General features: G+C 40.4%; 1 long non-coding RNA gene across 1 annotated transcript; it reads right to left on the minus strand.

Moving 5' to 3' along the window:
- Nucleotides 1-16,125: 16,125 nt before the first annotated feature.
- LOC140702837 (uncharacterized) lies at nucleotides 16,126-41,907 on the minus strand. The gene is made up of 3 exons (XR_012082109.2): nucleotides 28,251-41,907; nucleotides 17,345-17,428; nucleotides 16,126-16,504 (listed from the first exon to the last, which is right to left on the minus strand). It is a non-coding gene; the product is annotated as an uncharacterized LOC140702837 (long non-coding RNA).
- Between the last annotated feature and the right edge of the window lie 30,182 nt (nucleotides 41,908-72,089).

Raw genomic sequence — 72,089 nt, forward strand, 5'->3', positions numbered from 1 at the left:
CTAGGCAGCTTACAACATAAGGATAACAAGTTCTAAAAAAATTTATAACAATTAATTAATTAAATGATTCTATAAGATGGGAAAAATTAAAAAAATCGAATAAAGAGAAAAAAAAGGAAAGAGGACAGGAGTTAACTGGAAGGGAAGGCCTGCCTATACATCCATGTTTTTAGTTGGTTCTTAAAAGTACCCAGCGAGGGTGTAGCACGAATCTCCGGAGGTAGGTTATTCCAGAAATGAGGAGCCACCGCCGAGAAAGCCCGGTTTCTAGTTCTTTCTTTCCGGGCCTTCCTCAGCGTCAGGCTCCTCAGCCTCACCTCCTGGCTCGCGCGGGTGATATGGGTAGAACTAGTTGGTATAAAAAGTATTGGTATAAAACAACAAAAAAGGTGGTATAGATTTACCAAATATAAAGAATTATTATTTGGCTAATCAGTTAAGGTTTATTGGAGAAATTATATATAACCCAGAAAGTTTAATTTGGTGGAAAATGGAATAATCAGAATTACAGGTAGATATTGAAAAATATCTACAGTAGTGCCTCGCAAGAAGAGTGCTTCGTTTAACGAAGAAATCACATAATGAAGAAGTTTTTGCAATCATAAAAGCGATCACAAAATGATGTTTCCTATGGGGTTTTTTCGCTTTGCAATGATTGGTTACCTGCTTCGCTAACTGATTATCGAAAAATGAAGATTTTCGCACAGCTGATCAGCGGTTTCAAAATGGCCGCCGGGTAAAAAAATGGCCGCCCGCTGTTTTCTGGGATGGATTCCTCGCTGCATGTGCAGCAAAAATGGCCACACTATGGAGGATATTCGCTGGACGGTGAGTTTCAAGCCCATAGGAACGCATTAATCAGGTTTTTATGCGTTTCTTTGGGCTTTTAAAAATTGTGTTACGATGTTTTCGTTCTACAGCAATTTCACTGGAATGAATTAACATCGTAATGCGAGGCACCACTGTATTTGTTAGGGTCAAGAAATATAAAATAAGTGAAATTAATAACCTGTTTTTAAAGACAATGTTAAATATATGGTATAAATATAGAAAAAATTATGTTCATTTAACTCTCCACTAGGATTAGCAACTGAAATAGAGAATTTTCTTGTCAATATGAAAGTGTATGTGGAATTATTTAAAGAAAAAAGTGATTAGATTGAAAGACTGGTTGTATAAAATGAGATTGAAAGATAAAATGGAACAAATCCTTCAGAATAAGAATATTTCATGGCTGAATTATATGCAGTTAGGAAGATGGACTAATGAATGGGTAAGTAAATATAACAAAGGCAGAGAATACATGAAGTATGAACAATTTCTAGAGGGACGTGGTGCCGCTGTGGGCTAAACCGCAGAAGCCTGTGCTGCAGGATCAGAAGACCAAATAGTCGTAAGATCAAATCCACGCGATGGAGTGAGTGCCTGTCGCTTGTCCCAGTTCCCGCCAACCTAGCGGTTCGAAAGCATGCAAATGCGAATAGATTAATAGGGACCACCTCGGTGGGAAGGTAACAGCGTTCCGTGTCTAAATCGCACTGGCCATGTGACCACGGAAGATTGTCTTCGGACAAAACGCTGGCTCTATGGCTTGGAAACGGGGATGAGCACCGCCCCCTAGAGTCGAACACGACTGGAAAAAAATTGTCAAGGGGAACCTTTACCTTTACCTTTACCTTTACCTTTATGAACAATTTCTATTGTCATATGAAGATATTCAGATGACTGATTCAGTAAAGGGTACAGTGAGTAAAATTTAGGGATTCCTGCTTGACTTAGAAGAAGAAGAAAGTGAGAAAGAAGGATTGAAAGAATAAATGAGGAAGAATGGAGGAAGATGTGGAAAATGAGGGTTTTAAGATTTATGTCATTGAGAATAAGAGAAATTTTTAAAATTGGGTTTAAGATGGTGTTTAACACCAACAAAATTAAATAAAATTAACGCTAGTTATCTGAATGTCTGTTGGAAATGTGAGGAGGAAATTGGTACATACTTTCATATGTGGTGGGAATGTGAAAAAGTACAAAGATTTTGGAAACTAATCTTCAAAGAACTAAATGATACATGTGAAAAAGATATAGAATTTAATCCTGAGATAGCTTTGTTATCAACACTTGAGAATGTGGAATATGGTAAGATGACTAAAGAATTGATCACCAATTTATTAACAGCAGCTAGATTAATAATAGCTACGCAATGGAAATCAAAATCTGAATTTCAAATGGAGGATTTGTATAATGAAATATGGTCCAGCTCTCACTTCAAAAGTTTCCCCATGCTGTCCGTGACCCCTTTGATATATGGCAGAAATACTTTATTTGTGGGTGGCTGTTTTTCTTCTTCAGTTTGGTCTTGTTTTCTTGGTTTGATGGCTTTTGTGATTTCTTTTTTGGAGTAGCCGTTTGCCTGTAGGGCCCAATTCAGATGGCTGAGTTCAGTGCTGAGCAACTGAGCTTCACAGTTTCGATCTGCATGGTCTACCAGCGTTTTGATTATGCCTCATTTTTTATTTTTTATTTTTGCTGTGGGTGGTGGTAGGAGTTTTTGTGTAGGTACCGGTCTGTGTGGTTGGGTTTTCTGTAGACCTTGTGTCCCAGTCGGAGGTCAGTTTTGCGTATGACCATGACATCTAAGAACGGGAGTTGGCCCTCTATTTCTTTTTCCATGGTGAATTGTATATTTGGGTGGATGCTGTTGAGATGGTTGAGAAATTCTTCCAATTTTTCTTCACCGTGGCTCCAAATTGCAAAGGTGTTATCCACATATCAGAACCAGACTGTGTAAGCCCACTTGTGTTCCAAATTGAAAGGAAGACAGCATATTAAATCAATTAACAAATAAATAAATGAACGAATGACTAAATAGGTTTTCTCTAATACAATTTACTACACTAAGCAACAAGATTTTAACCAGTAAGCTGCGTATATAGGTTTTTTTAATTCTTCAAATGCCTTTTGTTTTGTTTTCACCTCAGCAGAAACACAGTGAAGTTTGAAAGCTCTCACATTTTCATCATCTAATGTTTCCCCAGCATATACTATGAATTCACCCATATTTCAGTTTTCCTTCTCTGGGACCAAAAGGTTCAATAGGCATTTTATGTACGAAACATAAAATAAAACCATGACTGAAGTTCTTTTGGACTTCAATAATTCATTTAGCAATAAGTGGCAGAGTTTCGCTTTTCTCTTAAAAGAGATATTAGCAAATGAGTGTTATAAATGTTTCTCCCTAAAAAAGGTGAACAGTTATTCTCAAGTTTCATTTCCCTTTCTGAAAATGTTATAAATAAAAGAAACATGCCATTCAGTTACATGATTAGTTTGGGGATATTTGGGAATTCAGAACTCTGGAAATGTCCTGCAGAATTTTAATACAGATGGACCTCAGTTAGATTAGTGCAGGGCATGGGGCTTTTTTATGATTTGATTTATTTATTTAATTCCATTTCCCAATTTATTCCAGGCCAAGTTGCAGAGACAATGTATAAATTTTCTTAACCCCAGAGAAGCGTTGGAACAAAATCTTCATGCTCAGGAAAGGATTCGTAGCCCAATGCATTAGGAGGGCACAAGTGGGCTAAGACTGGGAGGTACCAAAATTTCCTGCTGGGAATGTGTGAAACTGCCCTTTGAGATTTGCTGCTGGGGGGATGCAGATCTGCCTGGTTGTGTTTGCTGCCTTCAGATGATCCTCTTTGAACAAAAGGAAACTTGAAACAGGCAGATTCACAATGGATCCCAAATGGTCATCCTGTGTTCAGACCCAGGCAATCCTCTAGATTTCTTGGTCCTCTTCCTACATATGACAGTCTCATGTGACCTAAGAAAACATGAATGACCATGCTTCCACTATTTAGAAAGTGTGGGAGTGGAGAAAGAGTGGGTGGGGGGATAATGAAGCCCCATGTAACAAAATTGCTCTGGGCACAAGTTTGGGGAAGACAACAGTGGCCAAAATCCTGTTGCATAGCATCAAAAAATTCATTACTTTCTCTCCATTCTCAACCAGCAAATCAGAAGTCTCCATCACAATTATTGTGGGCTTGGGGCTTGCATGCAAGTATCAGTTCACTGTGTGTGCATTTACTCCTGAGAATTGTGGAGAATCTATTGATTTGCTGGCTAGGAATGTATGGAAATATAACTCAGAGCATCACTAATAATCTCCAATCATTCTGGTTGGGGCTGAAGGTTGTTGTAGTCCAAACATCTGGAAGGCACCAACTCCATAAAGGGGATTGGTGTGAGACTCCAGTGGCATTTGGAGTAAAAATAAAGCAATCAGTGATCCTAACTGTTTGGGAAAGCCTTTGCTGTCAATACTGCAAAATGACGGTACCATTAACAAAATGAGAGTTCTTGCTCCTCCTTCTTGCAATTCCAAATGAAATAGGGAAAATTAAAGATGAAGGTAATTAATTCTGGCCCAAATGAAATTTTGGTTGGAAACCCAACTTAAGAAGAAGACCCTGGTTGGTTCAAAGTGAAGTTTTGTCTAGTCCTGCTTTTTCCACAGCAACCAATCTTCAGGAAGCCCTTGGGTAGAGCTGTTTGGCATTAATTCTCTCCCATTCTTGCCCCCCAGCAACTGATATTCAGAAATGTATACCCAAGGGCTTCCTGAAGATTGGTTTTCTTCTTAATTCATTCTGTTCTTTTAAAAGATGATAATTCTTCATTATATTTAGGAGGGCAATAATTGGTGATATCTGAATATCATATCCAAGAATTTCTCTAATTTCTTTAAAGCCCAGTGTCCATTCTTTCTTTCTTATTTCACATGTCCATCACATATGCATATAAATTCATTTTCCCCTTTTACATCTCCAGTATTTAGATGGTATATTTTTATTTTTTATATTCAATCTTACTGGAGTAAAGTACCATTTCCATGCTACCTTATAACAATTTTCTTTTACCCATATAGACATATTCTTCATTATTCTTTGTGACCATATCTTACTCCAACCCTCTCCTTTAATCTCTTCCTCAAAATCCTCCTGTCATTGGTTTTTGACCATCGCATGTTCGAATCCAGAATGTACTAACATCTTAAAAATTAAGCTAATTGTTCTCTTTCTTTTATTTCCTTCTTCTTGATCTTGTCTTTGTTCAATAATCTCCTTAAATTTTGTCAATTTTCTAATCTCAACTACTTTTCTAGTCCAACCTTCCATTTGGAGTATATTTAACCCAGATATTTCCTCTTCTTCCCCCAAAATTTCCTTTATAATATTTTTATCTTTAGTCTTTTTCATCCAACCCCTTATTGTGTTTATCCCTTTCTCTATTAATACTTATTTAATTTTAATTTTAAGACTTTTGGGAAAACTCCACTATTTGTTGCAAAGGTGAGATAGGTGGTCTCAATATATATCTATAATTATTCCAGCACTCTAACATATTCATCAAAAAGGGATTAGTTGTTCTCTTTATTTCTTCTCCATTTTTTCTTTAAAATAGAAGCCCTCCAATCTATCAGGGTATTCTAACACTTTCATTTCACTCCATAAGTTTCTATTGTATACAATAATATCTGGTATATGTCTAAGCTGAATTGTGATGTAATATAATTTAATATTAGGTAGCCCAAGCTCTCTTTCTTTTTGTGAAATATACCATAGCTTCTTATTGATCCTTGTTCACTTGTTTCAATTATAGTAATTATTTATCAGCTTCTGCCAATCTTTCAGATATGTTTCTTCATTCTTTATTGGGAACATCCCAAATACAAAATTAAGTTTAGGGATAATCTTCATTTTACATAATGCTATTCTACCAAACCATGACAATTTAAATTTTTGATACTGATTTATTTATTCATTAATTAATTTCTTCAATGTGTTGTTCAGTCGTTTAGTCGTGTCCGACTCTTCATGACCCCATGGACCAGAGCACGCCAGGCCCTCCTGTCTTCCACTGCCTCCCGGAGCTGGGCCAAATTCATGTTGGTCGCTTCGATGACACTGTCCAACCATCTCATCCTCTGTCGTCCCCTTCTCCTCTGGCCCTCACACTTTCCTAACATCAGGGTCTTTTCCAAGGAGTCTTCTCTTCTCATGAGATGGCCAAAGTACTGGAGCCTCAGCTTCAGGATCTGTCCTTCCAGTGAGCACTCAGGGTTGATTTCCTTTAGAATGGATAGGTTTGTTCTCCTTGCAGTCCAGGGGACTCTCAAAAGTCTCCTCCAGCACCACAATTCATCAATTCTTCAGTGGTCAGCCTTCCTTACGGTCCACCTCTCACTTCCGTACATAACTACAGGGAAAACCATAGCTTTGACTATTCGGACTTTTGTCGGCAAGGTGATGTCTCTGCTTTTTAAGATGCTGTCAAAGTTTGTCATCGCTTTCCTCCCAAGAAGCAGGCGTCTTCTAATTTCGTGGCTGCTGTCTCCATCTGCAGTGATCATGGAGCCCAAGAAAGTAAAATCTGTTTCTTCAGTGTATCTATATTTAATTTAATCTTTTCTTGTAAATTCCACGTGATATAAATTCCTAACTATTTAATTACATTTTCTATTCTTCCTTTAAATTCTTTTTTCAATTCTTTCTTATCGACTTCAGAATAATTTAGTAAAATACATTCAGATTTCTCCAAATTCACTTTCAAACCAGTTATTTCTTCAGATAAATTAAAATGTGTTCTGATTTTCTGCAATGTATCTTTTGGTTTTTAACTATTAATAATGTATCATCTGCAAAGAGATTTGTTTTATCCTCCTCTCTGGTATCTACGCCTTTAATTAAACTATCGTTTTTGATCACTTGTGTCAGCACTTCAATTACCAATGTAAATTAAATTGGAGATAAGGAGCAGCCCAGTCTCATTCCTCAACCTAGGAATATTGATTTTGTCCCACCATCATTTATTATTATTTTTGCAGAATTCTGTAAATATAGTTGTTGGATTATTTGTCTAAACTGGATGCCAAATCATATCTGTTTAATCAATATTTTTAATGCATCCCACTCAATCGAGTCAAAGGCTTTAAAAATATCTAGTGATACCACTCCTTAGCAGGCAAACTCTGCCTCAAGAAATGCTCAAAGTACAGTTGAGATGAATAATTGTTCCCGATACAGAGTGAAAACCAGGAAACCTGGGATCTGGAGCGCCAAAGTGCTCATATATCACACAACTTACAACCACAATTAAAATGGTTCTGTGAAGATGCACATGCTGACACAAAAACCATGTGATGCTATATCAGTTTCTAAAAACTGGAACCAGCTCCTGATTTAATTCAACAGTATAGCCGTAGTTTCCCTCTGAAACTGCTTCCTCTGGAACTTTAGACTTGCATGCTCTGATTGTGGTCTCTCAGGGTAAATGAAGGTTGTCATGCATATTTAAAAACACATTTCCCCTCACTTTAATTACTTCAGCTAACTGACTGAACTGAGCATTAGAAATAGGTTCTGAGCCTAGGTCCTAGTTATCCTACCCATTGTACTCACCCAGAAACAGATGTTTGTAGGTGATGGAAGGGGTGAGAACTGAGTGGTTTAGAACATTGATTATCCATCTTTGGCCTGCCAGATGTTTTGGACTTCAACTCCGGGATCCCTCACTGTAAGCCTTGCAGGCTGGAGCATATGGGAGATGTTCCAAATTATTTCTCACCAAGAGTGAGAACCACTGGTTGAAGAATTGTAATGAAGCCTGCAAATTGGACTAAATAAAAATTTCTCACTTACATTTTCAAAATCTTGGATGGTGGAAGTGAAGGAAAGCAGCAAAGGATGTCTAATATTATGAACCATCCTGGAATCTATTAATAATTTCATGATCCTATAAACCGATGACTGGCATAAAGAAAGAAATACCACAAAGATTCACATCCCTGCCCAATATCCCCCCCAGCAATTTACAGCACAGACTTATGCCTCCCAAGTGCACTTAAACCACTAAAAGAAACTTGGAACTTTTCTCAGCAGTTCCCTTCACTTGATCAGCCGAAGAGAGAGAGAGAGAGAGAGAGAGAGAGAGACACGGGGGGGGGGGGAGAGGGGGAGAAAAAACCCTGATACAAGCACTTCCATATGGAGAAAAAGTAGCTCCAGCCAAAACAAATTGTTCAGCTTGTTGTAATCAGTATGAATCAGTTCATTGAAAAATTTGGCATAGTTACATTTCCTCTTATTTAAAGGACTTGATCATGTTTTGATCATCCTCATTTAAAGAGAACTTTTGAACACACGAAAATACTGGATGCGTGAGGCAGTAAATAATACAGTGCTATGCAAAAATACAGATGGATGTGAGAATTTCTAAATTTGGTAAAGAGTAAAATTAGACAGCAAATTCACAGCACTGTTTTATTTCTGCCTGAGGGAAGTAATGACTTATCTACTGAGGCTATAGCTATGTAGTTGCAAAGCCTCTTATAATTCTTATGTAGTTTTTAAAAGAAAGAAAGAAAATAGCTTGTCCATTACATTGTAAATTCCACACCTAGGTTTTAAATGGAAACAGACCAGCCATATCTGTTACTTTGTGGAGCATCATGAGAGCATTGAGGAATCTTTCTGTTATATTTAGAAAGATTTCTACTCATAACTTTGGACTCTTATGTATTCTAGCTTAAAGCTGACTTTGTGATCCAGGATCCTATAATAGCATCATTTATTTAATTTTACTATGTGCTACTAGAAGATGGGGATGAGCACCATGCCCTAGAGTCGGACACGACTAAATGTCAGGGGGAACCATTACCTTTACCTTACTAGAAGATAGAGAGTTTGTGGAAACCTTAACACAGCTGGATGAATACAGGAAAATGTAGAACACAAAGAGCAAAAAAATGTGGATAATTTCAGGCTGCTTCCTAGGATATGGTTTGAGCTAAGCTAGAAACCATGAGTAACAGGTGAAAGCCAAATGTCAGGGGCAAAGAATGAGTAAAGTCTGAGCATCAGACCAAGAGAGAGAACCAAGGAGCACCCTGGGAGCCTGGACAGAAGGACAAACCAAAACTCAAGGTGAGTCGGGGCAGTCCGAGGGCAGAACCATAGAACAAATAGGAATCAGAACTTCATAAGGTACTTGTAAGAAATAATTGTTTATAGCTATCACTCAGATACTCCCAAGATGTGTTAAACATTTTTGCTGTCTCAAAAGAAACTAAAGTATTTTAAAATAACTTTTGAAAAGTCTGAATGTTGCCACCTTGCTGATCTGTATGTAGTACAAAACACACTCTTTCCCCATCCAGCATGAAAGAGCAAAAGACAGTAGCACGAAGTAGCAGCATGAGCCAGCACTTGAACCGTATGATGTATCCTCTCTAACTTTTAGAAAGAGCACAGCCTCTAACTATACACGTCACTAAAAAGTGACAGTTCAGTTGCAAAAGGAATGAAGTCAGCCCTCCTTGAAATTATGTCATAATGTTGTATTTCTTATTCTGTCTGCATGAAATGAACTGGAAAATGTTGGGATTTTGACTCGCATGGAGGGACTGCACAGACACAGCAGCCTTCCCTGATTCAGACTGTTGCCTTTCTGAGTTGAAAACAGTATCAGAGGGTAGCAATGCATAGTATAGCAAGTTCTTGACAGCTAGCACACTCCCCACAACATGAGTAGCCTCAGCAAGCTTACCAGATGACTGAATAAGGTTGGGGAGATTAGTTTCCCTCTACTGTACTTCATGCAGTCAATTAAACTGTGAACTAGAGTCCAAGAGTAATGTCAAGGCAAAAGATAGGGGCATGTGGTGGGAAGGCCAAAGCGTACCAGAAGACAGTGGGAGGGAATGTGGTTTCTTCATTTGGTAGGATTTGCAGGCCCAAAATCAGAGCCATAACTAGTAGTCTTGGTGCCTAGGCCCTCACAGTCCTATCAGTAAAGCTTAATTCACATGAAATTGGCATATGCAGTGAGAGAAGAGAGAAATGGGAAGAATAACTAGACCTGAGCACGCAATGACCATACTGGTTCAGCACTGAGCCTGCCTGAGTATTGTTTGTTTGTTTGTTTGTTTGTTTCCTTCTATCCAGACAAGAAAAACTGGAGGCCGTACACATGTTCAGAGTGGATACGTTTAGGCCCTTCGACCAGCCAATACCAATAAGTGAAATCCCATCCTCTCAGCAGCATTTTTTGTACTTTAAATTTTGGCACCCTCACAGTCACCCTACCATAGGTGCAGCTTCACCCAAAATGTTGCTGGGGGTGTATATCTAATTCTCTCACAGCCACATGCAAACATCCCATACTGTTATTTTTAGGAGTAGCTAGCTATAAATAAAAATCAGGCAGCCATAAACATGAGGACTTAAAAAAAAAGTTAGGGAGCTAAAAGAAACTAAAAGACACTTGTCTAAAAGTAAGACATATGATGTTAATGTAAAGCTCAAATTACTGGGCAGAAAGGTAGAATACATAAGTGTAATTTCAGAAGAAAGAAAGATGTTTTCCATGGCTTTTAAAAATGGAGATAAGAGATTGTGGTGCCATTGTATGTGGGTAGGTGGCAGGTTAAGAGTTTGCACCCTCCCAATGCTTGGGGCCTGGACAAAATAGAAGAATAAGTCCAGAATGAGATTTTTTTAAAAAAACTAGGAATAAGATAAGAACAAACAACCCAAACATACCAAGGGAGGGCTTAACTGGACCAGGCCATCTTCTTGTAGTTCGTTCTACCCAGAAGATTCCAGCAGCCAGATGAAGTTAGTTCAAAGGTAGAGGAAGCAAAACTACTTAGGTGAATGGTGCCACATTTCATTTAGTGGCTCTCTAGGACAGCCAACTGTATGCAAAGGCTACCTGCTCCTGTCCAGCTGTTCATTGCTTAAAATTTTGAAAAAGTAAAAAAGCAGAGAGGTTAGGATGGAAAGCACTACTCATTAAGTGCTGTGCAAGCCTAGGGAGGGGGGGCCCTTCAGTTCTCCCTTTTGACAGTAGATCCTGTGAGTCTGAAAAGTCACCTGATAGCTCAGATCCCTCCCAACTGGCTAGGAATTATGGGACTACTGTCATAAGAAAACACACTGACCAATTCTTCAGTGGACACATGCCTTGTGCCCATGTGTAGAATTCTCTGAATGAACCCTGGCCACCTCATTTTAAAACACTGCTTGCTTTAAACAACCAAAATCTTTACAGCATCACTGTTGTTCTTATTTAAGAGTATTAATCAAAGAGAGAGAAAAAGAGGCAGAACTGCACCCCAGGATATTTGTGATCTAATTTTATTTGCTGGACAGGTAGGCAGACACAAATGTAACCTCAAACAAAGATGAACAAATGGAAATTTAACACAATTTTTTTCTAGGGCATTGTTTCAGCCAAAGAATATCCATTGCAGTGAGTAATTGGTATATGAAGGGGAAGGTATTCATTCATTCATTCATTCATTCATTCTAGAACTGTTTTTTTTTTTTTCATTTAAACTTCTGCCAAAAAAGCAAAAAACAAAAACCCAATTATTCCTCCCTTCCTGCTCTTAAGTGCAACTGGGACAACCTCACTCAAAAGAGTCTAATTTAGCCTGGCTCAAAATCATACTTGGGGTATACAGTTTCCCTCTGGAAAATTTGACAGCCATGATTTAACAGTGTTTGTAAATATTTTAATATCTGCACAATATAATTGTAGGCTGGAAAACGAAATGGGTTACGTTTCAGACTACACAGTGAGAAAGGCATTAGTTAGTGTATAGTTCTACAGGCAAAGTATTTTACAGAATTCTGTACCAGAGCCAAACTCTTTTCACAAGTCTAAACTTTCTCTGTCATGATATTTGATGGCTTCTCACTCACACATCCGAATTTCGTTGCTTGCGCTGTGATTGCATACCCAGTAACCCCATGCAGCATTGATTTCAGTTAAAAGCTTATTAAATATGTGAGGTAGCTGAGGGGTTGTCTCTGCCATTGCACCAGCTCTATAACTGACCACATGCAGCGCTCACAAGATGTGATTTCAGTCAGGACCCCAGACTTGACCCAAACTGGGGCTGGGACAATTTCATGTAAAAATGCCACAGCTCGCTCTTATAGAATCCTGGGACCAGCAGTCTGGCGAAGTGCTTAGAATTCTATGTTAGATATCTCCAGCACTATAGTCAGGGGGGGAGTCTATTAAAGACCTCTAGCAGAGAAGTCCAAATACTCAGTAGCTCAAGTACTTCAGCCATTTAACAAAAAAGGGTGAACTTAAAAGGGTGAATAAGGAGAGAGTTCTAGCCCATTCTTCTGTCTGTTGTTGTCTCTGAGGGAGAGGGACTGTCTGAAGAGTAAAACTTCTGCTACATGTGGAATCTTTTCACATCGCTGGAGACCTTCAAAACTGACAACTACTAATCATATGGAGAGTTCCATGTGAGGCAGATTGTTCTCTCTTTTAGACATTCCCCTTAGTGGTGGAATCGATGACAGTTCCAGAGTGAGGACAGAACTCTCTCCCTGGTTACATTCTTAAATTAACAGTGTTTTGAACAAGGCTTTCAACTTCCAGGATTGTGTAAGATGGAGCCAAGATGATATCAAGCTGCTATTGTACTTCAGTTGTGTAGCTGTATGTAGGAATGCAGGTACATGTACACGAGGGGAGTTGTTTGGAATATCTTGTTGGAGTTTTGTTTGCAACCTCACATGATGTTGATGGTTTGTGTGACTGAGAGGGACTTTTCTGGATCGAAGTGTCTATCCAATTGTTCCTTGCAACCTTTGATTTCAAAGAGAAATCAAAGAATAAAACTTCTGCTGAGTGTTCCTTTCCTCTCATCTATTGAGAGGAAGTAGTTTTTAGTTTGCTGTTGATTTATTCGCCTGGTTGCTATGTATGAGTGCAACAAAGAAAACAGAATATACATGTATGCGGGGTATGTTTTGGAAGCCCCTGATACCTCACACTCCTTTTTTTAAGAAGTGACTGCTGTGTTACCAGTTGGGCTTCTTAGTTAGTCCTGCCCCCTTTGGAGGCAATAGAGGTTATGAGAATAGATCTGGACCTCCCAGGTCCACAGATGAGTTTTTGAAGGTCCCAGACCCTCGGATTACTACTCCAGCTATAGATAATGTCAGTAAACAAAAATTGGTCATCAGTCAGTTCCCTACACAAGAGTATAGCATATAATACCATTGGTAGAACAGTCTCACTATGGAACTTTAAGCAAGGAAATGAAATTTGTGTGCTTCTGATTTAGAGCTACATGTGCAAAAAAGAAATTGAGAGAACAGAACAAGAAAATTTGTCATCCTCTCTTGTTTGATGTTGTCCAAGTCCAGTTCCAGCTGTAGATTGCAGCAGGATATATTCAACTAACGAAAGTGTGAATTATAAACCCCTCATTCTCTTTAAGCAGTCTGTGGCCTCTAGCACAGGCCAAAGAAGACAGCTGGCAAAATTTCAGAACCTGGCAGGATTTCTGCGGTTTGGGAAATCCAAACTAAATGTGAAGTTTAATTTCATCAACAATTTTAGCTCTTGCCCAGGAATGGGAACTTATCATTAAATGTCTAGAATTTATGGTCCTCTACCAAAACCTGTAAATCACGAACCACAAGCTTTGTCAGTGCTCACTGACTCCAGCATTTGATCTTATTCTGGTATATTTACCAAATGCCCCATTTCTCTTTTTATGAATATCAGCTTGAGAATGTGAATAACTTGTCAAAATATGTAGAAAAAGATGTGTGGCATTTCTAAGAATTATACTTCCGCTAATTTGATGAGGGATACCAAAATATTTTATACTGTTGGATTTATACCTCAGAGAGAGGAACTAAAAGCAATGTAGTTATGTGTATGGTACATCATGATAGTAACTTAACAAGATAACTGCAGTCCTTTCATAGCACAGCTTTTTAGTTACTTTCAGAGATGGGAAATAACATATTAAAGTAACACAGGATAGAAATAGGTATTATAAACAGTTTGCAATGAGAGCTGAAAGCATGTTGGTGTGGAGATGAAGACACATGATTCAGATAGACATTCACATTCAGAAATCAGATTTTAAAGAACTCCAGCAGTTAAATCTTGAAGACAAATACAAACAAAGCAAGCTGACTGGAAGGCTCCAGGGTGTGAGAAAAACTCCTGCTGTGCCATGCACAGTCAGCTCTTAAGGATTTATTTATTTCTGCTTTTGATGTATTATCAAGTCTGCTTCTGTACAAGTTACCTGCAACAAACTACATTTTAAGATAAAGAGTGCATAATGGCCTACAAATCTCATCGTCATCATCTTTGAATTGCAGAGTTGGAAGGACCCTATGGATCATCAGTTCCAGCCCTTGTCAAGGAGGCACAGAAGGGAATCAAACTCCCAAATAGATGTCTAAAACATTGAGCTATTCAGCAGTTCAACAAAGATACGTGGAATGTTCAAGGAATGGTTTATCATTGCCCCCACTCCACCACTACAAGATCAAAAAGGTTTTGAACACAGATCTCTGGGCTCCTAGCCTGACACTCTGCCCCTAACACCACACTGGAAAATAGAGCTATTTATTTATTTATTTATTTATTTATTTATTTATTTATTTATTTATTTATTTATTTATTTATTTATTTATTTATTTATTTATTTATTTATTTATTTATTTGAGGGATGTGGTGGCGCTGTGGACTAAACTGCAGAAGCCTGTGCTGCAGGGTCAGAAGACCAAGCAGTCGTAAGATCGAATCCACATGACGGAGTGAGCACCCGTCACTTGTCCCAGCTCCCGCCAACCTAGCGGTTCGAAAGCATGCAAATGCGAGTAGATTAATAGGGACCACCTCCGTGGGAAGGTAACAGCGTTCCGTGTCTAAGTTGCACTGGCCATGTGACCACGGAAGATTGTCTTCAGACAAAACGCTGGCTCTATGGCTTGGAAACGGGGATGAGCACCGCCCCCTAGAGTCAAACATGACTGGACAAAAATTGTCAAGGGGAACCTTTACCTTTACCTTATTTATTTCATTTGTACTCCGCCTATTTGGTCTTGCAACCACTCTAAGCAAGAAATGGCAAGAGCATCTGTTTCAGTCTGAAAAGTAATGCATTCTAATTTTTAAAGTTATTTTTTAAAAGGCATGTTCAGGCATATTTTTACAGGAATGTACAGCCTTACCCAATACACAGTGTCTGAAGAGTGAACAGCATGCATGTTGTAGAATCATCAAATCATAGAATAATGGAGTTGAAAGGGGCCATCAAATCCAATCCCCTGTTCAATGCAGGAATCCAAATAAAAATATATATGGTTGTCTGATTTCTCTTGAATGCCTTCAGTGTTGGAGCACTTACTACCTCCTAAGATAATTGGTTCCATTGTTGTACTGCTCTAACAGTTAAGAATTTTTTTCTGATATTCAGCCGCAATCTTGACTTCGTATAATTTGAGCCCATTATTACATGTCCTGTACCCTGGGATAGCTGAGAACAGATCCTGCCCTTCTTCTGTATGACTATTCTTCAAGTATTTGAAAAGTGCAATTATATCTTCCCACTGTCTTCTGGCATACATGAAAGTGTAAAAAAGAGAAAAGATGCAGCAAATCAGGAGTAAAACATAATCACAGACATTGTTAGATACCATGGTTTATGATCAGCTTTTCTCAGCCTCGTACTTTCCAGACAGGATGGCCTGCAAATCTCACACTCTCCAGTCTGCAGTCAGTCTGTGGCATGTTTATGCATCTCAAAAGTGGCAGGTTGGAGAAGGCAACTTAAGCTCTGCAGAAATCAAAAACAGAATGTTGCTCTTCTGGACACCAAACTATATAGCATGTGCATCCAGCTGGACCAGCGCCATGCAGTGACTTCTCGTCTACCCTGAGCATGGCTCATTTTGACTGATTTCCCTTCAGACTATCTTAACTTGGAATTCAGCTTGGCAGCTCTCAGGAGTATGATTCACAAACCAATTATTAAGATGAAGCACTTGGATTTAAGCCAGTTAAGTAGGTATGTCCTAGAGCTCTGGAGTCTTCTAATGGATTTTCATCTCAATATACCTCATTTCTGTCTAAAACGATCATGCTACAGAAACCATTTCATTTCATACTGACTGCCGTAAATCAAGCAGTTGTTGTGATGTTCTTTTCCTGCTGTGCAGCAGGTAAATTAGGGATGAGACTTTGTATTATTTTTATAGAACAAGAAGCTTAGGCTTTATCTGATAGTTTTAAGTTTTTTAATGATAATCCATCACATTCAATTCCTCTTTGAATTTTTAAAGTCTTTAATGAAACTTTATTCAAAACATGAGCCCTACAGCAACCCTTTTCATGTATATTTGTATATTGTTTAGAACTATACAGTAAAGGCCAGTACACTGTTGTGTAACTCTGCCTTTAATTTTCAGCTGTGTATGACTCGTACACCATGATACAAAGTTGCACACACCCCAGCATTGAAAAAAGAAGCAGGAATTTGCCGCTGTCAATGACATCAGTTCCATGTTGCAGGATCCCGGCTGTAGTTTGTCATGTATTGCGAAATTTTTAATTTGCCTTTTGCGAAGTGTGGGATGGTCTCTAAAATTGTATCTTCCTGGAACTAAAAAATAAAAATCAATTCTCAGATTTACTTTAAGGATTTTCCCAAATGGAAATTAAAAATGAAAACCAAAAGGTAGTACCATGACAAGTTACACTTTTCAACTAGAAAATCTCAACTACTCCAGCTAGGGCCATGCTGCTTGGCATGTTATTGGGGTTCTAGCACACACAAAAAGTACTTTTCTGATCTCCATAGGAAAAAAATATTGGATTTACTTTAAATACTTGAATGGTTGGTCTCAGTATATATAGTTGCAGAATTCCTTCCTGAAAAGAACCCCGTACCTCAGCAAACTTGATAAGTATTCCAGCATAGTAATTTTTCTTAACCGATTGAGGAAAACTGCACTGTGAGCAGAGATGATTAAATATGCATCCCATTAAGAATTCTATATCTTGTGTCTAGACATTTATTATGTTGTGAAAGGAAGAGATGAATGGGTGGAACTCTAAATCAATGCATATGTCTGTAAACCATGTTTCTCTTCCAAGATAGGGAGGAACTAAAATTAGACAGTCTTGCTGAAAATGATGGCCCCAGATATTTTGGAACTGTTGAAAAAATGTAGGGCTTTCCCTCCTACCCTTTTCTACTAACCTGTGTGAGTGACAGAGAGACTTAGAGCCATGACAGAAGGGACAAAGCTGGAGGTTCCCCTCCTTGTGTGCATAAACATGATGCTGTCATAGGACTATTTCACCTACATATGCTCAGGCATATAGTAGTGACACTCAACCCATAAACAGGACCGTTGCTCTCATGTCCAGTCAAGTGCCAGGGAATACGTGAACCGAGGGTTCAATCTGCAAAAAGCCAAGCCAAGCTAAACCAACTTACCAACCATCTACATGGCTTTAACATCTGTGGGTAGCCACAGCCTGCTACTATAGCAAACGCCTTCAGTTCACTGTGTGAAGAGACCTGCGGAAAATGTCATGATTAATATCTTTCCTCCCATTTGATTGCCCTTCTTTTCATCACAACAACAGAACATCTGCAGATAGAAATTAAACTCAATAATTTTGCTGCTCTTTGGAGGGAAATAAGAAATAAAAGAAAATTGAAATCCTAATAGAAAATTGGAATCTAGTTAAGGAAGGACTCTTGGGAAGAGAATAAGCTAAAAAAAAGTTAAAACAAAAGACTTGCATGGTCTTGATGCTGATGCTATAACTTGTTTAATTGTTGTTTAGATTCTGTTGAGGTAACACAATAAATTAAGTCACTTCCTATGCTCATGACTGTTTAAAAAATTAAAAGGAGAAAACTATTTTTCATCCTCAGTATGACAACTGACATCAATCTTAACCAATGATTAATTTCCCAACTTCATTTATGAGGAGATAATTATTCTTTAAAGAGAAATAATATCCTAAGTCCTCCAATGTTCATGGAAGTACAGGAGTACACCATTTCTGTTTTCCCCTTTCAGCTTTATTGTAAAATGTTTATGTTACAATGTACATATAATTAAAGGCAATATCTTCATCATATTAATATTCATCTCTGACAACAATTCAGATTAAATGTGAACAATAAATAACACACATAGGAGCATTTTGCCAAACATAATTTTAAATTAAATTATCTTCTAGTTCACAATCCACAGAATTTCAGACTGTGAATTCCCTCATAGACATGGGGAATGTTCACTTAATAGAGCTATCTCCAGGGGAACCTGGACAGAAGAAACCTGGGGCACAGAAACAGGGAATCCAGACAGAGACCATAGAGTGTGAGACACAGGGAGGAAGCCTGGGACAGGAGAAGCACCCCCTAGAGGAGAATGGGAAGGAGGACCCTTGGAAGCTGTGGAATATAAGGGAGGTGCTGGAGGCAGACACCACCAGAAAGGGAGAAGAAGTTGGAGCAGGAAGTCCAGACTGGGGGCTTGTAACTTAACATCCTGGTAGAGGAATTCAAAGAAGAAGGGGCCTGGGGGAACCATACGAGGGCTACCAGGCAGAGGAAGATGCCCTTGAGGAATCTGATTCTCCTTGGAAGTGGGACTACAAATAAGATCTTTGGACTGGGGTATTAGTGCAGATGTGAGTGCCTGAAGGGGAGGGGGAGAAGAAGCACCTCAACCCATAGCACAGAGTGCTGTCCTCTGAAGATGCCGGCCACAGAGACTGGCGAAATGTTAGGAAGAACAATATGGCCAAAGAGCCTGAATAACCCACAACAACTTCAACCCATGTTCCCCTCCCTTGCCCCACTATTGGGGAGAAGAGAAATCCAGGAAAGAGAGACATCATCCCAATGAGCCCAAAACCCAGACATCGTGACCCGGCTTTGACACTGGCAAAGACAATACCACCAGCCACGCCCATGCCAGCTCTTGGACAGCCAGAAAGACAGGAATGAAAAGGACTGCATCATTGTCCTCAGTGCAGGTATATCAGCTGTCCTTATTGTGGACCTTGTGGTTTGGATCAGCCTGGAGTGCTGCAATAGGAAAGAGATGGCGAGCAAAACTCCTGGCTGGGGGTTTACAGGCTTTGAACCTTGATTTTGGAGAATCGAAGGGAACTAACCTTGAAGAATCACTCTGTAGTTTATTTGTCAGCCCTACCCAGTTACAGTAAAACCAATTTGTACAGAATTACCTGTGGTTACAACTATGGATCCAAGAATGGAGGAAGGGCTCCTAATGACTCGGCTAGGGCTGGTGGGCTCACAGTAAGAATTCAGAAATAGCAATGTAACTGTGTAATGAATGTGTCAGAAGAGAGATAGGTAACTTCACATAAGACTCAATATCTTTATCTCCTTTTTTGATGAAATATTTATTTTTCAAGTAACTGCAAACACTAGCTTTGAACAAACTGGGAAATTATTAACTGAAAAATTGATTGATTGATTGATTGATTGATTGATTGATTGATTGATTGATTGATTGACTGATTGAAGGTGCCTGAGATATTGAGGGGAACCAACAAGGACATTTTGCCCCTGTCAGCCTCCCTCAACAGGTCATCCAACAGTGCAACCAGTGCCGTTTCTGTGCCGTTGCATGGCCTGAAGCCCGACTGGAATGGATTCAGGGCATTGTAGCCTGTAGCCCCAACTGGAATGGACCCAGGGCATTGTCAGCCTGTAGCAGACTTCAAGGGAGCAGATTTCTTCTGTATTGGATCTAAAGCCTGCTTTATACCGTTATACATTCCCTTGATGTTACCTGTGTCTGCTGTTATCTGTATCTGAGAGCAGAACTGAAGCCAATAATCATTGGAACATCTCCTGGCAGCCTGTTGGACTTTGCTATGAGCAAGTCAAAGAGCCTGCAAGTTCTACTCACTAGGACAGGCTTTGCATGCTGCTAGAGCTCTCCTCTTTTCCTGGATGGCTGGCATCAACTCCTCTGAATGGGCTTTGAACCAGTCTGCCATCTTTTTGGTCTTCTTACCAAATGTGGACAATGCGGTGTTATAAACAGCGTTCTTGAAATGTTCTCATCATTCAGGTGCATTCACATCAGTCGGGCCTGGAAGGGTTTCCTAAAGCGCTTGGGCAAATTCCTCCACTTTTCTTTGATTGCGAGTCTTGCTGATGTCAATATGTGGTCTTCCTTCCTTTTTCGTGAGATACAATCTCTTTATTCGCAGTTTGACACTACTACACATGAGGGAGTGATCAGTATCGCAATCAGCACCCTGATAACTGTGTGTGTTCACAATAATAGGAAGGCTAGAGCATCTAATGAGGATCAAATTGAGCTGATGCCAATGCTTCAATCTTGGATGTCTCCAGGAAACTTTGTGTTGAAGCTTCATATTGAAGAACATGTTGCTGACACAAAGACCATAATAACAGTAAAACTCCAGCAAGCGTTGGCTATTTTTGTTGATCTTCCCAATGCCAAAATGGCCTAGACAAGTGGGCCAAGAATTGTGATCAGCACCAATTCTAGCGTTAAAGTCTCCGAGAATGAACAGTGGCTCTCTCTCAGGAATGTTTTTAATAGTAGCTGCCAGATCATAGAATTTGTCTTTGACTTCTGTTGTGGATGACAGTATTGGTGCATATGCACTAATGAAGGTGATCGGTCCCGCTGATGAGTGGAGCTGCAGAGACAGGATTCTTTCACTCCCCACAGTAGGTAGAACAATGGATCTCAGCAGAGTATTTCTGACCACAAAGCCGACACCATGTTCCCTGGTCTCATCCAATCGTTTTCCCTGCCAGAAGAATGATAAGTTTTTTTCTTTGACAGATCCCGAGTCTGGCAATCTCGTCTCTTTCAGGGCAACAATGTCCATCTGCAGTCTACTTAGTTCCTTGTCAATGACAGCTGCCTTGCGCATGTCATCTATTTCCTGCAGGTAGTCAGAAAAGCCAGGGGTCATTGTCCGAACATTCCAGATGCCCAACTTTAGGACAGAAGTTTTCTTATGATTGTTGCATGGTGCAGAGTTGTTTATCTGCATGTCGGCTTTCACCCTAAATCCCACGCACCCCATGAGATTAACAGAGTGTGGCGAGGTAGCACTTTACTGGCGGGGACTGCCCAGCTTAAGATGGGCGGTAGCTACCTAGTGAGGTGCAATCACCTTTCTCACCGTTGGAAGTAGCCCTTGGCAAAGAGCAAAGACTTATAACCGGTAATTGCTACTTCCTGTGTTGTTTCGATGCAGTATGTGAAGCTGGAGTGTCCTCTCCAGAGCACAAAGCCTGGGTAAAATAATATGGAGGATAGGCTGTTACCCAAGCAGCAAATCCCCCTCTCCACATCGCTGAAATAGTCTAGTGGAAAGGCAAGAGCCAATACAACTGGTTCTAGCAGCGTCGCAGGAGTTGGCAGAATGACACAAACTGCGTCCAGGACCCCGACTCCATATTTTGCCTCGAGGTTAACTCCTGAATCCTTTTCCATCAGTGGATATAGTCACAAGGCAGTGGACGTTTGAAATCAGAGTTTTCCTTCTCCTAGATGGGCTGCCTTCCAAGACTGACGAGCCTCACCTACCAGCCTGTTCCCGAATAGTGCAGAGATTAGAACGCAGGCCTCCAACTGCTGGAGCTTGTCTTCAAAGATGACCAGCAACTAACACTTAGAGTAGTTAATTAAGATTATCAGAGGAGGGCCTCTTCCGATAATCTTAATTAAATGCTCTAAGTGTTAGTTGCTGGTCTAAGTGTTAGTTGGTGTTAGTCCCCTTATAGGGGAAAAGTGGCCTATAAATAAATAAATAAATAATTCTCACCCCTTTAACTATGCTGGCTAGGGTCTGACATGTTGATGGCCATATACGGCTGTGAAGGAGTGACGATGAGTGCGCCGTCCTCAAAGGAAAGACGTGCTGTAGAAGAGGCTGAATGCGCCATGGGGGTGCTAATTGATATTGATCAAATGGAAGTAATAACTGAGAGGTCGGCGGAGGTGTGTCTGGTGGAAGAAGGAGGGGAGGAGTTAGATCTGATAGTTTGGGAGGACATAAAAGAGGGAGAAAATGCGCGGGCTTTTAGAATTTGTACAGACGTGAATCCGGAGAGGAGTAAGAGCCGAGGGGTTCAAATGGAGCCCATGCTCGGGTTCGAGACTCCAGTTGGGACTGCTGCGGGCTTCCCTAATCTTGCCACAGGAGGAGGATTACTACCCGATCCAGTCTTTCCAGGAGGGAGAGGAAAGTTCTATGAGCCTTTAAAATGGACGGTAACGGTACATCCGCGAAACTACCCTGGTGGGAGGAGGGTGATACGCCCTGGACCCGAGTTTCAGAAGAAACCTTTGGAGGGAGATTGGGCGAGGCACCCTTGTTGAGGCACGGTCTGTGCCGTATGGAGTGCCCCCCTTCGTTCCATGACCGATCGCGAGAAGTTTGGGCCGGCTCCTTATTAGGGGATCAACAAATGCCTCCAGTTGTGCGTTCTAAAAAATACCATTTATTAGATGACTGTTATTTGCAGGATCCGTTTGATCCACAAGAGTTGAGTTCTGTCAATAATAAAGCTACTAATGTTGGATTTTATGACGAGCCTCCGTGTCTCTTTCCCGCCTTCACGACCAGTGCCCCCCCGGCTAGAGAAGAACTTCCTTACAACGGCCAACCTTATCACCACTGTACTGGACTTTTTAAAGCACATTTCAATTACAGATGGAAGAAAATCATTGTACTGAGGAACCTTGATTAGTATATTTGAATGGCTGGTAGGGATTTGATCCTGCCTTAAACATACAGGGGCATGAGACTGGAGAAGTTCATACTGTTGACAAAATATGTTAATCTAATTCGTCTAATGATAGGTCTTTTATTCAGTAAACTCAGAATCATGATCAGCTGTATCCTTCTGTCTGATTCTTCTGCCAATCTATCAGCTTTCCCTCACAATTGAGCATGGGATCATGAAAGTTACTCTTGCTCCCTCTCTCTCAGAAGTATATATTTCTTCCTCATCAAAATACATATTTCAATAGTTCCATAGGACCTTCTGTACATGCTGCAGTCATTAAATTCTATACCTTTTTATCGTATTCAGTCATTTAATTTTTATTTGCTCAATCACATTTATTGATCAACATTTTATGTTACAGCTTGGGGCCTCTAGGTTTAGTACTTCAAAATGTAATAGTTGAACTACACACTTAGATCATCTAATTATGTATATTACAGATTGAACAACCAATGTGGATGGTCTAGGTAGAATATGGACATTTCTGGCAGCAGTGTGCATTGACCCTGGCTTGAGTATCAAGGGAATTCTAAAATTCCTTACTCAAACAGTGGAAGAAGTGCGTTATGCTCACTACTAGATAAAAGCAAGCTGGGATGTCACAAGTAGGAGGATGAAGACCATCTCATATGAAATATGCAAGGAAGGTCCATCAATGGCTATTTCTTTCATACTCAGGATTTTCTTCTAGATTAGTTGCTTGAGCCTGCAGGCAATGAGTGAGGCCAACTCAGTGAATGTCATTTGTAGAATATCTGTAAAATTTACCTTCCTTGTGTTTCTCAGGAACCCACCAGCCTTATGTATCAGTTTGCCAGGACTCTTACCCCCACTTCCCTTTGCAATGGAAATGTGTATACTGTATTTTTGGAATGCATTTTTCTCAGTATGTGCATTTTGATGTATTTTGCCATTGACAAAAGCATATTTTAATATATTTTTTCAAATATATTCAAATATATTCCTTTTTAGTTGTACATATTTTCCAAATTAGCATGTTGTGTGTACTTTTCATCACTGAAATGGGTCACAAGATTTGGAAGTGTATAGATTTCCGAGGCAAATGGGTGTTTGTCCCATTGCCAGTCTTGGGAGGCAAAAATTTGAATTTGTCTATTTTATAGAGAACGGTGAACTCAACAGATTTAATTTCCATCCATAGCAACGAGAGAGATTCAGCAGCTGAGGCAGAGCTGCCCAGGAAGGGAGGATGGTGGCGGGGAGTTCCCTGACCCAGAAAGATAGTTCGCCTTCTGTGGCATGGGAGTTTCACCATCATGAAATAGGTATTCTTTAGGCCACCTGTAATTTGTACCTGTTATGGTGAATAAATATTATTTTGTACTACAACAAACCAATAAAATAATATACTTAACAAAGGTATCTGCCTTGGTCCTTACATATAATCTGAAAACCAAGGCAGGTGATAACTTTATTAGATTACTAAAATGTCATAAATATTACTTAGTTTTCGGCTCTGTAGGAGCCTTGATTAGACTGAGCACTACAGGATATTGCCTGGTGATACAACTGGAGCCTTGTTACTTAGTAGAAATTCACCATAGTGAGTTAACCAGATTTAATTTATGCATGTATATTATCAACACAATTCTGGCTTTTAACATTGCCTTTGAAAGCTATTAATCTGAAATCTTTTTCAATAGGGTCTAGAGTAAACACTTTAATGGAAAGAAAGACATTTTTTTCCAAATATATATATATATATTTCCTTCAAATATATATATATTTGAAGGAAAGGATCCCTGGACAGGCATGTATATCTTTCTGTTTGTTCTACAGGAAAGTACAATAGATTTCCCCACTTATTTGTGTGACGGGAATACTTACAGGGAGAAAATATGTCTGTCTCTGTCATGTGAAGTTGCCTCCACCTGTCTTATAATGAAACTTTAATTCATCAAAAGCAAGAGAATAGGGAGCAGAGAAATCCTTTTAGAGAAGTAGAAAAAAGAAAGGAAACTCAGCACAAAAGCTTTCAACTTCCAGATAGGCCTGTCAATAGTTGTGTATTACTCTTTGAATGAAAACTGCATAGTAAGCAACATCCTGACATGTATCATATTTGAAACAGGCTTGAATGGATGTGAGTAATAAAGTATAAAATGTATAGCAATACTATGTTGTAAACTCACACCCTGCAGCAAGAGATAATAAAGTAGTGTGATACACTAGCTCTCTAATCCAGGTATTTCTCTGGAATACCTCATAATTATCAAACTGGACAAGAAGATTGTGATATTGGCAGGTAGCACGCATCCCTCTACAGTCCCTCTTTCTCCCTCAAAAAAAAAAAAAAGTTCGTTAAAGTGTTGATATGTGTAGGCTTGTGCTGATAAGCATGGTGACAGAACCAGAAAAAAAAAATCTCTAACAGCTTCAGGGGGTGGAAAAGAGTAAAAAGCGCCATCTTCCTTCTGCCTTTCTTCCCCATGCAACAGATCCTACATCAAAAGGCAGAAAGAGCTGCTCTGTTCTCTTCACAGTTAGCCAGAAATCCTTTTCACTCATCTCTGAGAAATGCCCCATCAAAGAAGCAGGCTGGGATTTTGCTTTCCACTCTGTCAACTGGAGCTGAAGCCATCAACTCAGCATCCTAACTTTAAAAAAAAAATCTTTGGAATGTCAGACATCTTCAGTGGAAGAAAAGATCTGTGAAAGGTTTTCTTCTTCACAGCTGTGTTTATGGCATATGCTATCTCTCACTATCTTCTTATAAGCTAGGCAGATAAAGCCTTTCAGATGGGTATTATTCAGCAAGGGTTTAATCTTTTCAAACATCACATCCTCGACCCAAATGTTTACCTTAGCAGAGGCTATAATGATTACTTAGCTTGTACTGTGTCTACACATTTGGGGCTTCCTGGCATGGAGACAAATATGTACCTCAGGAAAGAACCATGCCATTTTCTATAGGATCAGACATAAAGGTATTAGAATTTCATAATATGTTTGAGCTTGAGTGCCACCTTTTCCTTACCAGGCCAGATCTCAGCATAGGAATAATTATCATTATTAAGATTAGTAACAGTAGCATTTCATGGCATTAACTTTGCTATAATACTTACTTGAGACAAGCAATGGTGTTCTGTAGGTCTACAAAGAGGAGGGCAGAGGCCACTGTTAGGCTGCCCCATCCAACCCCCAGATCCCTTGTAATTCCCCACCAGCAGTTCCTCAGTAGATACGGCAGATGTCATGATGGATTACAGTTTCCCAGGGGAATTAATAGATGGAGGTAAAGATGAAGCTAAATGGGGGGAAAAATTAGAAGAGACCCCAAAAGAGGCAGAACCACAGAATGGCCTGGGAAAAGAAGGAACATCCCCAAAAGGAGGAAAACTCAGGAAAAGGTGTTGTGAGATATAAAAGAAAAGAGGAGTTTAAGTGGGAACGTAGACTGAAGAGATGAAAGATGAACAGGCGAGAGGAAAGTTGAAGTTTGGGTCCATACCACAGATAATCCTGGGGAAGAGGTATATCAGGTAGATACAGAAGAACCTGAACACCCAGGAAACTGAGGCTCCATGTAAAGAGGATCCATGGAGTTTAAGAACAATCAAGATTACCAAAGTCTGAAGGTGACAAACACCTAAACCGACAATTCTCTTGTAAGCTCTCTTATTGGGAAGAGCAGGAATGGAGGGAAAGGTGATGAGAAAGACAAGTACAGAAGCAGTAGAGAATTTCAATGTCAGGGAGTTTGCCACCAAGATAGAGAATAGCATCCCCTCAGACATTATCCCTGGCAAGGCAAGTGCCCTCTTATGGAGAAGGTGGAGACTTATACTGTATGTAAGCCATCCCTGTTGCAGTGCTCCTTGTCCAAACCAGATTGGCTTCACAGACAGAGATACGACAGGGATCACAGACAGAGATACGACAATCATTAATAAAGTAGAATAAGAGATATTCAAGTGAGAGTGGTTTTCCTTTTAACATTTGTCCTTTAAAGAGGGGTTTTTTAGCCTTGGTGCTAATGTTGTTGGTTCTTCTCTTACTAGTTTGATAAAACCTATTTTGATACATTCAATTATGTCATCTGTCTTGGAACAAAGAATGCAGGAAGGAGAACTACATTGGAGCGGTTCACAAGATACTAATTCTAAACAGTTAGGTTTCTATATGTACAGTGGACCCTCGACTTACAGACTGCTCGACTTACAGACTCTTTGAGTTACAGACTTCTCTGGCCGCAGAATTTAGGTTCGACTTGCAGCCTGAGAATCGGACCAGAAAAGAAAAAAGAAAAAAACACAAAATGGAACAAAAACGGCCGGTTACGGATTAATCGGTTTTCAATGCGTTGTAGGTCCATGGAGACTCGACCTACAGACTTTTCGACCTGCAGCCACCATTCCAATACGGATTAATTCCGTAAGTAGAGGGTGCACTGTACACATCATCATATCATACAATAATATGCACAAACTGCTGTTGAAAGTGTTGGAGGTTTTGCATCCTCGTGTGCTGCCTCTCATAGGTATATCTGGTACAAACCATTCTGGGCTGGGGTGACTGTCAATTACTAACATCACTAACCAGTAGTTCTTTCTCTTCCTTCAAAGAGACACACATCTTTCTGCTAGGAGTTTTTTCACCTTTTTATTGTTTGAATCAGTCTGTTAGAAGCAAGCAAGTAGTTTGTTGATCTAACTAACAGTTTTGAACAGATCAACAAACTGTTCTTTCTCTTACTAATGTTTTAGAATGAGTTGTTGAGACTGTAAGTGCCAGTTGATAGTAAAAGGGGAAGACTAATCTGGAGAACTTTAAGCTAACTGTCCTCTGTGCACTTCTGCTGTGCAGCTAGGAGAATTTAAGCAAAATTCCAAACTCTGCAACAGAAAGAAAGCCAAATAAAGAAACAAGCTTTTTCCAGTATATCTTCGTCTGATAACTACAGTGTATCCTAAGCTTTTGTAGAATACTGTAACTTAATAAACAGTTACAGGGGCAAGGTAAGGCATGAAGGCTGGAATCTTGTTAACAAACATGGAATATAACTGCTCCTCATTTTTGGCATTATATGCAGGCTGCTCAATCTCTGGCTTGCAAATTGCACAAAGCAAAAATCACTGTGTTCCAAGAGAAAGACTCCAATGTGTTCAAGGAAAGGATGACTACCCCTTTGAATAAACAGGGCAGGTGAAACTCCGTAAGTAATGGACCGTTACGTTAAAAAAAAGATTTGGGTCAAATATTTTTTAAAAATAGATCTGTAATCATCCAGTTGTCAAAAATGGGGGTGATCTGCAACATATTTTGATTTTTTATATCTGCTTCATGCTTTGATTTTTAGAAAACTGGGTGAGGAAATATCATACCATACTCCTGTGTTCATATTTCCTTGTCCAGCTACATCAACAAAGGTTGTAATGTTTGTGGTGTGCAGACTACAACAATGTTGTTGAATACAGATATATACTACAGGATAATTTGAGGTGAGATAGTGTTAAAATGAGCTTAAAATATACCAAAAGAAAACAACAGCAAGAATTGAATATGAACTAGCAAATGAACATTGTTAGAACCATTTTATGTAGCCTACCTGCAGAGCTTCGGAGATGAAGGAGACAGATTCTTAGTCTGTGAAGAGCATTGGTCAGTTCAGAGGCACTGACTGATGAAGCCTTGCTTCCTAAAGGGGTTGGTACTGGTATTGGTGACTCCTATACAGAGATAAGCAACATGGGATGACTGAGAAATTAAGATCTGGAATAACCACATTAACCACTGGATGTACATCAGATGGAACCAGTCTGGTGGAATGGGCAAGGTGTTGGAAAAACTACAGAAGACTCTCTGGAGGAATGGTAGAATATGTGATAAAAGCTTCAAGCAAAAAAAGTCCTAGTTTGGTTATGTCTAGGTAAGAAACTCCATCTGGGACACAGGGCCATAAGAGACCAATATAGATGTATTGGTCAGGTGCACAAGACAAGGCACATAGTCAGTGTTGTCTTAAACTCCTTGAAAAATGATTGGGACCCATCCATTGAATATGGAACATTACAGAAAAACCGTCATACACTGCAGCAGAAATGGGCATGTTGTAAACCCCCCAAGGTGTGTTTGACTGCCAGTCTCATCAGCTTTAGCCAGATAGCCCATAGTGAGGCATAATTTGAGCTTTAGTCAAAACATCTGGAAGATTTCATCCTACTAACAGTGTAGTATGTTGCTTATCTCATACCCCATCTGAATAAGGTAGAATGCCAGATATACAGGAGAAAAGCACTTTCCAGATTCACATTGAATTGTACTTTAGATTAAATTCAGTAGCAACTCTAGAGACATTAAACTCAGTGGGACCATGTTTTGAAATGTCTTGAAATTATGACTTCTTTATTTGTAATACAGAGGTTTTGACTGAATATCAGGGTCCTCCAAATTGGGGCAACTCTGCCCCAACTAAGAACAGACATTTCTGTCTCTTATGTGTACTGTCTATGACAGCACCAGAGGATGTTCTCAGCTGCTAAAGCTTAGCTGAAAATTTAAAGCCTTAAACTTGATTAGCTGTTAAACTCTTTGAGTCGCTTCCATAATTACAGGTCTTTAAATAAAGGTGTGCCTGGTAACCTAGTTGTATATTTTATCGTTTTTCCCAATGAATTTTAAAGCCTTGCTTTTTCAGCATGAGGAATGTAGCTGATCACAACAGGGAATCTAGGGCAGCCCAAGCAGCCTCCCCATATGTTCTGTCATTCCTGAACTCATACGTCTAGTTGCTGTATTGCTTTCTTAACCAATGCAAAGTGGTTCTGATTTGGTATTCTCTAGGCTGAGCAAGCTTCAAAGGATGTAGCTCCAGTGAAGGGGCTTTTTGTCCATCTGGTGCTCTCCACCTATTGAAAATGTCCTGTTTCTTAAATTATGCAATGGTTGCCCGTTAAAATTTAAATGATGCACTCATGATGGATTCAGCATATGGTCTTATAGGTCACAAAGGACCAGATTATGCTTTTCTCCCACAAAAGAAAAAAGCAGTTCACTTATTATGCTTGTCAGAGGCACTGCCTTTAAGAGTGGTTTTAAACCACTTACTAAACTAGTCTGCAATGGTAAGATAGTTCACAAGAAGCAACGGCAATGCTCATGTGTCAATCATAACATATGGAGAAGGCAGATTGCTGTAAAGACCACTTCAGGGTGCTCCTGACAATTGGCTCTCACAACTGGAGCCATAGAAAATACCTCTGAAGACTCCTAGTTGTATGAACCACTGGTCAGACTGTTATGTGTCTCCAGCAGTATACACAGGATATGGACCTAACACTTCACTGAGAGCTGATAATGTGAGGATCCTGAAAGCTGAATCCAGGTCAACACAAGCATGTTCTTGCAAATTTGCAGGAATCTTGTCAGCATGGGGTGCCACATGCAGTCCTCCTAACCCCCTGTGACAGTTCTGGGTGTCTAAGCCCTAACTTTCTAGACTAATTTCTGTATAGTGAACCATAGCATAATTTTGATGAAGCACTGGTGCTGGCTGGGGTTGGTGGGAGTTGTAGTCCAATAACTCATGGGGAATCACTGTGATGGTGCATACCCAGTAGACCATCTAATTTAATTCATTGGCCAAGACACAATATCTTGTTACCTCCATTGTAATCTGCCAAACTCACATCCTTCTTCTTTTTACACGGCTCTGAGGTAGAACATTCTCTACAGTTTGTCCACTACTTTTGGGGTTACATAGAATTCCTAAAGGGGTGATTAAAAATATAAAGCCATTTCTTCTTAATGGAAATGGGAGATATTGTCTTGACTTTATTCCTAAAGTGCAAATACAGTAGAATAAGATAGAATAGCTTTCCTGGTCAACCAAACAAATTCACAATACATTTTGACATATCGTACTGCTGGAATGCTGGTGTTTTTTGTTTTTGTTTTTTGTTTTAAACACAAACAAAAAGAGCAAAAAACAAAAAAAAACCTACTCATGGTAGCTGGAAAGTCTATAGCCACTTCCCATAAGATGACTGGGTCCAAATTGATAGTGACAGCATCAGGATAAGCAGCAAATAAGCAATGACATAACATCAATAAATATTGCATATAAGAATGCTGTATGTTATTGTTTTAAGCAACTAATATATCACAGTTGCATACTCATTTCTGACTAACCATTGTAATGCACATGAAAGCATTACTTATTTTCATGAAGCATAGGAACTAATGATGTACATTTAATGAACAGAACACATACAAAATGTCTGAGCTGACATATGCAAGATTGTATTGTTGAACATATTTGCTGTCAGACTGTTTCTTTAAAATAGTTACTAGAATCCTGTTAGGTATTTACATTGGTGCAAGGACAAAAATATGAATTGTGGAAATCAATTGCCAAGCTGCCTGTCATCATGTACCAAGTTATGCAACTGGCATATGACAAGAAACTGACAGCAACAATTCATTGATTTATCGTAATTGACTACCATGATTTGTGTCATTGTACTTCTGCTAACTCAAGTATTCCACAGGACCCTGGCCATTACATTTCAGTGTTGTCCTAAGTTTTATTTCACATGACCTATACTCAAGCATACTGTAAATCCATGTAGCTTTATCAAGATATACCACTCCGTAACTGTGCCTTTCACAGATGCTGGTCAGCTTTTCATTCTTCAAAAAAAGACTGAAGAAGCATGTATGAGAGGCTGGCTTAGACAGAGAACTGTTAAATCTATAGTCAGATGTAACTACCAGCTGCTTAACCAGGTCTCAAGCAAATATATTGGTACTTGAGACAGCTTAACTGGACATAAAGACTGCATTTTCTCAGGACAGATTGTATTCTATACCGGTGAACTCCAGTGTTATGTTAATGGCCTAGAAATAGTTTTACAAAGCTAACTTGTTTATAGGCCAATTTGGAAAGAGCACTTACTTTCTGTATCTACCTTCAGAAAATCCCAAACCTCTCTAGGAAAGGCTAGAAATTGGGAAAGTTGCCTTTTCAGATTACAGCTCCCAGAATCCTAATCATCTTGGAAAATGTGTTGTTGTTAAGGAACACATGTTGTATGAGCAGTTTAATAACCCAAACTGAGAGGTGGGGTGGTTGTAGGGAATTAAGAATAGGCCAAAGCCTTTTCTGCAGGAAGAAATGCAGTTTGCAAGCTAAACTCTTCCGCTACCTGATCTAAACCTATACGATACCAAAGGATGAGGGTAGCCTGAAATAATTTCCCACATCCCAGGGAGAGGGATGCGTTAGCTCAGCTCACCCCTGGCCATTGTGACCCGTTAGAACTCTGCTCTAAGTTTGGAACAGTTGTTTGTTTTCTTTTCAGGTGAAAAGTATCTAGATTAAGTTCTATGGTTGTTCTATAGCAGTACCATAATCTCTCTCAACCATTCAGCTAAGTTCCTGTATAAGCAAGGAATCTAGTTGGATGAAAGACACAATGGTATGGATATATTACGAATAACAACAAAGCAAATTGAAATAATTCCGTTATCCGGATGTGGCAAGGGCAGTTTTGGATCCCCAGAAATGAAAGCCCTTTTGTTCTCTTTTGATATCCAAAACATCTCTGGACATCTCTTCTTGGAATTAATGTGAGAGGGAAATGAGCATGACGTTTGTTTGATTTGTAGTGTGTGCTTTTTAAATTAAACCTTTCCAAAATTCATACATGTTTGCGTACATTTAGTAGAATGAATTTGAGATCTGAAAAACATTCCAAGGGGGTAGACATGAATGAATGGGTTTTCCCATCCACAATTAGAATACAGTGGGGGTGAGATAATAAACATATGTATCGTCATCAATAAATAAGCAGGAGATGAAAGCCAACAGATGAAAACAATTTTAAAACTCAGTTATGAGCTTTAAAACTGTCTCAAACACATTCAGTTTCCTCATTCAGGAAAATAATGTCATCTTTACCAGAAGTACAAATGGCTAAACACACCCTAGAGGCGAAAATAGAAAAAACAGATAGGTTTCAATGAAAACTGTCAGAGGCCATAAGCTTCCCTGAAAAAGGACGTCTTCATGTTGTAACATCATTGAAAGGGCAAAACATGGCTCCCTAGGCCCTGAGCCTGGATATAGCACCAGGTTATGGTCCACTGTTGGTTAGTGTTTCTGTTGTTGATTGAAAATATGAAGACAGTCCTGCAAGAGTTACACCATCAATAAATAAAATGTTTTTATTCATTGAACATTTGTTTGTAGAGATCTTCAAGCCCATGTCTTCTCTAGGACTGGGGGAAAATGAAAGAAATATTTAAAGGGGTTAAAAAAAAGAAACTTTTCATTAACTGAATGATATTTGATAACTATGAATCATATATGACAGTAAGATTCTTCCCAGACCTCAACTGCTGTATCCAAATGATGATAAATTCAGTTTTGGCAGAACTGGGGCAATTCTGGGTCTTCTGTCTGACTGTGCTTCCTCCATACACTCCTGTAATAAATACTTGACACATTCTTTTCATTTAGGTACTGAGAACAGGCAGCTTGTTTCACTTCATAGTTAAGGCAGGTTAAGTTTGGCAGAGTTCAGCTGAAACTGTTTGAAGTACTTACATCAGTAAGGTGGTTGACTAGGCTGTAAATATGGTTTTCTACTAAATCAGATTCTAAGAGTGATGGGAAATGTTGTAAAAGGCGGACACTTAGGCTGAGTGCTTCAGGTGGCAGATGATGGTAGGATGGCCACTTACACTCCACCCGAAAAAGGGAACACGTCCCCAGAACAAACGATGAAGTAGGTAACTATTTCACACAACATTGTATATTGTAAATTACTTGTAAAATTCAAAAGTAAACATGACTTTAGAATTACAATGCATCTCATCTAAGTGAGGCATGCAGTGATGGGTGACTTGTGTGCCTACTGAGCCTGCTGTCAAAATGCTAACTGTGGATGTGCAATTTCAAGGTTCCTGATCATTCTCCTGGATCATATTGTTCTTTAGTTTTAAAAGAGATTTAGACCGGACGTCCTTCAAGAAAGGGCACTTTCAAAAAGAGAGCTATTCTTTGGCAGCCCTTCAAATGTAAGATTAACCTTCCAGGGATAGAATGCAAGATCATCCATATGATGGGGATGTGGAATGGAACTGAAATGCGAAAAGAGAAACCTGTGTCTGCCATTGGGCACACCCTGCACCTCCTGAGGAACCTGTTGATAGTCTCCAAATAAAAATCTGATGGCAGGTCTGGCTAGAATCTGCACACATAATGGGAGGAATGTGGTCTTGTTCTATGCTTCAGGCACCAAACGTTCCTGGAGCATAGGACCGCATGGGGTCTATCGTCTCCATCAGCTGAACAAATTGACTTCACACTAGTCCTCTAGCTAGAAATGCCTATGAAGAACTGGAATTGTTTTAAAAAAAACAAAAACTCTCAAGGTAATCATCTCTTAATTGTATTTGTATGCTCTAAAGAGGAACACTGTCTGTACATCAAGTGCCAGAAACATGTTTTCTATATGGAAGGTGTCTCATGTTTCTGGTGATCTCCTGAAGTTCAGAAGGTGGAATCATTTTACAAAACCACAAGTCTGTCATCACATGGTAATATTGACATGTAGACATTTTAATATTACTTAATTTGGTTCTCTCACTTACAGTTTTAAAAAATCCAATAAATCTATAATCTAAATGTCTAGCAATACTGCTTCTGTCAAATATGAATAGACTCTCTATTCATATTTTATCCCTAGAAGCTGATGGTATGCCAAAATATGTTAATGACCAACATTTTCATGAGAAAATTAAAAGAAATCAATTGTTTGTTTTAGAAAAACTGAGTTTTTGTACATGCACTTACTCTAATTTGAATTGCCCTGGATTTATTAATAAAGATTTTTCCCCTTCCCAAAGTGCTGTAAAATAAATTAAAACATGTTTGCTACCTTCTAGTGCTCCAAATCAACTGAAAGCTGGCACTCATATTATAGATATTGCTTTAACCACAGAAGTCATATAAGCAGCAAGTCTTCCACTTACATGATGGGAGGAAATTCACAAGCGGTTTCAGCTTTGCGGTTGTATAATACACAACTGCAGAACAAAGTATTTGTACCCAAACTCAAACAATTTCTTGAGTACATGTTCTTTCCTATAGTTTTTGCTTTCTCCTGATTTTATCTCTTCTAAAAAGAAACCAAAGCAGCTGAAAAAGAAAATCAGAGAAAACCCTAGATGGTTTCTTAATCCAGACCTGGACCAAGATATTTTGCTACCTGAAGTGGAGTCTAAATAGCACACCTGACTGCATAGAAAAAGTGAAGGGAATACAAGCAAAGCAGTTAGAATGATGCTTCCCTTTGAGTATAACACTTCCAATCATGGCGGTATTAACCCATGGCCAGGCCCCTAGGCTTTCAGGTATTTCAGCTTCCCTCTGGCACTTCAGTCTTTCACCCCACTACTACTGACAGGTGACCCTGGTACAGTAGGTACTAGACTGCAATGCATAGCCCTATATCCATTTTGAGGGTCTCCTGAAGAATTCTATCCACATTTTTTAAAATATATTTATTGAGCAAGTAGAACTCTTCGGAAAAGTATATTTTGGGAATATAGTTTTACGACTCTCATCTGAATATTATAATACAGATATGGCCAAAAAAAGGGAACTGGTAAGCAGTATGGCATTAAATATGTGTGTGTGTGTGTGTGTGTGTGTGTGTGTGTGTGTGTGTGTGTGTGTGTGTGTGTGTGTGTGTGTGTGTGTGTGCAGAGCCAGACAGACAGACAGACAGACAGACAGACAGTATACTTTAGAGCATATATGTACAGGTGTACTGTGGTTTACGAATTTAATGCAAAAATTCGTAAACCAAAACGTGGTTTGCCATAGGAACTTCAAGGCACAATGCATCCTGGGGAAACTTGCTTCATACTGTGGAAAAAAATTGTAAACTGCGGCATTATTTTCAATGGATTCCCGTTTGTAAGCCAAAAAATAAGCTAACCAAGGCGTTTGTAAACCGAGATACTACTGTAGTGTATATTTATATGGATAAGTAAATATGTATGTACCTGTATTGCTAAATCACACATTGCAAAGTGCCTTCAATCACTGGAGCCCTAGGGTGTCTCAGCAAAAAAATAATAATAAATAAATAAAAATTGACACACCAGTAGTCCCTGCGGGGTCTCTAAACCTCAGCCTATTCAGTGTTATATATAATATGACCTTGCTTCCAACAGCAGCTGGAGTGACTGGAGACTTACAGACTAGAGAAATTTAGTTTTTACCTAGCTGCTTTAAGGAATTTTAAAAATAAGGAGGTGGGGAGGATGATGTTAGATACATGTGAAAAATACCAAGGCTCTCCACTCTTTACTTTCTTATATGGAGCAAGGAGGTCTGAGGAGGGGGGTAGGATTCAGTCTTGTGTCACTGCACATGCACACAAGCAAAATATCTTAGCACGATGATCAAATTTAATAGAGTATGTTAGAAGCATGGAACACATAGTCAAAGGCACAGAAGAGAAATGTTAACCTGTCATGGCTTTCACACTTTTGGTAATAAAACATCATTCAGGGTATAACTGGATTTTTTTTAAAAGGCCTCTGTTGTGACTTAAAATGGAAGCAATTCAGCAAACTAAAATATGAATAGGAGAACAACCTACCTTGCGGTGCCTCAAAACATCACCGCAATTACAAATCACAATTTTATAGATAGGATGAAGTATACACATTTGGAAACGAGACCCGTGCTCAATTCCTTTTCTTGACTGGCCACAGCAAGTGAAGGATTTTAAAACTTCATAACGTAACAGATATGACAAGTAAACAAGACTCTGTTGGATTGTGCTCGTGCAACCAGCTGAAAAGTTCAAATTTAGTACATTCTTCAATTTGTCTTAATTTACAGATTGATATGCTGGTGTACCTCTCATTTCTAAAAACAAAACAAAACTTGAAGCTGCTTTTAAACCCAGTTTTCACACTAAGCCTTGGATGTTGAAAAACTGCTTTACACCATCTTACTCTGTATCATCCTTTGTTTTCTTTCCATGTTGCCCAAAATTCCTTCTTGTCCCTGCTGGAAGGCAGTAAGGCTTTAAGGGGGGACATTTTGCCTGAAATTAATGTGCTTCAACACTGAGCTTTAGTTTTCCCTCCACAGCAAATTCATGGAAGAAAATGGTGACCCATCTAGCTACCTCCAGGAACAGAACAGAGGTTAATAAAGTTCCTTTCTTGATTACAGCTCTCTGAATCACCAGTGGCAATGCTGGCTTGGAAGCTTGGCAGTTGTAGTCCCCAAAAATAATTTTCCTGAGCTCTTAATAAGGATTGCAAAGAATACTTTGTTGATTTAGACTATGTCAAGTTGAGGAAACATCTCAAGGAGGAATTTTCAAAACTGTGCAAGATTCCTTGCCTCCAAGGAAGAGTTGGATGAAGAGTGCATTCCCAACCCCACAATGTTTGTATAATTTTTGCAGATGGTTTCTGTGCAAAACTAGTATCCTTTCCCTGTAAGTTGCAGGGCCTGTGTATCCACAGAATGACAGTTGTATTCTCAATGGAAAAAAAGATTCAAACAACCACTGTAATGCTTCAGTTCTTTAGAAGTCTATGAAACAAAGAGGCAGCATTGTCACCTAATTGGTTCCCTGACAATGGTTGTAAAGTGATTCACTGCATATCAAATCCAATTTCCCTGTAGCTCCACTGTCAAAACTGGAGTGTTGTCCCTCAAAATGTTTCATGTCTCAAATTTAGCAAATAATGAAAAGAAATATAACAAAATGAAACCTCACACAGATATATGCTTCAAGAAACACTCTTGTTACATCTTTGTTGTCCCTTCTGACTTTGAGTCTTTCTACCCCTAACTTCCTCTGATTTTTCCACTCTTCTGCTATTCTATTCTTTCTTCCAATTTCCACTCTCTTCTGTCATCTGAGATCCGTTTCTGCTCTTCTTACTTCCTACCTACACTTTCCCTTCCAAACTCAACTGTTTTCTCATCTCCTCTGCCTTGCCCATTTTTACATCTGACTTCTGCTCTTTTCTGTTATCTGATATCCGGTTGGCTTGCCTCTCATTTCCAACCTTTCCCATCTTATTTTTTTATTTATTTATTTGATTTATACCCCACCCATCTGGTCTAAAAGACCACTCTAGGCATCTAGACCACTCTTGCTTGATACTGCTCTTGCAGCTGGTGACATAATTAAATACAATAATTATAGATGCGTTTTTTGGAGGGAGGATTGGCTAGTATAAGAACTGTCACAAAAGTGTGGGAATCACATATAGGCCATCTTGATTTGGGAACTGCCCATTATTTTCCCCAAAGCACACAATTTTGCTTTAATTTGTTCAAATCTGTGATGATTTTTGGGGGGAGCATCACAAAATACCTTTATGAGGAATATGATTTTGTGGTTCCTTGTCTTTATGTAAAAATACAAGACAAATCAGGATTTATATCCCTGCTCCAGATCAGATATAGCCTTTGAATACCAAGGGCTGAGGATAATTGAGGGAGCAGCCTATAACCCTCATAACCTGTTTTGCTATCACCCTACAGAAATTTGCCTTGCTGAACAGAGTTTGGGTCTGGTCTAGCCTCTTTTGACTGTTCTTATGAATCCAGAAATAACTTCCACTCACAAGGTTTCTTCCAATTCCTTCCTCCTCCTGCACCAGTCCCAATGGCAATCTTATTTGAAGAGCATGCCAGCTATGTTGTGTTTATCATTCTGAGCATACAATTTGCTTTACATTACAGCTGGTTGGTAGTCTGCATGTCATGAACTGGACAAAGTCCAAATCTGTTGTGCTATCTACTGAATGTCTGGTTACTCTGTCATTGTTACCTGCACAGAAGCAGTTTAAAACAACCGGATACACTGATATTTACTGTATCTTACGCTCCCCCTACCACCTACAAGCAATCTTCACAAATTAAGGGGCAACCATCAGACACATACTTTGCAGTAGTATGTGAATGACAGAGTTTTTAATGCATAAACTCAGTTTAACCTGAGGACACATTTAGGCTCCCTGAAGCTGATTTTCCTCCATGGCTTTGTGAACCGGGTCATAAAGAAGGTTCAAGTCAGTGACAATCTTAGCACGGACAATCTTAATACAAACAATTATCCAGCATATCCATCTACACCACTCTTCATGGCCTCTCTTTCTCTCAGTTGCCCACCAGACAGTAATGTCCTTAGATCAAATATTCTCTATAAACTGAGGGAACACTTAACTGATTTATGAGGCTTTTAGCTATTACCTACTTACCTATCCAATAAAAGTGGTTACATTATATGACACACACATGGTACTCCCACAGCTCTGAGCTTCACTCATAAAGTGACACATGCATCAAATTGTAATGAGATTTCCTGAAGCAAATCTATCATCATAGGACAAAAACAACAAGCCTTCTACAGAAAATGTTTTCCTATTCTTTCATTAATTGTGGGGATTTTGTCAGTTTATTCATATTTTTTTTCAGTATTACAGGAAAACTAATTTTCTCATTGTTTTTCAAGAAACGTATTGATGGAAAGCTTAAAAGAAGACAAATGCAGGCTCCACTGAAAAGCAAAGCACACTAATGGGGGTTAGTCTTTTCCTGCTATTACAACTTGCTTCTGACCTGAAGTAAATTGCCAACTGATAAACACCTCACAGAATAATGATAAACCATGGATTCAGCCCCACTGTTAACAGCCTGTAAACATAAACACCACATAAAATGTTAGGTGGTTCTTTAAAGTATAGATTGGCTTTAGTAAAAGCTATATGCTCTTGAAAGTTTAGGAACATTTTTTTTGTGTGAGAGAGATCTATGAGGGAGGGGTGGCTGACAATTTTAGTGTAATTCATTTTAAAAAAATATTCCTCCAAATATGCAAATTAATTGTATCCAGAGTGTAAAGAACGTGAGATTTTAAACACTTTGGTGTGGAAGAAAGCAAAACTGACAGAGACACCCATCTAGAAGGATTTTAAGTTTTACCCCTCAATTTGAATCTCTACGTGTTCAGTAATGTTAATCATGAGTCATAGTTGCCCATCTTTTTTTTTTTTTTTTTTTTGCTGACCCCCTCATCTTTAACACTTGTATGGAAGCCAGATACAACAAAGTTCTCTCCATGCTTTGGATATGGCCAGTGAAAATATGTTTATATTCATTCTAGAAGAATTTGCCCAAATTCCACAAATTCCTTAAAAATCTGGGAGGAAAAGCACTGCAAGGCTTAAATCGAGTTGGCACTTCTGAATAGACTTTGTGAATTAGTTGTTAAATGGTGAGTCAAGACTTAAGCAAACATCAGTGATTCAACAAGTTTACAGTAGTTAGGCCTACCTGAAGCACACAGACCCAGGTTTTTAAAATTCAAGTGTGAGAGAAAGTGAAACTGTCTAATTTCCCCATCCCTCTCTGAGGTATATACTGTACCTCAGCCTGCCACTGTACCTCAGTGGCAGGCTGAGGTACAGTTTATAATTAAAACAGCCTTCATACTAGGATAACTCAGCTTCACTGCTTTGTGGCAATGTATTGTCTGTTGGTAGGATGGAAAGCTGGACCGTGGAGTCATGGGCTTCCATGTGGACAAGAAATAGCAAAGATAGAAGTGAAGAAGGAGGCTTTAGCTTTTCCCATCCCCAGCAGCTCCGAGATATTGCAAACTTTTTCATTCTTAGGACTGAGATGTTGGTCATAATATCCCTACACAACAGACCTGCAAATGGCGCGTGAGAGAGACTGAAGCTGGAAGTAGATATTGGCTGCAGTGCACACTTATGTGGGAAATCCCATTGAATTAAACAGAACACATTGAAGAGGAGCAAACATGCATAGGATTGTGTTATAATCAGATTTTCACTATATTAATTACCTGCTATGCCTTCTTCAAGACTGAATTATCTACTTCTACCCTTTTTATTCACCATGACCAAAACTACATAAGAAGGCAATTATAAGAGGCATTTTTGTTTCCTTTAATAATGATTCTCCTTCATGAGAGGTTTACAAAATTCATGAGATAGTTACTCAGTAAAATGCAAAAACCTAGTTGCTTAGTCACATGCAAAACTTCACAAGGTTTTCACAGAAACATAAAAAGAGTTTGAAAAGTTATCTGATCCAGCTATTCTCAACAGGGTGCCCTCTGCTCCTCAGGAACTTTTGAAGGAGGCCACAGACTGAAAAATGCGAGAAAGTTCTGGAAGATGTCTCTTTGTGTTGTTTGACAGAGGCCCCTGGAACCTAAGAAGACCTCTGAAAAGGGCCGTGCCCATTGCCAAAAACAGGTTGAGAATGGCTGATAATGCAGGGAATCCATTCCTATGGCAGTCATCCAACCTCTGTTTATAAACAGTTTCATGAACATGAAGCACACAGCCTCCTTTATGAGGCCTTGAATTATACCACAATGCCAAATTTTCCAGCAATTATTGCATGATTGTTAAATAAAGACCAAATGGTTACTTACCCTCTCCTTGTGTGTATAAGGAGGCAGGACATCCCTGAATGCTTCATATTCTTCTAGGAAGAAGACTCACCGATAGCTCATGACTGGAGCAGAGGTTTGTCAAGGTTGTGTGCTTAAGAAAGTTGGACAAATTGAAGGGGTGGAGGGGTAGGAAAATTTGCCCTGAAGGGAAAGTACTTTTAAAACTTACAACTTGAAAAAAATAGTTGACACAAGTCATTGCAAAACAATTAGTCAGCTCTGGTAGGGCAGGGCCGATATATTATAAACAATCTTGGCAACTGAATGAATCTTTTGGTTATTATTTTTAAACTTAGAGATGAGTTTTTTTGTAAATAACAGGTGAATGAATGAAAAGAGGATAATTGATAGTATAAATTTATTTAACCCTAGCTGCCTTGGGTCTCCTTATCGAGAGAAAGGCAGTGTATAAATAAAACAAATAAAATCAACAAATATAGCACTGTCTTTTTGAAATGTGTACATCCATGAAATATCAGTTTTAAGTTTTCATGTCATTACTAGGCTAGCAGAAACAGGTAAGAATTTCATAAGGTAGCAAGAATGGTCAAAACATTAGTGCTTATCAACATACTTTTTCCTAGCCCAAGAAAATAAATAGGTGCAAAGTGCATGATTTTACATTAGAGTAGCACATACATCAGTTTCCTACTTCAGCAAGCCCAAAGAAGTTATTTATAGTTAGTGAAGGACAGATAAAGGTATAATATAATTGACAACAGATAGCCCCCCCCCCCAAAGGAGTGAAAATGATGCTCAGCAAACATCACTTTAGGGGAGAAAACTGTGCTGGGGAAGGTAAGTTTTTTTAAAAAAAATTGTTGTGATTTTATAACCTGCTTATGCTCTAGACTTGAGTTTTAATACATATCATTAAAGTATATTTTATATTTTATATATGTGACTTAATAGAGAGTTTATAGCTGAGATATTCTTGTAACTTAGAAAGTCATATACCTTAGCGAATAACTTTTTATACCATCCAAAGGATATTTAACATTTTGTAATTCTTTGGTCACAGTTTTTTTCAAGTATCATGTCACAGGCTTCTGATTTTACCTTGGAGTCTTGAATTCTGGATGACTCTTAAGGAGGCGTTCAAGTCCCAATTCATCAGGCTGACATGTTGCATTATCAATTCTGGGGCAAACCTAGTTCATGAGCTACCCCATCCTTAGGGAAACATTGCCTCTTTTTCAGTGACTTCGGCCTGAATGGGCCACTGCAATAATTAATGGGTCTCTCCAGGTGGGCAAGGTCCCCCCTCTCCCTCAAGGAGACACTCATTAGGCCCATTAGGAAGAAACCAAATTTGGCGGCAGATGAAATTGGCAATTATAGGCCCGTCGCCAATGTTTCCTTCCTCAGCAAAGTGGTTGAGAGGGTGGTGGCAGATCAGCTTCAGGCGCTCTTGGACGAAACCAATGCTCTGGACCCATTTCAGTCGGGCTTCAGGCCGCGCTATGGTACAGAGACGGCACTGGTCGCACTGTTGGATGACCTGTTGAGGGAGGCCGATGGGGGCAACATGTCCTTGTTGGTCCTCCTAGACATCTCAGCTGCCTTTGATACCGTCGACCACGGTATCCTCCTGGGGAGGCTCTCCGAGTTGGGAGTCGGTGGCCTGGCACTTGCCTGGCTCCGCTCCTTCCTGGAGGACCGCCCCCAGAGATTACAGCTTGGGGAGAGGGTCTTGGCCCCGTGGAATCTCAATTGTGGGGTTCCACAGGGGTCGATCATCTCCCCAATGCTGTTTAATATCTATATGAGGCCGCTGGGCGGGGTCATCAGGGGGTGTGGGGCATCGTGTCATCAGTACGCTGATGACACACAGCTCTACATCTCCTTTACACCAACTTCAGTGGATGCCGTCTGGTCCCTCCAGCGCTGCCTGGACACTGTACTGGAATGGATGCAGTCAAATGGATTGAGGCTGAACCCAGACAAGACGGAGGTCTTGAGGGTAGGCGGCCCTTCCGTCAGCGGCATAGGTGACTCCCTCTCCTTTGGAGGGACGACCCTTGCCGCAAAGAGTGAGGTCCACAGCTTGGGAATACATCTGGACCCGGCGCTTACCATGGAAACCCAGGTGGCGTCCGTAGTCCGCTCCGCCTATTTTCATCTATGGCGGATTGCCCAGCTGCGACCATATCTTGATCGGGGGGCCCTCACTACTCTAGTCCATGCGCTCGTAATCTCGAGATTAGACCATTGTAACGCATTCTACGTGGGGCTGCCTTTGAGGCTCACGCGGAAACTTCAGATGGTCCAGAATGCGACAGCCAGGCTCCTTAGTGGGGTGAGAAAACACCAGCATATCTCCCCCACTCTGGCTGCTTTGCACTGGTTGCCCATCCATTTCCGTGTTGACTTCAAAGTGCTAATGATCACTTATAAAGCCCTAAACGGTTTGGGACCTCAATATTTGGCAGATTGCCTTCTCCCACCCAGATCTACCCGAATCACCCGACATAGCCAGCAGGGGCGGCTGAGGGGTCTGACGCCGAGAGAGGCCCGGAAGGAAAAAACAAGAAAACAGGCCTTCTCGGCGGTGGCTCCTCGGCTGTGGAACGCCCTTCCAACAGAAATTTGGCTGGCACCCTCGCTGGGTGTTTTTAAAAGTCAGTTAAAAACTTGGTTATTCAAGAAGGCCTTCCCTCCAGTCAATTAAGTCTTTCTCTTTTTTCTTTTCTTTGCTATTCCATCTTGGTAATCCTCTCTTTAAATTAATTGTTTTAAACTGAAATTGTAGTTGTAATTTTATGATTTTATATATTTTTATACTGTTCTGTTTTATTTTGTAAGCCGCCCCGAGTAGACATGGTCTAGAGGGGCGGGGTAAAAATCAAATAAATAAATAAATAAATAAATAAATAAATAAATAAATAAATGCACACACTGAGTTTATAGGCAGTAGGGCACAGCTGCGCTAAGCTGGCATATGCTAGAAGGAACCAATGCAGTCATATGCAAAGTACAAAATGTGGACATAGCGCCACCAAGAAGGAAAGCTACCATATTCTCAAAATGGAGTTTCTTCTGTTGTGTAAAATAGACAGTAGCCTACTGCATTCTTCTTAGCAAATTAAAAAAATACGCAGTGAAGAAACTGGAAGTTGTGCAAGATCTGGTGGCATCTTAAGTTACTTTATGATACATCTTTCCTCTTCCTGCTTCATACCTGACCTCAACCTTCACCTTCCTTGGTAAGCTCCACAAAAGCTGAGAGGAGAGCTCCACCCAGCCCTTTGCTGATGCTGCCCTGTGTATCCCATCGGGGGAAATGCTCTTCTAAGACAGATCAATAAACAGATAAATCAAGCAAAGACATGCACAGACACATCAACAGTGGGATTTTTAGACTAACTTATAACTTCTCCTATCCACACAAACTAGCTGTTAATAGTGTTCGATTCTGCTGCTGCTACAAAATTAAACATTAATTTTTAAATGATAGGCCCAGACAAATTGGGAGGGTGGGGGTGGGGAGGCTGGAAATTGGCAGCCCATCATTCTTGGGAATTATATTTGAAATTGTTTTTCCCCGTCACAGAGCAGGGCTGTTCTATATTTTAATAAAACTATAACTCAAATTAACAAGGGTCACATGAAACTAGATTACTCTTTGAGAAGGAGAATTGAAGCTGACAAATATTGGCCCGCAATCATTGCTTGTGTTTTTTCCTCAACTCACCTTTACAAAGTGACCATATGTTCCATCTATGCTTCTTGGCAGCTAAGAGCATTACAGGCAAAGACGCTCCCTTTCCCGTGCCTCTCTTTTCATTGTAGTTCTTCTGTCTTGAGGCATCATTTAGTGAACAGCTGTAATGGTGTTATTAAAAGCACTCAGAGTATTTTAAAACAAAATAGCAGGCATATGTGCCTACTGTCAAGGCAAGCAAGTCTCTCTAAATGTCGTGTCAGGGGCTGCTATGGCTGGAAAACAAAGCTGCTTTCTCCTGCTAATGTTACTCAGTCCAACTTACAATCTGTCTGCACTGAGAAATTCACACTGCTCAGGGTCACATGTTTTACATGTGCTGCCCATCTGAGAGCGATTCCAAGAAGAGAAGGCAGTGGAAAAGTTGGCCTATCCTCCATGCAAGTCATTTATATACATTTCAGAAACCCTTTTCTCTTCTTTTCCATTGAACTGCAGCTTCACAGCTGGGAGTGTTAAACATATGTGATCGGAACAAAATGACAGCAGGCATGCTATAGTTTTCACTGCTGAGAAACTTGAAAAGCTGCATTGTATGTTTTTCATTTTGAAAGCCATGGTGAAGAGTGTATTTACAATGTGCAATTATAGCACCTTGATAATAGCACCTGAACCATCATGGGTCCACCCTACACAGTCCTAGGACTCATCGTTCCGTGAGTTACTTGAGCTTCTCTGTTAGAGAGCCGGAGAGCGCTTTATGGACAACACTAGTCCTTCACCAAACCACACACACCAAGGTTCTGTAGGATGCAGCGGTGGTTGTTAAAGTAGTAACGAACTACTTTACTTGTGTTCTGTAGATACATAAAAAGCCTACATGGAGAACATAGGCGAAGGGCAGAAGTGCTATAATTTTTTTTTAAAAAAAACTGATTCCCATCGCAGTGCATACATACTTGTATTGCTATCTCTTTGAGGGAAACTGGCATTTTCTAGGTCAGATGGACAAAGGGTACAAAAGCAGGCTCGCAGCAGATGGCATTGAGGGTTGCCCAGTAGTTAACTAGAACAGAAGAATCCAAGAGATCAGAAAAGACAGCAACCACAAATATTGGCCTTTCAAATGTTGACTGCAAGTTTCTTCAGTCCTAGCCAGTAGAGTTTATGATAAGGTATCTAGGGAATAGGGCTCAAAATACAACTTTTGCAGTCTAACACAAGTTGCCTTCCCTAATCTACACTGACTGATAGAATTTCTGTAGGATTTCGGAAATACTTTCCAGTGCTACATGGGACCAAAGCCATGGGAAGTACCATATACAAGGCATGTGCTTTAGAATTAAATCACCATTTTTCCTTGAGAAACCAAAATATTAGTCTTATCACACAAATAAATGCTTCTGCCATCCATAAGCAATGGCTACGATCTTGAAGAAAACAATCGGGTCAAGTAGGGAAAGGGTGAAGCAACAAGACCAAAAATGAGGCAGATGTGAACTTATCTAACACTAGATAAGAAAAACAAGAGGATGATGGGAGCATCTAAGACCATGATTTCTTCCATTCATTCTTCCCATCTGTACATGTTTATTAGCCAAGTCATACAGCCCCATTACAAAGGGATTCAATAGGGATTCAAAACTAAGTAGAAAAGCAGATGGTTGGAAAATGAAAGGTCCCATCCATGATTCCTGCTTATAATCTCCTTTGGAAAAAGACTGGCAGGTATCTAGCAGTGTAGTGCTAGTGGACTAACAACCTCTGGTATCTACCCACCCAGATATTCCCTTTATTTTAACTATTCCCTTTGTTGTTGTTGCTTAGTCGTTTAGTCATGTCCAACTCTTCGTGACCCCATGGACCAGAGCACGCCAGGCCCTCCTGTCTTCCACTGCCTCCCAGAGTTGGGTCAGATTTATGTTGGTCGCTTTGGTGACACTGTCCAACCACCTCATCCTCTGTCGTCCCCTTCTCCTCTTGCCTTCACACTTTCCTAACATCAGGGTCTTTTCCAGGGAGTCTTCTCTTCTCATGAGATGCCCAAAGTATTGGAGCCTCAACTTCAGGATCTGTCCTTCCAGTGAGCACTCAGGGTTGATTTCCTTTAGAATGGATAGGTTTGTTCTCCTTGCAGTCCAGGGGACTCGCAAGAGTCTCCTCCAGCACCACAATTCAAAAGCATCAATTCTTCGGCGGTCAGCTTTCTTTATGGTCCAGCTCTCACTTCCGTACATCACTGCTATTCCCTTAACCTCATCTAACCAGAGTGCACAGATGAAATCATGGAAGGAGGAAGCCAGGAATGGGGTCCTACACCTTTTGGTTTGGACATGCCAATCTTTTGCAGCAAACCTGCCCAAATCTTGTGGCAGCTGATGGAACTGGTTATAGTCAACTGTAGCCAACTTTGCCCCAAAATTTATGCCAAATAAAAGCTACTTGTCTTTAAGGCACCACAAGATACTGTAATTTTTACCATTTTTTTCTTCTTCACCCTGTGATGTATATTTGGGAGTAAAATGTATGCTGCCTAGCAGTGTTAACATTACAACACATGTATTTCGAAAGTATTAAAATAATTCTCTGACTTTTCTCTTAGGGTCTTACTTTTTAATTATTTGATTAAATGTGGGTATAGATGGGGAAATGCCTAAAATAGATGGGAGACTTTGTTAAAAATTCTCCCATGTTTTATCACTGTAGGACTGTAGTCTGAGTGTGTTGCTACTCTTTTAAATGATCAGATTTCATTTTAATGGTGTTTATTTTTTTTTCTCCTTCAGAATATGTCAAGTTCATTAGATCTCCTCCCATGGATAAATCTGGTCCATCAAACCACAATTTGCACTGTCAGCTCCTATGAGTGAAATCTATTGCAGCTACAGAGCTGTTCCGCTTTTGCCTTTGTAGCAACTTTCAGACCACAATAACCATCATCACTTTTAAAAAGGCAGATCCATTACATTTCCTCTGTTCCTGCAGCCCCACATTAAGCTAATATTATCTATTTCCCAAGTGAAACAACCCCTTCCAGTCCTATCAATTATTAATTCCTTGCTTGCAGCTAATGTTTTGTTTGAATTATTTAAATGCATCTTCATTTATCAATAAACATAAAATGTTAAACAAAGAATACTGATGAAGGGCATTATTTAAACCATAACATTTTATGAGATTATTTCAAGCGCCCTTTTTGATTTATTAGTACAATATGTTTTATAATTATTTTTCCATTTCTTAAAACAAAAGCATGCCAAACAAAAAGCCTGTGTTTCTGGGTATCACCAGGAGATCTGGAAGTTTACTGAGTGCTTTCAGGAATGCTACATTCTTCCATGGTTTCTTAAAGAGAATATATAGTGTAATATACAGCAAACTCCCAATCCATTTGGTGAGAAAATTCAAGGCATAGTTATGATATAAGATGCTTGTGATTTACGATAGCAAACCAGCTGCAGATTTTGACTGCAGTTTTCCACGCTACAATTTCCTGCTACGTTTTCACTAAATAGTCTGCCAGTACAGTTAAACAAATTATTATCGTTGTGGTTATTGTTATTTTGCATTTATTCTCACCAAATATGGGTTCTTGCAATATCAGAAAAGAATACAATTCCTCTATTTCATTTTAAAAGACAGTACTCCATTTGGCTTAAATAGAACATAGGTATCAGAACATTTGCTTTTTCTATCACATCTCATCCTCTGACAATTCTTACTCTAGCATTCCTCAGAAAATAATTTGGCCGAAGTCCAACCATGGGGGGGAGAGGGAAAGAGGGAGAAGGAAAGGGCGGAGGGAGAAGCAGAAACAGAAAGATATATAAAGAGCAGCAGCGTGAAAGTGGTCCTGGATCATAAAATTGAAGGGAACCTCAGAAAACATGTGGTCTAAGCCATCAGCAGATCAGGAATCCAGTACAGCATTATGCCTTAGAGAGGCCAAGCAGCATTTGCTTTAAAAGCAGAGCCCGACACATTCTGAGACAAGTTTATTCAAGTGCTAAACAGCTTGTCCCATCAGGAACTCATTAGTATTTAAGCTAACACTGTTTGCTTGCAATGAACAAGCCCCCGTGGCACAGTGGTTAAGCTGCAGTACTGTAGTCAATCCTCTGCTTAAGAACTGAGTTTGATCCTAACAGGTTCTTGTAGAAGAACCTCAAGATTGACTCAGCCTTTCGTCCTTCTGAGGTCAGTAAAATGAGTACCTGGCTCATGGGGGTGGGTGGGTAAGTTGTTGCTTGCATAATTATGTTGTAACCCAGTGGTCCCCAACTTTTCCCATCCACGGACTGGTTTGGGGGGACGTGGCACACTCGTGCAGGGGTGTATTGCACTTGTGGGGGCATCACGCTTGTGGGGGGCATGTCACAGGGGTGTGTCACGCTTGCAGGGGGCATGCTGCACTTTCAGGGGCCATGTTGTGCTTGTGGTGTGTGTGTCATGCTCATGCGCATGCATGCAATGTGCTCGCAGGGGCTGGAGTGTATTTGCACACATGTGCCAGGACACACTCGCAGGGGGCAGGAGATCTGTGTCCGTGGCCTGGTCCTGCCTAGGCCGTGGACCACTGCCGGGTTGCGGACCAAGGGTTGGGGACCCCTGTTGTAAAAATCCAGAGAGTGCTTTAGCACTACGGGCCAGTAAATGTTGAAAGAAGAACAACCATTTGAACCTAGTGGTTCAGGTTTGAGCCTTGGACAACAGTGAACAGTTTTCCATGAACTATGTGACAGATTTTAATTTCTGAAGTTCCTGTCAAATCACCTCTTCATTATCTCCTTTTCTGGTTAAATATATACTATTTCTTTCCTCCCACTCCCCAAGGATATCATCTTAGCAGTTGCCTTTTTCCCCACACAGTCTTTGTTGCCTTCTAATGTGTTAATATCCTCATGTCCTCAGAAAAGGTTTCCTCTTCCAAAGATGAACTAGATTAATCCCATCCTAGTGACATAGTAAAGAATAAGCCACTCTAGGTGAACCTGAGTGGGACCATGGGGAAAAAAAGGTTGATCATACCCCTAACAGCCAGGGAGTACTACCTCTACATGAAATGCAGGAACTAAGATGGTATCACATCCAAGTGTAAGACACCAAATGAGTTGAAAACACAAGAAGGTTGGAGGCCTTTTGAAGAAATGCCTGCCTATCTCGGGGGGGGGGGGAGGATCTCTGAAAGTACTGTAAACCCATACTTGTGAGAAAGGATGTCTGTGAGAACACCTTATAACTATCATTAAAAGACAATATTTAAAGCTAAAAACATGAAGTACTGAATGCTAGGGATGCGCATGTTGAAAACTTTTTCCCTCTTTTTGTTTATTTCAGTTTCTTTCAGCAATGCCACCTTTGTCTTTTGTATTTTTCGTGCATTGGCTCTTTCATTTTACATGGAAGAGACCAACCCTTTTGGGTCATTTTCTTTCCTTTTTTTGTTTCCTTTTCCCCCCTCCATTAGACATTGGACCTTGCCTGGACCTTATTTCTCTGTTAGACCTTGAATTGCCTGGTCCTTGGCCTAAGGCTCTGCCAAGCTCTGTCTGAAACAGAGCAATGTCCTTCTTAAACTGCAGTGTGCAGAAGATGTCACTTCAGGTGAAGTCTCAGCATAGCAGAACAGAACAGTATCATCATTATGCAGCAGCCATTTTTTATATATTCATTATATTTTATCTTTCCTTTCTCCTAAAAAAATGAGTGTGCAAGGCCATTGACATTATACCTCTAGGGCAATGAAAATTGTATTAGACCTTTTAGGCACACCACATCACAATACAGAGGCATGATTAACTTGTGTACCAAAATGTGCAGCTCTTTTTAGTGGCAGTCACTGCTGTCACATCCATCCCATATTTGTGCATCTGAACTTTTCTACACAACATTTGCTAATGCTACTTTAAAAAAAAAAACAAGTTTGTGACAGTTTCCAGAAGTCCATAGACAGCATGGTAGTTCAAAAGGAAATTTCTCCTAATTATGTTTTTACTTATCAAATTTTTACTAATCAAATTACTTTGTAATTCATTTTGTTGATTTTGGTTCAGGTTTCCATCCTGTCAAATTTATCTGGAATTTTGGTTTTATCTTCCAAAGTATAAACTGACCAGTCTAATATCACCTCCAAGTTTAATAAGCATGCCATTTGTCCTTGAAATAGTTTATGTAGATGTTGGATGTCATGAGGCCCACAGGAGAAATGTGGGGTTCCCATCACTTTGTAGGCTGATGAGGACTTGTACCATTTACAAGTCCATCTAAGAATAGTGTTGTGTTGCAAACAATAACACAGGGAATCTTGTTGAAAGCACTGCTTGTCTCCAAGGGCGTTGCACTCCTAATATTCCCCTGTCTTCCAGGCTAGTAACTTTCTCTCTATATAAAAAGATAAGGTCAGTCTGAAGAACATAGCCTGTTCTTCAGAAGCCTGTGTAATTACAGCATTTTATTCTTCTTAATTTTTAAAGACCCATAGGTTGACTGCTTAATGATTTGTTTAGGTATCAATATTAATGTCAAGCCAACTGCCGAGTAGTGGTCTAGATCCTCTTATTTCATTGGCTGGGGAGAATAGGGGAAAATGTTTGCCACTTCCAGTCTGATGGCATTACATGTTTTCTCAAGAAATTCGGTGTGGGGGGGGGGAAATCAAAGGCGAAGATTTGGTGATTATGTTGTAAATTCGCCTAGAATTGCCCTGAGCTCATGATGTAAGGTTACAATCCATTTTTGTTCTAAAAATCTGACTTCATTTAGGCTGACTAGCCACCTTTTCTTCCTCACCTTCCTTGTGTTGCTACTCCTTCACTGCCCCATTTGATCTATTTTACCTGTGTGCCAAGCACAGTTTCTGAGGTAACATAGGAGTTGATCAATTCAGCCTACTCGGCTGCTCACTAACGTTTCTCCCTCTTCTCCTTGAAACAGATCGATCACTCCCTTGGACTCTCCTTTGCTCAGAACATTCCTCATACTGCTTGTTTACTACAGTCTGATATTCCTCACAAGCCTAAACTTATTCTGAACTTTATCTTTCCTGACACTTTCCCCGCCAGCTCCAGGCCACCCTTTTACACTAGTCTTTAGTGCTTGACCCCTGCTTCCACCTCCTGTATGTGTCTTTTTGTGCCTCCAATCCTCTGCATCTCACACCTTAATTTTGCCAGACCTCCTTCAGCACATTTTTTGCAGCATGTGCTTTCAGACTACAGTCACCAGATCGGCATAAAGAACAGCAGTTAGTTATCATTACAGCTCCAGTTTTTAAAACCAGTCATTGCTATCTCATTTTTTCAAAAGTTACTCCAAAAATAATATGGTTGCCTTAAAAAAAATCAGGCAAAAACAAAGGAAAAATAAAATATAAATGAGACCAAGAATTGTGGCACCTTAAAGACTAATAGCTATATTTTAATGTGAGCTTTTTTAGCTTCTGTGCTTTCAAGATGGCGTAGCAAGACCAGGGTAAGAAGGAGAGCCTCATGAGGAAGCTGCACGTGCACAAGCTCTGCCTGAACATCTCCGTTGAGTGAGAGTGGAGGGAGGGTCACCTGAGCAGCCAAAAGGTTGGAGCAGCTCACAGGCCAGACTCCTGTGTTCTCAAAAGCTTAATACATGGCCAGATCCTTTGGGATCAGGGGAAATTAAAAGACAACTTAAGCCACATTCCATCAACAGAGATAGTGGCATTGCCCTTATTGCTTGCTGGAAGCCTTTGTTTTGTAAACTGGATAGATATAGCAGGTTGTCTTATAAAACACTGGCCAGTATGGGATACTGGCTCTTTAATGTTAATTTGCCTAAGTTTGGTCAATGTTTACCCAGCTGGTTTTGATTGTACCTTGTTGTATTTAAGGTTAGCTTTGTTTTGGTTGATATCTTGCCTTCTCTGATGATATTGCCATTGAAAGCTTGGACTGTTTTTTAAACAATAGACATATATTGACACGACTGGGAAACCAGTGAGCTGTTTATGTGAAATGCGGCAGTTAGCCTTTAAGGTTCCATAACATTTATGACTTCTTTAATTTTTAATTTTTAATTTTCGTTTTTCCTTTGATTTTGCCTGATATGCTAGCACAAACTAAAACACACTCTCTTCTTGACCACATTGTCATTCCCACAGCACCCACAACAAAGCATATGATAGGAGCATGGGAATAGCACTGGAACCATGTGATATGGGAACCTCAGCCATTCAGTGATATGATCCTCCTCATAATTATAAAAAATAACAACACAGATTCATGCAAAAGGAACACATTGATTTGTCATTAGGTCACAATGGTATTGCAGTGCAGTTTTGCTGTTATTATTGGGAAAAGAATTAAGTGAAAGTCACATGTTATTTGTAACTTATTATTTCCTGGCTAAGGTTTGAAGGACTATATCAAAATTTCCTATATGTTTTAAACCAGTCCAAGATTTTAAAAAGAACGCCTTAGAAGCTGACAATCAATGGTTAGTATCTAGATAGCCGATTGCATACACAGCTCACATGGTGACAGTGTTCCCCATTATGGGGAGCTATGTTCTATTTGCATTTTAAATCAAAATCCTATTACAGTGGTGCCTCGCAAGACGATGTTAATTCGTTCCGCAAAAATCGCTGTTAAGCGAAAACATCGTCTTGCGAAACACATTTTCCCATTGAAATGCATTGAAAACCTGATAACCATTCCAATGGGAACGGATTGTCATCGTAAAGCAAAAATCGCCATAGGAATCATCATTAAGCAAAATGCGTTTCCCAAGCGAAGACAGCCATCTAACGAAATAGCGACCATTAATAGACCTGTCTAGCGAAGCAAGACCAAGCTGTCAAAAACATTGTAAAGTGAAAAACAGGGACCTAAAATTTAATCGTCTTGCGAGGCAAGGTCCCCAACATTGTAAAGCGAAAATCGCCCATAGGAAACATCGTTATACGAAGCGTAAGATCACTCTGAAAACCTCATCGTAAAGCTAATTCATTGTTATGCGAAGCAATCATCTAGCAAGGCACCACTGTACTATAGTTACACCTGTTGGTGTAACTCAGTTGGCATAAATCTCAGCAGTTAACTGCTGTAAGCTAAGAAGATAGCATAGACTTTTGCTGTCATCTGCTTAGTAAAACCTCAGTGATGTTTTACATCAAATATCTTACACTGGCATAAAAGCTCAACTGGATTTTGAACAATTTCCCCCCCCCCTCCAAATTTGTAGTTTTGTATCTAAATGAACTTATGTATCTCCCACTGTGGCTTATTTTTTGTTGTTGCATGTCCTCTTCTTTAGTTCTATGTAAGTTGTCACCCTACTCTCCACACCATGTAATAACTTTGTGATCATCATACCATACAATTGCAATTCCACGCAGAACCTTAACAGGAATCTGAGATAGCATTTGAAGACACACCAGCTGGCTTTTCTCCAAAGAACTAAAAAGGTTCCAGCCCATAAAACAAAAACAAAATGCAAATTGCAATTTTAAAAGAATGAGGAACAAAGAACACAACATGTAGAGCTATTCACTCTCTGTCTCATGCACACACATGCACACACAAATTAAGGACAGCAACTCAAAAGGAAAACTTCTGAACAGATACAGTTATCGGGCTGATTTCTTTCCAGGCAACAAACGAAGCTTTGAAGGTGCTTTTAGACCTGCTGGTACTTTCAGACTTCATTTTTGCCCATCCCCACGGGCAAGGAGTCTGAGGCTGCTGAGTGGTCTGAGTGTTTGTTGGGCTCTCTAGATTGCTGCAGACAATAGAAGGCATCATCACAGCTTATTATGCCATTCCCAGAAGTGCTAATATACCATATCAATATTTCCTGGAACAGTACTGTGCTGTAGGGTGAACTGATTGGCTGCTTCAGTGGGGCAATAATTCATGAACTGCAGTTTAGAATACCCACAAGTGTAGGGTAGGGAGGTAAATGGGCTCCGTTTGTCTTGCCATCAAGCTACAAGTAGGTAAATTCATGTCTAGCCCTATTTAAAAAGCTTTCAGTGTTATTTATCAATTTAGTCACTCTTTAAAACAATGGTACATTAGTTAATTCTGATATTACAGTGAAATTCCAATGGAAGAACATATTACAGCCACATTAATATCACATTAGCTCATCGTGATTAATGTTATTGCAAGGAATGAATTAATAATGATTTGCTTCTTCACCAAGTCTCCCCACCACCTTGACATGAAGAGGATCCATGGCATTGATTATCACAAATATAATGGATTGATTCGTCATTTATGGGAAATGAGGATATTCTTCCCATAATGCTCATCTTTCTCCCCCTCCTTTTCAGCAGATGTATTATCTTTGGCAGGAACTCAAAATCATCTGCAGATCATTCACAGAAGTCAATTATTAGCATCCAGCACCATGGCAGGAGTACTAGGCTGCTGCTGGGAATAAAAGTGCAAATGAATGAAACTGTCTGGGATACACAAGGAAAGCAGCTTAGAGCTGCCACCCCCCTTTTTTTCTTTAAACTGCATTGGCCCAGATCCAGTGGCTAATTTTAACTAGAGCAGAGCCACTGCATCAATGGGAATTTGGTAGGTCAACTTACATCAACTCCTCAACTGTCATCAATATAATGCACTTTTGTGTATCATTTTCATTAATACCCACATTGTGTCTGCATTTTTTTTGCTAACACATACTTTTCTCGTGCTTTTGAAGAGAAATCAGAAAACTTCTCCATGAAAAACACAGCCTGTACATTGATTTGTACATCAGTAGATCTGTGAAATTTAATTAGAAAAATTAAAATGTGCACTAAACAAATATGGTCCAAGGTGATCCAGTGAACTTAATGGCTGCTCAGGAATGTAAGTACAAGTCTTCCTAGCATGTATTTCTCTGTCGCTCAAGTGTTCTACCTGCATTTTTAAACTCTCTTCGTGTGTGTGTGGCTATAGGGGCTGTCATGGTGAGTTCTGCTGCATGATGTCTTCCATGGCACATTGGTTCTGTACCATATGCCTAGCAACTGCTTCTGGGGTCAGATTTGCACGATGTGGTTAGCATACTCAATGATTAAAATAGGAAGAGAAAAGAGAGGGAGATGGGTTTGTTCCAAATTAGGTCTGACTCACTGAAAAGAAGTGGGGTGGTTTTAGGTTTCCCTGGAAAATATTGGGACGGTTTATCCCAGTTCACTTTGAACAGTGTCTTAATGTTATTTGTAAGATGCAGAGGGCTCATCTGGATTTTCGGAAAAGAAAAGAAACAATCAAGCGTTAATCAAGACTACAAGCACATCTAGTTCACAGTCTACAAAATTACTAATGAAAATGGGCACATGTGTTTTGGTTTCTATCAGGGACAAGGACTTGAGTTGCAGGAGGTGCTGTTAAGTTGCACCAGTGACTCTACTTCGATTTTTTTTTTCCAATGACATGGACTCATCTTGTAACTTGGAACCTATCCATTCCTCCCTTTTTTTCTGGGGGGAAAACTTGTTTTTATAATAGGGACTCAGACTTGGGACCTGGTGCCAAAGACTCGGACTCAGACCCAAAGGCTGGCCAACATCCTTGGTTTCTAGTCAACTGAAGGAAACCACATAATTATCTTTTTTTCTCCAAATTATATACAGGTAAATGCAGATAACTAAAAATAATTAGAAAAATATCCATAGTAAGGAAAACTACCTTGAAATGCGTATGTTAGCAAAAATGCATACCAAAATACATATAAAATTTTAGGTAGGGAGAAAAAAATATCAAATCTATATGAACCTGCCAAATTAAGAATACTGGCAGGGTTCTTAATTAATTAAGGGATTAATTAATCCCTTCATGGATTGCTGCCTTGTTGTGGCAAAGGGGCTTGAGTAGCTCAGGGAAGCTATGGGCTATGCCGTGCAGGGCCACGCAAGACAGACAGGTCATAGTGGAGAGTTCTGACTAAACGCAATCCAACTGGAGTAGGAAATGGCAATGCCACTCCAGTAGCTTTGCCAAGAAAACCCCATGAACAGAAACAAAAGGCTAAAAGATATGACGCTGGAAGATGGGCCGCTCAGGTCGAAAGGCGTCCAACATGTTACTGAGGAAGAGCGGAGGACAAGTACAAGTAACTCCAGAGCTAATGAAGTGGTTGGGCCAAAGCCGAAAAGACGCTCAGCTGTGGATGCGCCTGGAAGTGAAAGGAAAGTCCGATGCTGCAAAGAAAAATACTGCATAGGAACCTGGAATGTAAGGTCTATGAACCTTGGTAAGCTGGATGTGGTCAAACAGGAGATGGCAAGAATAAACATCAACATCCTGGGCGTCAGTGAACTAAAATGGACAGGAATGGGCGTATTCAATTCAGATGATTATCATATCTACTATTGTGGGCAAGAATCCCACAGAAGGAATGGAGTAGTCCTCATAGTCAACAAAAGAGTGGGAAAAGCTGTAATGGGATACAATCTCAAAAATGATAGAATGATATCAATACGAATCCAAGGCAGACCTTTCAAGATCACAATAATCCAAGGAAGAAATATCAACAAGAAATATGCAGATGATACCACTCTGATGGCAGAAAGTGAGAAGGAATTAAAGAATCTCTTAATGAGGGTGAAAGAGGAGAGTGCAAAAAAGGGTCTGAAGCTCAACATCAAAAAAACTAAGATCATGGCCACTGGTCCCATCACCTCCTGGCAAATAGAAGGGGAAGATATGGAGGCAGTGACAGATTTTACTTTCTTGGGCTCCATGATCGCTGCAGATGGAACTGAATTTTGTTAATTCTCTTAACTTTCCAATTTTCACATCCATACATGGTGATCAGAAATACAAAAGTATGGATGATTTTGGGTTTTTGACTCCAATCATATATCCTTACACTTGATGAAATTTTCTTATTCCTCCATTGCTGCCCTTCTGAGTCTCAGTCCTCTGATTTCTGGCTGCAGTTACCATTTGGATTGACGAATGAACCAACGTATATAAAATATTTCACTATTTCAATTTCTTCATTGTCAGCACCAAAGTTGTGTAGTTCTTCTATAGTCATGATTTTGGTCTTCTTTATGTTCAACTGCAGTCCTGCTTTGGCACTTTCTTCTTTCACTTTTACTCAAAGTTGTTTCAAGCCATTGCTGCTTTCTGCCAGTAAGATGGTGTCATCTGCATATCATTGGTGTTTATTCCACCGATTTTTACTCCTATTTCATCTGAGTCTAATCTGTTTTCTCCATACGATCTCTTCTGTGTACAGACTGAACAGAAAAGGAGACAGCTAGAACCTTTCATGAGTTCAGATTAACCCTCTCCTGCAAATCAGAGTTATGTGGGTGGTTTCCCCCCTCTTTTTTAGTTTTTCAGTTTTAAAATGTTATTGTGCCTTTGAGAAGGATTTTGAATCTTGTGAAATATACAGTTGTCTTCTTTGTGTTTAAGCCATTACGGCTGAACACTTTGTTTCAGGCCATGAGATGTCTTCTGTTGGTCCCAGCTTGCTAGTTTATGACATACCACGGCAATGGATGGGTGGGTCTGTCACATTCAGTCTCATTTCATTGGTAAATTAGTTTTCCCACATTTCTGTATGGTTCCTTCTCCTTCCCTTGCACAATAATCTGTATACAGTATTTGTACATATCATTTTCTAAACAATTTTTGGTGTTTACCCCCCCCCCCAAATTGTTTGGATACATGAACCCATTGCCTAACGTTCTTGGGCTCAGAGTGGTATTTTATTCTACATAGAGGGACAGCTTGTGGATTCACAAGAAGGGCTGCCTCACTCCACATTCTGCTGAATTCACACTCTTGGAAGCCACTTTTGCCTAGGGAATGAATCACAAGCCTTTAAATGCTCAGATTTCTAGCCACAAATTAGGAGTTTAGGATTCTAGCAGTAGTGATGCAATGTACTGTCAAGCCATTCTCTTTTACTAGAAAGAAATCAAATTGCAAAATCAATTGGAATAATTAAAAGTTCCAGGCTAAGCTCTTAATTGCAAAACACTTTAGTTACAAGTGTGTTCTGAAAACAAATTTACAATCTGATTAGTCAGTGTCTTGGAGCTGAAGTCCACTGTTCTACAAAATCCAGGGCTATTGGGGCTGTTTTAATTTCATAAATGACATAAATGATTATGTTTATGGTGTACCAATATCACCTTGATAGAAAGCCACTACTCATTGTGCTCGTCCTCTCTATGCCAAGTTCACAAATGAAGCATAAAAGCTAGGGATGTGGAAGAATTACACAACAGTTTTGTGTCCAGTCAAAAACAGGGTGGGTTGACCCCAGAGAGGCAGCTTGTCAAAGATTCTCCAGCCTCTGCAAGAGGTCTACCCTCCCGTGCAAAAGCAAGGAACGTATTTTCCCAGCTATGTGTATTCACAGCACTTTGTGCAAAAGTGTGGCAGTGCAAAACTGGTGCCTTTTCTCTCAGAGCATACATGCCTATGAGCATACATGGCCAGCACAAAAAGGTTGGGTAATCAAAAAAACCTTACCTGTTCAGTGCAACTGCAGTTTCTAATTCCAGCAGGAAGGCAATTACCACATTTTCCCATAATGCACATTTAGAGAAGGTGCAAAAATGACTTTCGTAAATGTGCAGAACATTTCTGAGACCAACAAAACCGAAAACAATCTTGTGCTGAGTAGAAAAAAACAACTGAACCTTTTTATGCCACACGAGGACATATTTATTTCACTAATAAGCTAACATTGAACATGCTATGTTCTCCATGGCTTAAACATCACCTGGCTTCTGCCCAACCCCACTCAATTTACTGCCTGGCTAGATAAAGAGCTCTGGACAACTCTAAAGCTTGCACATTATTTTGTGGCATTTTCATTGGTGCAAATAAAGGTGTTGTCCTAATACAGGTATGATAAGTTGTCATAGTTCATAAGCTGTCTGCCGATTGAACTTTAAGGAAAATGACACATTAAGGTGTCACTTGCAGATATAAAACATATATTTTATAGTGATTTTTCTTTGTCTGTATAACAACTTAATTGTGCTTTAATACATCCTTCTGCATGCATTCTGTCTTGGTTCTGATTTATATTTTCCCTCATCTCTTTCTTGTGAGTGCTAAAACAACTTTTAGCATTAAAACTAATTTCTTAATTTTTCAATAGGATTTTTAAAATATGTATTTATTTTTGATTTCATTTATTCAAGAAGTACAGTGATCTATTTTGGGAAATACCAGCAAAGCTATAATTGTTGAATCATATTCATTCACATATGGTATTAATATACTGTATATCTCTGTCTTGCATTCATGCAATGCAGCAACAGCTGTCAAACATTTCTGTTTTTTAATAGGCCTCTGATCTGGTATGAGTGTTTTTCAGGAACCAGCAGAAATATGGTTTTTAAGCTATAGCTCTCTTTCAGGATCGTCTCTTCTGAAGTTAATTTTGTTAATGCTAACAATGTTCTCCTTTTTCCAGAGTTAATTTGGCACTGAGGTTGTGGAAGTGTTCATGTGTGAGATTGTATAATGTTTAGCAGTATCCAAGTGTTCAAAAACCATATTCAAGTGGACATTGACATTCGTGGCTGACCTATATTCACTAGTCTAATTACAGCAGTTTTCATAACTATTTACAGATGTAAAGTTGAACGGACAAAGGTTATTTTCCAGAAATTAATTGTTCGGGTTCCAAATTCTGTACCTGAAAGAGGCAGTTGCTTGACAGCAGTTTAGGTGTGTGACCTCAGCTTTATTATATGGCTTCACAATGCAATTTGCTTTCAAATTAAGAAAATATGATGTACATGTCTGCCACTGAATTGCAATGGCATACCACCTCCCCCTTGTCCATGATGAGATGAAAAGGCCATGAGCCATGCTGGCTTTGCTTAGTATCCCGCAATATGCTGTATTTGCTCATCTTTTCTGTGAGATAAGGTTGCATATATTTACCATGTACTGCGTAAAACAACATTGTAGTTAGCAATTGTTTTGAGAGCCCTCCACCAAATACCTGCTAGGTTGCCACTATTTTGTCCTTGCCTCTCCAGGTCTGTTTCTCCTTTTTCATCCACAGGTTGCCTTTAGGAGTTCCATGGCTACAAGCTCTCTCTTCCTCTTCCAGCTGCTTCCACTATACCACTGAAGAACACAATTATTTCCATAGGTCTCTAGATCAGTGGTCCCCATCCTTGGGCCTCCAGATGTTCTTGGACTTCAACTCCCAGTAATCCTGGACAGCAGAGGTGGGGAAGGCTTCTGGGAGTTGTAGTCTAAAAGCATCTGGAGGCCTAAGGTTGAAGACCACTGCTCTTGATGGCAGAAGCTAGTTCTTTCCTCTCTCCCCAATAGGAGGGCTTGTGTGGTGGTTGATAGTGTCTTAATCTCACAGCTTCTTCCCAAGGTACCATTAGCCTTTCCCACTTACCTGTCCAAGGACTCTCCTTATTGATCCATTCCCATCCTTCTGGCAACCCTCAGCCCTGAGGCTGCTCTTCTGCTTTTCCTTTAGCCTCTCTTCACCTTGTTATCATTCCCCTCTCTTCTAACTCCTCTTTTACTTCTTGCACTTTTCCTGGGCTTTTTCCGTGCTCCATTTTAATTGGGCAAGTTTGACCTCCCATTAGGTGAGGTGGCTGCCTTAAGCAGCGGATGTTGAATATAACTGTATGGCAGCGAAACATATTTTATTTTATTTTTCCAGATATGGCAAGATATGTCTCACATGGTAAAATAAGTTGGCTGGCTAGGATTACTGAGCACGATGCTGGAAGGGTACCATTTGCTGCTCTGCATGAAGCATTAAATGGTTTTGAGTCCCCCTTGTTTGAAAGGAAGTAGCTGACCCTTTTCACAGGAAGTGACATGCAGAATATTAAGGTTCTGCATATGTTCATTCTGTGATAGTATTGGAAGGGGGCATCCCCCCCCCTCCAAGATGGTACTGTTTTTCCAAAAATAAGACAGGGCCTTATATTAATTTTTGCTCCAAAATGCATTACGGCTTATTTTCAGGGGATTTTTTTTCATATACAGTGGTGCCCCACATAGCGACGTTAATCCGTTCCGGGTTAATTGTTGCTATGTGGAAACATCACTAAACGGAACGGAAAAACCCATTGGAATGCATTAAACCCCCCTGCCCCCGCCGCCGCCGCTTGGAGCTGCTCCACGCCCGGCCAGCACGTCCGAGCGGTGGTGGAGAAGCCTTGCCCCGAGGCCTCTCGGAAGCGCTGGCCGCGAAAATGCCGTCGAGCGCTTCCGAGAGGCCTCGGGGGAAGGCTCCTCCTCCACCCCTCAGACACGATGGCCTGCATTTTTGCAGCCAGCGCGTCCGAGCTACGGCGGAGAAGCCTTCCCCCGAGGCCTCTCGGAAGCGCTGGCCGCGAAAATGCTGGCCAGCACATCCGAGCGGTGGCAGCGGAGCCTTCCCCCTCCTCCTGGCTCTGCCCAACCCACCCCTCACCCTCATCTCCGCTGCCGCCGCTGGGTTTCGGAAGCTGCTTCCAAAGCCCAGCGGTGGCGGCGGAGAAGGGGGTGAAGGGTTGGGAGGAGGGCGGCCGGGATCCGCGTCGCGGCCGGCCACCCCATCCATGGTCGGACTCCCGAGAGTCCGACCATGGATGGGGAAGCTGGCCGGGGGGTGGATCCAAGCCCAGGATGCCTGAAAGGCAACGGGACCCCTCCCACCCTGCCGCCGCCGCTTGGATCTGTGCGATGGCCAGCTACCCCATCCATGGTCGGACTCCCGAGAGTCCGATCATGGCGGGGATAGCCGGCCGCGGGGCAGATCCCGGCCGCGGGGGCAGGGTGGGAGGGATCATGCCTGTGAGTCCGACCATGGATGGGGAAGCTGGCCGGGGGGCGGATCCAAGCCCGGGATGCCTGAAAGGCATCCAGACCCCTCCCACCCTGCCACCGCCGCTTGGATCTGCCTCGCAGCCGGCTACCCTATCCATGGTCGGGCTCCCGGGAGTCCAGCCATGGATGGGGAAGCTGGCCGTGGGGTGAATCCAAGCCCGGGATGCCTGAAAGACATCCGGATGCCTCCCACCCTCCCGCCGCCCCCGCTTGGATCCGCGTCGCGTCTGGCTACCCCATCCATTGTCGGACTCCGGAGAGTCCGATCATGGCAGGGGTAGCCGGCTGTGGGGCAGATCCTGGCCGCGGGGGCAGGGTGGGAGGGATCATGCCTTTCAGGCATCCGAAGGGGAATCCTGGCGGTGGCCTCGGAAGGACCCTTTGGAAGGGTCCTTCCAAGGCTACCGCCGGCATTTCCCCCCAGCTGAGCGGCGGGGCTACCACTCAGCTCGGGGAAAATGCCCCCTCTGAAGGGGAATCCCAGTGGTGGCCTCAGAAGGACCCTTCGGAAGGGTCCTTCCGAGGCTACTGCCGGCATTTCCCCCCAGCTGAGCGGCGGGAGTGGTCCTTCGGAGGCTGCCACCGGTCAGCTGGGGTGAAATGGGGCCTATGGGGAAAACATCACAAAGCGATTTTTCCCCATAGGCAACATCGCAATGCGATCGCAAAAGTGATGGCAAAAAAGCCATCGCTATGTGGATTCATCATTAAACGGGGAACTTGTTATACGAGGCACCACTGTACAACAATCTACATTTATTTATTTATTTATTTATTTATTTATTTATTTATTTATTTATTTATTTATTTATACCCCGCCTATCTGGCCCACCGGACCACTCTAGGCGGCTTCCAAATATAAAATCAAATAATAAAACATAGACAAATACATAATAATCAAACAAGAACAGCAGTAAAAATAAAAAGGAAAAGTAAGAAAAAATCAAGAGTTGGCTGGAGGGAAGGCCTGAATAAACAGCCATGTTTTTAATTGGGTTTTAAAGGTGCCCAGCGTGGGGGCCGCGCAAATCGCCGGAGGGAGATTGTTCCAGAGGCGAGGAGCCACCGCCGAGAAGGCCCGGTTTCGTGTCTTCTCCTTCCGGGCCTCTCTCGGTGTCAGGCTCCTCAGCCTCACCTCCTGACTCGTGCGGGTGATCCGGGTAGACCTTGGTGGGAGCAGGCGTTCTGCCAAATATCGAGGTCCAAATATAGTCATGTCATCTTCTGGTTGCTGCACAATGGTGGGGTGAGGGGTTTCACTTAACTGGGGCTTATTTGGGGGGTAGGGCTTATATGACGAGCATCCTGAAAAATCATACTAGGGCTTATTTTCAGGTTATGTCTTATTTTTGGGGAAACAGTATCTCTGGTCATGTGAATCTAAAGGAGTAAAGAAAATTCATGGTCTATCAGTGGGCAATAATTTTCTTGAAATCAGCTAGGAAGGCATATCGTTGATCACACTAGAGGTAAGTATAAGAGACAGGGGAAGGGAAGGGGAAAAAGAGGAAGAGAAGTCCCAGTGTATGGGATTTGAAGCCACAGAGAATTGCATTTGACTACAAGGTAGAAAATGGGGCTTGCAAGGCAGAGAGTGATACAAAACCACAGGGAGTTATATTTTTAGCATCAGTATGAATGAGAAGTAGAGATTGGCGTGAAATGAACCACGAATCAAGAAAGCTGGCTGGTTCGTGGTTCATTTCACAACATACTGTAGTCCGGGGATCTCATATCGCTGAAACAAAATGGCATTTCATTTGCTTTGGCAAAAGGGCATGCCCACCTGTCCCCTTCCTACTACTCTCACTGCCTCCTTCAACCTGCTCCTGTGCCACAACTGCTGCCACTTATGTGGGTGCCATCTTCAGTGGCAGTGCCTGGTTCCTTTGCCAGGAGCCTACCGCTGCCCACAGCTGTAGAGGTGGCAGGATCAGGTAGGGCCCCCAGGCAAGAACAGGAAAAAATGAACCATAAACCAGTTCATTTTTCCAATTCATATGTGATGGTTTGTGGTTTGTGGTTTTCAAGTTTGTGCCCATCTCTAATTAACAGCAATGTTGCTGTTCTGCTTTATGTCTGGAGCATCACTTTTTTTGATAGAACTGAAGACAATTTGTTAAATGCTGAAATAAGGTGAGACCAATGTGAAATACACTGAGTTTTCTTTTTCTAAAATTCAGCCTACAGTATTCTGAAAGTATGAACAGTCGCAAGGACTGTATGGTGGCAAATCAGACAACTATGGATTGTGATGATAGAAACAGTGGTGCTTCCAATCCCCCCACCCCGAAAAGGATTAGCAAAGCATTAAACAACAATTCTTGGCTGATAATTGTATAAGCCTACTTTACTGTGCTGCAAATGGTAATCAAATAGAATCTACACTTGCTAAGTTTATATGTTGGTGTGTGAAATCCTATTTGCCTTCATTAACCAGTGCTTAGGGCTAATTTCTCAGCTGAGATCATACTTTTATCCATTCTTCATGCTGTGCTTTCATCAGTGTTACATTCTGATTTGAAAACTCTTGTAGATAGCAGGGGCATGGTGTGACGGCTTTGATTTTGTTTGATGGAGGGCCTTAATTAGGTCATCCTCCCAAAAGTGTGTTTTAATAACCTATGCCATTACGGAGCAAAAGGGTGAGGTTGAATCCTTCTTTAAGGACGCTTTCTCTGCCTCAGACATCTGTTCTGAAACTTAACATGGCAATATACTCACTGAATTGCATGAGCAAATTTGATTAGTTGGAACTCTGGGAATATTTTACAGCTGATTAACCTAGGGACCTTATCGTTAAATATTGGCATTGTATGGATTGACCAAAATCCAAGTGAATGTCAGATATTAAAGTCTATAATTGCAAGTTAACTAGAAGATGAAGGAGGCTTAATCTAATGATGACTAGGGTGAAATATTGCTAGAATTACCGTATTAACACAACTAAGCCAGCTAATTAATATGGTTATCTTATACAAAGCCAATTTGGCTGAATTTCATCATGAATTCATTTTAGTTCATTTAAGGCTCTTGCTGAAACTATCTATATTTTTCACTATGTGTGAAGATGATGCTTTCTGCTAGAGTTAAGAAACATGAAGAAAGGTGATCTCAATGCAATATTTATATATATATATTTTAAAAAGCGAAATATAAATAATAAGGCATGCAGCAAACTGATGGAACGTTTTTAACTCAGCAATAAGACCCAAGTGTGCCATCATGGTGAAACGAAGGTCATATGGAGATCTCAAAAACCAAAGTTACTTTGGTGAATGGTTAAAATAGCACCTTTCTCTAAAGGAAAGTCATGATATGCCATGTTGATCTTCTCACTAGGGAATGTTTGGTTAATGTAAGATTAGCTACTGTGATTACAGATGATCAGGCAGAAGTTATATCTCTGGCAAATGGCTAAATCCTTGCCTATCACTTGCAAATATTTATTTATAAATACATACATATTTATCAGGATAATTGAAGAAACCTAAATTCTAATGGAGACCCTAGAAACTGGAGCTTTTCACACTTCTTACTATTTGTGGAGTAGGCTGCTTTTTAAAAAAACGTTCATTGGGAGGTATACCTAGGTTTCTTTTGCAAGTGTGACTACTCAGACATCTGAGGTCTAGTACTATGTCTCTGGAACTTCAGTACCTCAAAAGAACCTTTAATATTTCAGTGTCACTTCCAGATCTGTAAAGGGGGGAGGCATGATAGAAAGTATTAAATTAAACAGTAACTTCTCATTTTGATGACATCATCACCATTTGAAACTAACTGCATTTATTCTGCAATCCTGTTGCTCATTTTACATTGGGAGTAACTTTGTGACATAAAAATAAACAAACGATGATGATGATGACAACAATGATATTGTACTGGTTCAAGGTGTTGACAAAATTCTAAACTGCTTGGGACCTGGATATCTGAAGGAGCACCTCTCCCTATATAAACCTGCTTGATTACTAATATCTATTGGGGAGGCTCCTCTGTGTTCCGTCATAGAGAACAGTTTGTTATGTAGAGACACAGAGGAGGGCTTTTTCTGCCATAACTATGAAATGGCTTCCCCTTGAAGGCTCAAATGGCACTCATATTGGCATCATTTGGGCACCAAGTCAAGACATATTTATTAGAGCCTTTGGGGGCTTGAGGATCATGGCCTGCATAGGTTTTAGAGCAATGTTTTTAACATTTGAATGTTTGAATATTATGCTATTTGATTTTAAATTGTTTGAAATATCTTACATTTTAAAACTTACGTAGCTTTGTAGCCTGCCGTGAGATCCTGTTCTATAGGACAGATTATATATTTTTAAAAGAAATAAAAATAAAAATACAGCAAGACTGACCCTCCCAAATCTTTTATTCAGAGATACACTTAAAAAGGAGTGAAGTGTGAATATTGAACTCATATTACCATTAGCTTCTGTATTTTTACGTGTATAAGATGTCCCCATGTATAAGACACCCCCTACTTTTCTAACTCAAAATTAAGAAATCTAAGTGGGACTTAGCAAGTGGAGGGGAAAGGGGATCAAAGCACTGCAGGATCGCTTTGCTCCTTGCTTTCCCCTCCACTTGCTAAGCCCCAGTGGGGCTTAGCAAAAGGAGAGGGAAAGGGATCAAAGCAATGCCATGGCTGCATAGTCACTTTGATCCCTTTCCCTCTCCACTTGTTTTTGTTCTCTCCTCAGCTTACTTCTGCGTATAAGATGACCCTCTATTTTTAGTATACAGATTTTATACGAAAGTATTCAATCTTATACACGGAAAAATATGGCAATTGTTTCTATTTCTCTGTTTCATATAGATAAACTTACAAGAAATTAAAATTGAATTCAAATTCCACTCAGTTGTTGGAAAAATTACTTTTTGAATTACATCTCATGGGACTTACCCAGTCAGCATGCCATTTGGCTAGTGACCATGCTGGAGGTAGGAACTGTAGTCCAAAAACTAGCTTTCTAAACTCTGATTCTGAGCAAAACACTATATGCTACTGGTAACACATCATTAGAAGGTGATGTCATATCATTTTTCATAGATGTGAATCCAGTGGACTTTCCTTTCTGAAAAGTCAAACTTGCAAACAAAGCTCATGATTCCATTCTGAAGACTAATCACAAAAGAAAGGAAGATACTGTCATTTGCAAATGGCAGAGGGTGTGAGATGCTCCTCCTATGACAATTTGATGGCTTCTGTACTTTAGAAGTCCCATTTTTAAACGATACATTCTCTGCAACTTGATCCCTACCTAGTCTGGGAATAGGGTAAGACTGCAAAATGGTGACTTCCCTTTTAAAAAACTAGAGAAATGGAGTGATTAAGAAGAAAAATCTTTCAGTGTGAGGTTGGAGTTCAGGAAGAGTTCATGTTGTCTCACACTTCACAGCCAGGAAACTGGAAAGTGGAGGGGACTATTTAGGACCAGAAAAGATGAAACATCTTTTCCTGGTCTTCTATTGGCTTACAAAAAATGTTGAAGATTGCACAATGGCAATAGGAGTCCCAGCTGCAAATGTCATCCGTCAAGTCATTACAAGCAAAGCCATCCTCACTCCAACTTCCATTGCTAAACCCATCCTGCCAGCTATGAATGCAGGCAACAAACAGGCACATGGCAACTCATAGGCTGATACTCCTAGCAATGCAGTAAAGTTCAGAAGGCACTATAGGATGAGGACAAAGTGGAACATCTTTTCCAGTCTCAGCCACTCCATTTTCTCCATATTGACTTATGCCTTAAAAGACCAAGGCATGGGAGGGGTGCATGGAGGGTAAGATAGAAGCATGAACAATTTGTGACATGGCACATAATTCCTGATCATGGGCAGACCTGTTAAGGCATTAGCTTTGGCTTTCTGGAGTATGAACCAGCGTGAGATCGCCTCCATTCTGATCTCAAACCGGGCTAGTTTTTTAAAACCATTGCCTCCTTATGTATCCTGGCCATAATCCAGAAGAAACCTGAGCCTGTCTACTTATAGAAAATGCATGTGCACACATGAAGCTTTCTTGGGATTTCATGGCTTTGGCCCAAAGCCACTACTCAGTGAAGACAGTAAACCCATGTGACTGTGGACACCCAAGATGCCTGTAAATTCTGTGTGTGTACATAATTTTTAATTGCGACTCCCATGCACAGCAATTTCTCTGTTTCATGGTGAAAGACTGGCCTGTTGAAATGTACCCTCTTAATCCCCAAGCATAACTCATTACTAATAAACCATTTTCCCATACTAACCTCTTTGTGGATTTTTTAATCCCATGCTGACAAAGCACCTGCATCGTTCCACCCTCTTCTACAGAATAAAGTCTCATTTATTTGCATATGGTTTTGTACCATTTGTCCACCTCATCAAAGATCAAAATCCCATAGAGTTTATTTTCATCTCTCACAGAGAATTTTAAAAAGCACAAAGACTGGGAGAAAAGATTTTCAACCAAAATTTGTGCTGAAGGCATGATTTAGCTCAAACCACTTAGAAAATGCTCCAGTTTAGCTTCAATTAAATGCTTAAATTAAAGGCCACCCACCTGGACTTAGGTACAGGGCCAGAAATGGTGACAAAAACCAGTTCCCTAATGGTTGTCATAGGGAAATCGACAAATGGCTACAATGGCATTGCCTTTGGACAGAAGTAGACACCATTTGCGGTATAACAGCGCCTTCTGAGATGAGATTGGGAATACGCTTGTTCCTGTAAGGTGCTTCCAAAATGTAGCATTTACTGGAGAAGCCTCTCTTTCTCCCTCTTTCTCTCCTCCTGGCCCCTCTATCTCTGACTATCCACAAGATGTTAAGCAGGAATTCTAAAACTGAAGTTTGAGAACATCACAGCAAAAGTATGCAGGGCTATTGATGGCCATCACCCACTATTTTTAAGAACAACGATGTTACTGAATTGTAATCCTCCCTCCTGCTTGACGGTAAACCCTGCTGAACTCAATGAAAACTTCTTGGTTTGCTTTTCTTAGTATTGCAGTGATTAACTGCAATTTTGGGATCCCTTTTCTTACGAATTTGGAAAGAGCCTATCCATGAATAAACAAACCTTTGGCTGTAAGAAATGCAACCATTCTTTAATATTAGTCTATTCTTAGCAGATATCTAGAGCAGTGGTCCCCAACCTTGGGCCTCCAGGTGTGCATGTACTTCAACTCCCATAAATCCTGGCCAGCAGAAGTGGTTCTGAAGGCTTCTGGGTGTTGTAGTCCAAGCACATCTGGACTACAGGTTGAGGACCACTGATCTAGAGCACTGGTTTCCAACCTTAGGTTCCCTGATGTTCTTGGACTACAACTACTAGAAATCATGGCCAACACACCTAGTGGTTAAAGCTTCTGGCAGTTTTAGTCCAAGAATATCTGGGGACCCAAGGTTGGGAACCACTGTTATAGATCAGTGTCTCCAGTACTGAGATAATTCCCACATTTACCTCTTAAATCAATTCTTAAACTATAGTATTGTTTCTAACCTTAGACAGAAAAAGCTAATGTTTGTCGGAAGGAGTGTAATGAACTTGAAGGGAAAGGATATTGAAATGTGGAAAATACTTTTAACTGTTGCTGCTTTCCTCCTTGAAAAAATTAATAATTCCAAGTTAGTTGAAAATACTTATTTTGTTCTCCCTCCCTCATTTTTTAAAAACACTAAATAATTGACTATACTTTTATTTACCTTAAGCGAGTGTATCAGTGAATTGCACCAGACAATGCTAATTAACAGCATGAGAAGATCACAAAAAATGGACATTGACAGCAGAACGACTATTACTAATTTATTTGTCTTTTTTCAGTTCACTTAGAAATATCTTTGGGAGTACAGCACGTCAGCCTTGTCAGACATTACACTGTAGCTGTCAGCATTTTGACTGATGTAGAAGCACTACCTGCTCTTGTTTGCCCTTCCTTTCACTTGAGTGCACACAGGTAAGACAGCTTGTTGGTAATTTTTATTTAATGCTTTCAGTATCTGTGGCTGCTCTTTTTATTGAGAGTTCTGACACTAAGAAATTCCACTCCCCAAGATTTCCCAGATTTCAACTGCAAGCACTTCACCACTTAAAGAAGGTTTTCCTCTGGGATTAGACTACTCCTTACATTCTTCTCCAGTGACTTGTGATCTCAGAGACAGCAGTTTAAGGTTTTTTTCCCCTTTTGGGGGGGGGGGAAACCATACTTCTGGCAAGTCAATGAAGAAAAGATAAAATGGGAAAAATTAAGGGTTTAAATACCTTAATGCCCTTCCAGTGCTTAGAAGATGGTCTGATCCTATATAATTTTTTAAAAAGTTTTTTTTATATATATATTTGGAGAAGGGTACAGAACCAAATGGATGTGGTGGTGCGGCAGGTTAAACTACGGAAGCCTTTGTGCTGCAAGGTCGGAAGACCAGTAGTTGTAAGATCGAATCCACACAACGGAGTGAGCTCGCGTCACTTTGTCCCATCACCTGCCAACCTAGCAGTTCAAAAGCATGTAAAATGCAAGTAGATAAATAGGTACCACCACGGTGGGAAAGTAATGGCATTTCATGTCTAGTCGCACTGGCCACATGACCATGGAAACTGTCTTCGGACAAACACTGGCTCTACAGCTTGGAAACAGAGATGAGCACCGCTCCCTAGAGTCAGACACAACTGGACTAAATGTCAAGGGGAACCTTTACCTTCACCTTACAGAACCATTAAATAAGAAAAAGTCCACCAAGTCCTACCCACCCCTCCATGCAGGAAATCCAGAGGTACAGCACCACCATTAAAAGGTTGTCAAGCCTGTGATCTTCAGCAAGGACACAATTGTTTCCAGAGTTGAGTTGTTCTCAGTGTATAATGTCATCAGCTCTTGGTTAATCTCCACTAAATTAAGCCCATTAGTTCTAGCCCTGTCTCAGAGCAGCAGAAACATTTATGCACTGGTAAATATGTTTAGCCTTATCTGTGTCATAGCAAGTCAAGTCTTTGAAGGATGTTCTAGTGTCCACAACAGGTGGAAAATGGCTAGGGACTCACCGGTTGAGAACCTCAAATGAGGTCCCAACCTCTGCTTGAAGTGCGCCACTGATGAAGAGACCTGTTCCATAATTAGTTTCACTATCAAACTGCTCTAACCATTAAGATGTTTCTCCCAAAGTCCAGTCCAAATTTATCTTCTTTAGACCTAAAGCTCTTTAAATCTAGTTCTCTTTCTGGGTAGGTCAGAGTAAGATTTGGATTCTGCTATGTGCTGTCATGTTCTCCCTCAGTCCTGTACTACTATTACTTCCCATGATATATACTAGAAAGTATAATTTGCATGAACAACAGCTACTGAAACTAATGAGTGGGAAGACGCTGGCAGAGAGCAGACTATTGCTCAAGTACTCACTGGCTAGTGGGGGAAAGAATATGAAGGGAGATTCCAACCTGGCCATTACAGGAAA

The sequence above is a fragment of the Pogona vitticeps genome, chromosome 1 (genome assembly GCF_051106095.1).
Source record: "Pogona vitticeps strain Pit_001003342236 chromosome 1, PviZW2.1, whole genome shotgun sequence".
Taxonomy (NCBI): domain Eukaryota; kingdom Metazoa; phylum Chordata; class Lepidosauria; order Squamata; family Agamidae; genus Pogona; species Pogona vitticeps.